At 41.0% G+C, this 72,089-nt stretch overlaps 1 protein-coding gene across 1 annotated transcript; it reads right to left on the bottom strand.

Annotated features, from left to right (window-relative positions):
• Positions 1 to 11,871: 11,871 nt before the first annotated feature.
• On the bottom strand, positions 11,872 to 55,093 carry KDR (kinase insert domain receptor). The gene is made up of 30 exons (XM_046656492.1): positions 54,759 to 55,093; positions 51,098 to 51,191; positions 48,582 to 48,778; positions 45,512 to 45,642; positions 45,095 to 45,263; positions 44,359 to 44,498; positions 43,560 to 43,737; positions 42,012 to 42,126; positions 41,763 to 41,926; positions 39,758 to 39,914; positions 38,720 to 38,843; positions 38,077 to 38,185; positions 36,902 to 37,243; positions 34,775 to 34,921; positions 34,315 to 34,446; positions 31,852 to 31,958; positions 31,289 to 31,424; positions 30,814 to 30,918; positions 29,107 to 29,220; positions 28,454 to 28,542; positions 27,708 to 27,861; positions 25,660 to 25,757; positions 23,330 to 23,452; positions 23,068 to 23,179; positions 22,639 to 22,738; positions 22,123 to 22,228; positions 20,862 to 21,013; positions 15,768 to 15,867; positions 15,182 to 15,267; positions 11,872 to 13,422 (listed from the first exon to the last, which is right to left on the bottom strand). Exons 1-30 carry the CDS (start codon positions 54,823 to 54,825, stop codon positions 13,200 to 13,202), a joined length of 4,071 nt encoding a protein of 1,356 aa, XP_046512448.1. The 5' UTR covers positions 54,826 to 55,093; the 3' UTR covers positions 11,872 to 13,199.
• Between the last annotated feature and the right edge of the window lie 16,996 nt (positions 55,094 to 72,089).

Genomic DNA, 72,089 nt, shown 5'->3' with positions numbered 1-72,089 from the left:
CTCTACCTCTAGACTTCCTGTTATGTGAGATAATAAATTTTCTTATTGTTTAAACACATGATTCTTAACTTTCACTGTGTATCAGAAGACAACTGATCCCCGTGTTATTTTAAGGTAAAGTCAAGGTCTTCCAGGGTGAACCCATCTGAATCCGGGTTTTCTGTTAGTTATACCTGAAAACATTTGAGTGATATGGACACCTCTGCAGACATGTCCATCGTTGTTTTCCTTAAACCTTCAAGGCAGGGGCTCGCTCTGGGGTTTTCCTACATAGCTTCCTCCTGGGACCAAGGTCTTTGGCATCTAAAGTGCACCATTACTGACGTCTGTTTCTTGAGGACCCAACAAAACCCACCCAAAGCCTGTTCCATGTGACTTTGTGTAGTTGTAACATGTTAAGGATCAAGGATGTGGATGACTCTACTCATTTCATAAAAGTGGTTTTCTTATGTTAAAAAATATTTTGTGAAGAGTTACCTTTAACACAACAGTTTCACTGTATCTTAGTCAATATTGAGTTTAGGTATGACTATCAAGTGAATACAATATTTGAATATCTTATTTTTTTGGTGGACACTGTGGAAAGTACAGGAGTCTAGAATCTTCATACATACCATTTTTATAAATTTCCAAGAAGCTTCAAAAAGTTTTTTGTATGCAAGTATATTCGTTAAATCACTCTCAGCAAGGAGACTGTTATAAATAGTACCTGCTTAACAGTAGTTCAGTGAGCTCCTGAAATGAAATCTACCAGAGTATCAACTCTTAATACACACCATCGAGAGCACTGTGTCTGAACAGTTGGTGGGTATGGTGGCGGGGTGGCGGGGAGCACAGGCATCTCTTGAGATAAATAGTAAAAGAAAAAAATCAGAGAGCCACAAGTAAGAATGACAACTTTCAAACTGGCCCACCTCTCTATCTAACCAGACGTTAGGAAGCAAACGGGTCTGAGAAGAGAGAACTCAGCACGTCTCAGGGACTAACTGTTCACAGAGGCGGCTATACAGTTAACGCAAGCTGTGGGCTGCCAATAAAACATAATAAGCCACGCCCACAAGACGGCAGGATCTCTGTGGGAACCCGGGCCCGCCCACCACACTACCGATGGTTTTCCTTGTGCCATTAACCAGTAAGTAGGTTAATGATTGCAGTGGTCTATCTCAACACTCCCAGCTGCTTTTAGCACGTAACTCCAATGTAATGTTCCTCAGCTTCCGCCAGCAGGCAAGAGGGAGAGCTTTATCAGAAAACGTAAAGGTCACTTTGTGATTATTATTTCTCCTTTGGGCAAGGCTACCCTGAGTGACCCCACACAGCTCCTGTGGGACCTTATCTCCTGAGGACTCTGGAAATGAGTACCACGGCGTTAAGATTTCCGTCCATGCCCGCCCCACTCCACCTTCACGTACACTTCTAAAAGAATTTAATACTGGGCTGCCTTAAATCACACAAAATGGCAATTGATAAGATATGGAGTCAGCTATGTTTTCCTCTTAGCATAGCCTGCCTGACCTGGTCACCCTTTCTTCAGTCCCACTTGGTCCTTGCTGGGCACAAAGCCACCCACTGTTTTGCCATCCCAAGTCTGTCGCACAAACTCTATCATCTGGTACGCTAGGTCCTCAAGACGGTCATACTGTCTCCTTGTATGGACTCAGCACTTTACAGTGCAGGGCTGGAGGAACCCCAGCAGGTTGCGAGGCCAGGAGTAGCCTGAGACTAACTTTTAATTAAGTGCCTGGTGGGATTGTCATTTAATTAAATGCCTCTTGTCATTTAAGAGAAATCATTAAAGCTTCCACTTAGAGTGATTCAGTCTCCGGGAATTGTCCATCACATGGCAGTGGATTGCAGATCCAGCCAGCATCTTAAAGAGAGCAGTTCCGTCATTAAGCAGTCACATCACAGTTTCCCTCACTACTGAATGCAAATTGGATTCTTAGATCAGACATTTTCAGTGTTCAAATATTTTTGGTTGGAAGATGCATAGAGGAGACCAGAAGAGAAAGAGAATGTCAACTCCCAAAAAGGTCATATGCCAACCACCCACTTTTAAACTCCTTATCCTGCTCAGGCACACAAACTCCAGAGAGCCTGACTAAAGGTGTACTGGCTGGCCAATTCAAAGGAAAGAGACTTTTTCTAGATTTTTCTTAAAAATCCAAATTTTAACTTGCAGGGATCTCCTCAGCATCCCACTCCAACTATTGGCGATTTGCCTGAAAAATTCTGTCTCCGTAAAATTTGAAGGCACTGGAAGACATGACTACAAGTGCTTTTCACTGATTGCTTTGTTCTCTCACCATCTCAAATAGTTCGGAAACAACATAAAGTCAAGTATGACAGAAAAGCCCCAAGTGAATTTCTGAAGATTAGGCTAGACCAGGCAGACAAAGAGACGGGGTATAGAAGAGCATATTGTTATGGGCTTTACCGACATCTTTTTCTAATACATTTTATTTTTGATAAATCTTGATACCAACTGGAGTCTGAGGAATGGCAGATGTTTCTAATAAGTCCTAAAGTATTGCTTACGAGTTTAAGCTCTTGAATCTGCTTCTGGGACTAAAACTTGGATCCACTACTTACTAACTATATAACCGTATACAAATAAGTTAACCTGCCTAAACCTCAGCTTCCTCCTCTGTAAATTGATGATAATATTAGTACCAAGCTCATAGGGTTGTTATGAGAAATACATCACATAATAGATACATAACTGCTTAGTACTCTGCCTAACACAGAGTAAGCTCTTAATAATTATTATTGTTACTGTTGTTATTATGTATAGCAAATCAATGGAAATAATATGGAGGTGCCATTGGTACACGAGGTGAAGGCCGTTTACCAGCTACTTGGCCAGAAATGAGACTTAGTCTCCTTCCTTCTGACAGACTGCAGTTTTAAGGGCCTTGCCAGGCATCTACCTGGCAGTTCTAGGGGAGCACAGGCCTTTACCAAGATCACCTGGCAACCTAACACCACAGAGCCAAGCCCTGTGTTAGCAGAAAACACTAAGTGAGCTGGCTGCCATACGGAGCCTTGACATGATTTCTTCAAAGCCTCGCTCAGAGATGACTCTTTCATCCTCCCATATCAGGAGAGCAAAAGGCCCAAGAGCCTTTGGTCATTCATGGCTGTGGCTCCCCCAGGTCCTTCTTCCTTTGGAGCCTAGTTGTTGCTGAAACTACTGTAAGCTCAGACTCTTGACCCATCATCAGTCACCATTCTGATGATCTGGCAGGAAAAGATACCTACCCTTGGTTCCTCTGGGGTGAACACACAGTAATTTATGAACCAACAGAGCACCGCTTCCTCGTGACTTCATATGCTTAAAGGCTAATTACATCTGTGTAGGGATTACACTTACATTGTGCAGCTTTATAGAAACAAACTCCTGGCTTCCTCAGATTCCCTTAAACAGCTCCTTATCTCTGAAAGTGAGATTCTTATCAGGCCATATGGTAGAGGGCCTGTGCAGTTTCCAAATGACCCCAGGAAAATCTGGGGCCTAATCATCCTGCAGGCCTGAGGAGAGGCCTGGATAGGGTTTCAACCTGAACCGGCTGGGAGGCCAAAGCCAAGGAAGGAGATTCTTCTCTGCCTTCCATCCTCCATAAACCTGTCAAAGGCTGCGTCTGGACCGAGTGACCCACATCAGCTCCTCTCCCCAGGTGACCAGCGCTTCCTATGTTGACCTTCATGCAACATGGAGCTGGAGTGTACAAATCCCAGGGGATTATGGGGCACCTTATCCAAAGTCAAAGTGAAGTCTTTGCCCTTTCCGGGGGTGCTGTGGGAGGACTGTTTTGGTAGTGACACTTGGCTTTTTAACTCACTAGCTAGCTAAGCCCCTCCAACCCCTGAGGAAACAATTCAATGCTACCAGCTTCCTTTTGCCAATTTGGCAAGGTAGCCCAGCTCAACCCACTTGCCTCACACACAGTTATCTCAAGGCTTGGGAGATTCCCAGCCTTGGCAGACACTAAAAACACTCCTTCCCTTGGGTTTTAACAATTCAGTGAAAGACCTTGTCTTAAGGAACTCTTGGGGGAGGGGGACAAGGAGCAGGAAATGTCTCCCTGCGTGAGGAGCCCGGGAGCCGGGGGCCCTGCTGGAGCTTTCCAGCCCATGACTCACGGGGCCACTTTCCTGCTTCACCCAGCCTGTACTCTGGCTCCTTGGCCACTGTGTCTCAGCACCTCTTCCTGTCTCCATTCCGCTCAGACCCCTGAACAAAGCAGGAGTCTGGAGTCCACGGCAAAGACTGAAGTGTTGTGTATATATTTGGGCGTCATCTGTGGAAGCAGCTATTTTGAAAACAAAAAAATAACTTCCCTGCCCACTGAAGAACTTGGTGAGCTCTTAGAAGTGACTTCTTTAACCATGTGAGACTGAAACCTTGGTGAGCACCTCTTGAAAAAAGAAAGGTAGACATAGTACATTCTTTTTCATTGATTCGTAATAATAGGTAAGGTATTTGTTGGGTGCTTATTATATGCCAGGCACGGTATTACCTGCTTTACATCTAGTACTTTATTTAACCCTTACAACAAACTTATGAGGAATGTACTGTTACTATCTCCATTTTATGAATGAGGAAACTGAGGCTCAGAGAGGTCAAGTGACTATCACACGAAGACACAGCTAGTAAATGGTAGAGCCAGGATCCAAACATGGGTCTGTCTAACTCAAGAGCCCAGATTCTTGGTCTCTAATATGGGCTGAAAGGGAACTTGGAGACCAGCTGGTCTAACTGGTGCTCTGATTCCCTAACTCCTTACAACTTCTTGACTCCTCTCCAACAACCTTACAGAACAATCTCTACTTGCTCTGGGGTAGGGAGAATTCATAAGGCACAAAGGAAAGGGCATGTGGTTGGGAATCAGATGATGCAGGGCCTGCCACTCTCATGGCTTCTATCTGTTGATCTAATCTGCCCTTTGGGAAGACAAAAGAAAGTCAGAGTACAGTCTGTGGAAGCCTCTTCATATGTTAAAAGAGACCCCTTGCATACCCCTTAAATCTTCTCCAGTCTAACTATTTCCAGTTTCCCAACCATTCTTTATGTAAGACCATCCTAGTCACCTTCCACTGGATATGCTGCAGGCTGTCAAGTTACCTCTTAAATGTGCTTCCAAGAATGCAGTGTCAGAATCCAAGTGGGTCTGACCAGCTTGGAGACAATGGGACAACTCCCTCCCTCGATCTTCACATGTTTATCTAGTTATGCAGCTTAAAATTTCCCCCACTTCTTTGGAAACCCCAACGTACCCTGAAAACACAGTCAACAAAAGCCTCTAAGTTATTTTGCTCTTGTTGGTGCCTAGGAGAGCAGGCCAAAATGCCAAAAATCAATTCACTGAGAGCCAATTGGCTAAAATTCTATTTACCAAATGACTGATGTTATCATTGCGTTCCACAGGTATTGAGCGCCTACTATTGTCAGGCACTGTTCTAGGCGTGGAGATAAAGCAGTGAACAAAATAGACAAAAATTTCTGTCTGAGTATAATGGAATTGTTCCAGCCACTTTTGAGTTCTTCTGATTCCTTTTGAATGTCATTTCAACAAAGCCTCAATTGGCATGTAAGCCTTAATTTTGCATTTCTAGCATTTGGTGAGAAAAATTCAGCATTTCATATTGATGTGATTAGTTTGGATCCCTTTATATAATTTTCATATTACTGGCAAATATATAAGATAATCTGATGCTGAAACTGATGAATTTGAATGAATCATTGAAAATGATTAAATATATTCATGGGAAATTTAAGCCTATCTCCATCAACTTTTGAAAAATTGGACATTCTGTAAAAATTCTGCTATGAAGATGGAGTGAAAACCAATCTGTTACAATGTCACAGAAATCTTCAATACCAATTGTTGTAAACTTTATAAATAATTCTTAAAGATTTGGGTTTATTGGTAAATTTAATCTGATGAGTTAATCATTGGGCAAATTGGTCATTTGACAAACTGATTTTTAGCAAATTGGTCACTGTCTAACTGATTTTGGCAAACTGGTATTTGTTAACCAATTAAACCAAAATTTGTGCAGAAAAATCTAATTAATTTATTTGAGTCAGCATTTGAATCCTGACCAGTGAGCTCTTTCTGAATCCTGACTCTATCACACTTCAATCTTACCAGGCACATGTCATCCAGCAATTTGTTCCTCATGTTATGAGTATCCTTAGGTGAGTCTTTAAATCTAATGGAACAAAGAGAGAAGTAAGTTCCATCGGAGACTTCCATCCAGTTCGTCGATGGTAAGTTCACAGTCTTTGAGAACTATCTTTCAACAAGTTATAAATCTACCTAATTTCCCTATCACCAGCATCATCATAAGAATGTAATAATACCTAAGCTTTATTGCACACTTTCCACCTTTCAGGTAGTGTGTTAGGTGCTTTACACACATACCTCATTTAATCCTCATCCAGATGAGGAAAGTAAGACTCAAAGAGGTTAAGTAACTTGCCCAAGACCATACAGCTAGTAAGTAACACACTTTCTTTCCTCTGGCAGTTAGATGTTTATTGCAACACTAAGCTTTGACGTTTAGTCGTTGTCTAGTGGATTTATCTGATAGATAAAGCTACCCGAAAGATGGAATATTGAAGCCAATACATATTAACTAAGACACTTAAAGTTACCAGGCCACATTAACATGTTCCTTTCATTCGGTTGGTTGATTTAGCAGAGGATGAGTCCACTCATGGTCTTCTCTCAGAAGAGAAGACCCCATCCTGGTTCCTATCTCAAATACAAACACACCTCCAAGGTATAAGTAGACTGGATTCAATCCTGGCAAGACCTTGCCTACTGAGACTTCCAATCTTAACTGCCAATCTTCAGTTGTAACATGGTGATGATAGTACCTAACACAAGGGCCCCTGGCAAGGATTTAATGACATAATATATAAGGAGTGCACAGCTCAATGTCTGGCATATGGTAGACGATCAAAGGTGGTTCTCTGCCCTTCAAGCTCCTCACGTCTGAGTGACTGCAGAGCTACTTGAAATGTCTATCCCCATGAGACAGAGAAATACAATGAAAGTTACATCCATAATATATATTTACCTAAAAATTCTATTATGTCATAATTAAACTTGCTCTAATATATATGTCATCCAAAATTAATACTCACTGGTACTATTTTTTTAAGTGAGCATTATTAACTAATTCTGTAAGATCTGACTCAGGAATGGCTTCGGGCATGACATCCTCATGTCTTGCTCCTCAGTCAAAGAAGCGATAAACTCTCCTCCAGTACAAAAGATGACAAGAACAAAAACTGGGCAGAACAGGGAACTTCACTGATGAATAAGGTGATAAGAGAAGAATGGGGATCTTTTTTCTCTCTTCATGACAGGTCCTCAAGGCAATTTGCCAACCATATTAGACAATGGAGGGGGGAAAAGGCACAGCAATATATCATTATCCCTCCTCAATGATTGAACTAAAAGAAAATTCATTTCCATTGACTTCAAGTACAGGCTGCTTAAAAGATTCTCCGGGTGGTTTATACAGGAGTGCACTTTGATTTGTGAAGCAGATGTAATTATGAGCGGTTGCATGGTACTTGATAATATTTTGAAATGCCCAAGGGGAAGCCATTATGTAAAACAATCCCCACTGAAGAATTCCTAGGCAAACTAATGACAATGAAGGAATTTGTTCTTCCTGTACTTTGGATTTTCATCCACTGGAAAAGTTTAAAATGTAGAACAGTAGTATAAAGGACAACACAAGGTTACTTATGACAAAACCAAAGACTCCTTCTTGTGTTGCCAAGGAATGCCTGCAAACATGGAATCCCTCTGGAGCACTATCAATCTCATCTTGCTTTACCAGCGAAATGCAAATTTTGCAAATGGGCTGAACCAGACAAAAATAAGCCTAATTTCCACCTTCTGTAAGATGGCTTCTTATCTGCTTTTTCCTATGAGCATCCTGAGTCTAAAGCTAGATTAAGTCCCCCCTATGGTGAAATCTATGTATTATAATACTTGTAAGCATTCTAGAACTCATATCTTTACTCAAGGATGACTGAATAAAGAATGAGGCAATAACGAGAACTATGAGTAATTCCTTAAGGTGAGACCATAGGATACGTAGAGAGTTCTGGAATAAGATTGGGGCCCCTCCTCTCTGTGGTTCTGTTTCTAACCCTTAACTCATGCAGCTAAGGAAATAGTTTTGACCACTGCCTGCTAAGTTGCCTGACGCGTAGTAAATACCTAACAAACATTTGTGGAAACCATCAATGAGGATCCTTTTATGTGTCCTACCCTGGCTTGCCACCTGGGCTACACTGTGGTGCCTACATCTTGCTTTAGGGTCCCTATTAATTAAATGAGCTAATATTAATAAACATTTTAAAAGGGTATCTGGCACACTGTAAGCATTTTATAAGTAGAGTTAAATATAAACAGACAAACAAATAAGTAAAATATTACTTGCTCAAAGTTTAGTGTTAATGGCTGGATTTTTGGTACTTGATTTCTATGAAAGCCTTTGCTTTTCCCCAGTATGTGCTGCAGGATACTGTAAGCCAGTTTTCTTGTTAACATGAGGATGAATGTGGGATATTGTTGCTCGCCAGATATCTAGCCTGAATTCTCTACTTTGAGTCTGTGTTTTCATTTCTATTTATGTTCTGTCTGTGGCAATGAATGGAATGTTTTCAATCCCCTTTGTCAGGATAAGTCATTTCAGCTTAAAGAGATCCCCCATGCGTAGCACCAGGCTCCCATTAGACCTCTCCTGGTAACAGTAGTTCAGAGGACTCTTGATGAGTCATTTCGTGTCCCAGCCTGTGAGCTGCACATGGGCTCAGAGTGAGGCAGTGAGAGGACCTCTAACACTGAAGAACTCAACCCACTTTCTTGAATTTATTCCCTTAAAATGTCACTTCCTGAAGAAGGGAGAGGACGAACAGAGCAAAGAATGGAACAAAACTGGAGCAAAGTTGAGTTTTCTTATTCCCTGCCCTTTCTCTATTATAACATATCTAAAAGTTGTAAGCTTTAAACAATTAAGGTTTGAGGGTACACTGTCACCAGTTATGGGTAAGTACACTGATCATATGCTCTAAAGTATTTGAAATAAACAAGTGAGGCTAAAATAAAAAGTTAAGCTACATATTTCTGTTCTTTTATTTTTAAACCAAAAAAATAGAGTGAAATTACTGAATTTAATGTTTTACAGGTGTCAAGAAGTTACATAAAGGTCATACGTTGCATTGTAAAGAAAGTAAAATCTAAGGTACAATTTGATGTCTTCTCACTAACATTCACTTGATATCCATCACAGTTTTCTGTAATCCTTGTCTTATCAGTAGTCGTCATTAGAACACGTTTTCTTAATTCAAAGCCCTTATCTGTGTCAGACCTCTGCTGAGCCTAGTATGTTCTACTTTAGCTCCAGAACTTCAGGCCAATTTAGCTGTTAAATTTCTTTTTGGGTTACTCCTTCCAGATTCCTCTGCTGCTCTCCATTCTGATCAAAACCAGAGTAAATGACTTCAGTGTACTTTTTCAGTCTCTTCATCACCTAGGAGCACTCTTTAACTTTTCCTCAAAAATTGGACTTAAAATTGCTTTCACAAAGACTGTCTGATTATGTGGAAGAGATTCATGTAGAAAATGCAATTTTATAAAAACAGTGAGCTGTGCTTACTACATATGCAAGAAAACATGGACATGATATGCCTACTGCCCCTAAGGGAAAAGGCATGCAAATGTGGAAAGATGAAAAGCTACCCTCTCAAAGGCTTTAGCTTTCTGGGGTTGCCTACATTTTATCATCTTAGTGATAAATATCTGAGTGAGAGTAGAAAGAAAGACATGCTAGGGGAGACAGGAAAATTGGGTTAAGTTAAATGCAAAGCTGTGGACTTGAGGTTTTTACTTTTCTTCTTTCCTTTCATTGAAGAGGACAAAGCAATTTGCATTGATAGGAAAACATAGTCCATAGGCAATGTGGTAAACCTCCTATCTTCTCTCCTGTGATGTGGTTGAGGAGAAAGGATGCTGGGGGTCAGGGCAGGAGGGTGCAGAGGAGAGGAAGTTTAGTGGAAAGAAAGAAATGGAAGGTGAGGGGACAGAGTAGTTTGAGAGGAGGGAGAAGAACAAAGCAAGTAAAGGGAGAGAAGGAGGGAGGCCAGGAGCCAAGGGGAGACACTGTGGCATCACCTAAAACAATTAAAGCTTTGAAAATAAGACCATGCAGGAGGCACTTTAAAAAGACACAAAGTCCTCTTCAATACAGGGGCAAATGAGAAGAGAAAAGGAGCTAAGAACAAGAGGCATGGAAGACAGAAGAGAAAGGAGAAAGCCAAACCTCACCTCTTAATCATTGTGCCCGAGGTGTTGAAAGCATTTTATGAAGTGTGCAGTTTCAACTGAATCCAAATTCCTGGCATTGGACACAGGGCCAGGGGCCGCTTATGAGAAACAAACTCTCTTTTTCCGAAAATGAAGAAAATTCTGGTTTTCTATGAGGTTTTCTCTATTTTGAATAACCTAGACTCTTCTTCCATTCATTTACTGAACAACACTGTAGTAACAGGAAAGATGAGGTCAGGCCTGACCTATAGTTTAACAACATCTGTCAGAAGACCCTAACCCACAAATCCCAGCCAATGGCTCATTCTGTAAGTGTTGTCCCCAAGAAATACATGCACCCACAGCCACCCTGTTGTCCATCATAAAGTTGTGCAGAATGTCTTGGTGAGATGATAGGGTTTGAAAAATGATACAGTATATATTTCCCCAAACACAGGGAAAGAGAGGTACTGTATACTTAATAAATGGTGCTGCCGTGATCAACAACTGCTTGAAGAAAACAGAGCTAGATCCCTACCTCACTCCATATACAAAAATAAATCCCAAATGGCTTTAAATGTATTAAAAGAAAGAAGAAGAGAATTTAGAATTTTGGGTTATTTTAGAATCGACAAGCCCAGACCTTCCTCAATAAGTTTTAAAAACCTAGAAGTCATTAAAAAACAAAAAAGATAGGCATATTTGACTATATGACCATTCCAAAATCTTGTATTAAAAAAATACCACAGAAAATAGGGCTGCTTGTTGGTGCCAATGATTTGTTAGATAATTCCACTCACTGAATTCAGGGAAAGTAATCATTGAAAATGGCAACATAGGATCTGATGTTCAGACGCTGTAAGTATAAAAAGAAACATTTACTGAAAACTATAAATATGCTTCATGTTTCCCTGCACTGCCTGGGTCTGGCCACCTGTCTTGGGCTCTCTCACCCTCTGATTTTCATGGTTGGCTATTCTAACGGACCTGGGGGTTACTGGAAGGCCACAAATACTATTAAAGTACTTATGTCTTCCTCAGTTCATATTTTAAGAATCTCAAAAGTGCGCAGAATATAATGAGAGTGCAGTGTGCGTGAATTATTTGTGTAATGAAGATGACAATGAGGGGGAGAAGGAACTATACCTCAAGCCAGACAAATTTACCCTCAACATAGTTGTGATAATATTCTACCATTGTTTTTTTTTTTACTAAGAATACATTTATTGATATATAAAGTATATAAACATTTTATGAAAATATCCTTTATAAGATGAATAAGAGAACAAGTAAAAGTGAAAAACCACCACATGGAAATTATATCTGATTCCCCATCTCCATTTTAGAAGTGAGAGAAATGAGAAGTCCAGTAATGCAAGCTTGCAAATGGATTCCTTCAAGTTTTTCAATTTTTTTAATAAAATGGCATCAACTGCTGAAAGCATTATGACCTTTGTTATGCTACATAATACTGATACAAAATGTGAATAGTACAAAGTTCATTATATATAATATAAGGTTTTAATATATTACATTTGTTTCTACATAAACAGACTATAAATATATGTGCCATAGCATGTCTTACAGTCATGGTTCCCAGCATCTCACACTATGGTATCAAATGAAAAATACATTTTCTTTTTTAAAGAGGAAAGAGGAAGGGCAGAAATCAGTAGAAATAGCTTTACATGTTAAAAGTCTAAATAACAGATGTTGTTATAACTTGGGCTATAAAAAAATTTGCAATCTGGCTATAATTATTCAGAGAGTGAACAAATCTAATCAGCTTTTACTAGGGTGTAGAGGCCAAATTCCTAAAGTACTGACTAGTTGGGGGTGAAAGGGGCGGAGGATGGGGAAGGCCCAGGGGTTGGAGGGAGAAGGAACAAAAAAGTAAAAGCCTTCTTGAAGTTTTGACACCACAGCTTGATACCCAACCGACTGCATTCAGGCTCAGACGTATCACATCAGGACAGACATGTGGGTATTCATCCAGAAGAAACCAGAAGCTGGTTTATACAGTCCGAACTCTTCAACACGACAGGGAGCCTCCGTCCAAATGTCCCTTCTTTGTGGTGTTCTGAATAAAGAATCAGCTTGGGAGACAAGGAGCCAGAGCTGCATCATTTCCTTCCTGGGGCTTGGCCAGGAGACACGTAAGAGTCCGGAAGGAACTCTCATTAGGAGTCGGAAACAGCACAAGGAACTCTCATTTAGCCCAACTGGGAAGAGCACGCAACCTTCTAAAACCAGTAACCTCGTCTGAAGCCTTTACATTTCCTAAGAGACCCCATGCCCACCTCCACCATAGCCAACACAATGCATTCGCAGACTCCATTAGGCCTTCAAAGTGAGCCAACATCTTCCTTCCTATCAATCCAAACCCCACACGTAAGACTTGGCTCAGGACCCACATCCTAAACAAAGTTTCTGAGATGGACCCAGACCTAAAGGTCTTGCCCATCTTCAACACCAAAAGCACTTCCATGGCCTGGCTTATCTTCCAGTTTTACAGAAGTGTCAGCTCCCCAGGTACTGCTACTTCTTGCAGGACGAAGTCATTTCCTGAACTTCTTTTGTTTTAACCCATGGAGAGATCCACAGTAGGGGGCATCATACGTGCTTTTCAAATGAATGAAAAAGAGAATAAGGTCAACACTGGAAGAAGATACAAACACATTCTTGGGTCATAAGCGTCTTCTCAGGAAATGCCTAAGGGACTGGCTCCCTGCAGTCCGAGGTCCTCTTTTTGAAATGAAAATCAAATGTGGCTACTTCCTGGTGGTGGAAAGAACAACACTTGAAAATCTGAGCAGCACCTCTCATATGATTTCCAGGAGTAGGGGACGTGGGTGCCTCCTTTTAAACAGGAGGAGAGCTCAGTGTGGTCCCAGAGTCAGGCTGGAGAATCTGGGCTGCGGGGCCAGCTTGTGGTCCAATCTCCACCAGCTTTAAAAGTTCCGCCTCCTCGCTGGAGTACACCGTGGTGTCTGTGTCATCAGAGTGATACCCAGACTGGTAGCCGCTCGTCTGGTTTGAGCCTTCAGATGCCACAGACTCCTTGCTTTTGCTGGGCATCAGTCCACTGTGGAAGAAACAGCAACCAAATGAGTGGGCAGAGAGAAGGCAGTTCTTTTGCTTCTTACCCTAACCCCAATCCCAACCACTGTAATCTTTCTGGAGACACCAGCCCCTCTCTCTCCCACTTGTTAATCAACATATCAGGTTAACTCAAACAATGTCTATTTTCAGGTACTAGCATGAATTAGTAGTTTCAGATAAGTCCTCTTATTCAGATCCAAGTCTTTCAAGCCTGAGATGAGATGAAAGGCTGTTTTCCTGAGTTATGCAAAGGCTCCAACCAATGGAACATTTTTATGGCCTTGCAGATTGACAAGTTTGTATACAACGATAGGAGCCAAAGGGACTCTTGCACAATATGAAAAGAAATTGGGATGTTCTGAAAGTCCACTTGTGATTTCCCCACACCGTCCATCAGGGGATTACAAGGCCTGTGTTTGGTGTTAATAAAGTTCTTGAGCAACTTGAAACTTTAATAAGTCAAAGCGCGTGTGTGCAATCAAGCCAGACATATCAAAAACTGCTTTTTTACTCATCAAGACCACATTCTTTGGAAGAACTCAGGACTGGATCACTCAGCAGCAACTAGAGAATGTTTTCACGGCCTGGAATCATGGCAGACGGTGATCGTGTCAAAGCTTAGAAGTGTAGGCTGTGTTGAGCTAAAACTTCACGATTTACATTTTCTCAAGTTATTCTGAGATGTGGGGTTTTTTTCCCCTTAATAAGTGTTTTACCAAATTATTCATATTAAAAGTTGCAAAAAGGATTTTATTAACTCTGTGTTCGGACATGATTTAAAAGTTATTTCAAACAACTATAAGTGCAATTTTTCTCTTAACCCAGCCTCAAAAAAATGAGTGTCTCAAACAGTGGCATGGTACCTGGCACATAGTCATTGATGAATAAATATATTTTGAATCAATGAATGAAACATATGATTGGCTCTCACAGTTTCTTACCTTGGGCCTAAGGCAAACAATAAAATCATACAATGGTACATTTTCACATTTTTTTTTAACATGAGCATTGCTCAATAACCCATGGGTGTGCTCATTTCATAAAATAGTTAGATTATAAGTAAAACAAAATCTTCTCTATTCTTACCTAGAGTGAACCCACTAGCAAATAAATAACTACTCCGAATCCTATTATTCTTATAAATACAAATTTTCATTTATTTGCTAAGGTCAAAGCAGGCAAATCTATTCAAAACAACTACAAATTCCTACAGAACAATATGGAAGAAATTATATTCAAGACAAATTTAATATTTTTCTCACAATTAAGTGTTTAATCATTCAGCCAATAATATTTAAGTATCTTATACATACAGATATTGGCTGATTTATGTATCATACTTCTTAATGACAAATGCACCCATTTATGTACAGGCATGAAAATTCTTCAGGGTCCACAAAGATTTTAATCATCTTGATAGTTTAGGGATCACATCCAATGACCTATTTGTTGTTTATCCAGTGCCATACAAACCATAGTAAATATGCTCAGAAATTCCCTAGTATCCACAAATTCTCATAAAAACTGACCAAATCCTCTAATTTCTTTCAGATTCTTTTTTAGATTTGCCACTTAATTTATTTTTATTTGATTTGTTTCAGTTCTTTATTAGTTCAGTTGATGCAAATTTGCTCAACCAACAGAGACACAAAACTGGAAAGCTCTGCACTTACATTGAATGTCCTAAGTTCCTTCCAAAAATTCCTGCTGAAATTTGTCTTTTCTATTTGGCTGAGCCTTACCTAAAAGACGGAGCTAATTTGGTTCTGTCTTCCAAGGTTTTCAGCTCTTCTGACGCAAGAACCATACCACTGTCCGTCTGGTTGTCCTTTTTAAGAGACAATGAGATGGCACAGTTGACTGAGTGTGTACACTGACCAACTAGGTAATAAACTGATTTCTTAACCCATCTATCAGACAACACGTTCCAATGTTCTGCAGAGGGAGGTAAACATATCATAGCCAGAAACTTTGCAAGCTGCAAGAGGAAGCAACTGCTTCCTACCAGTAGACTCAGGCCTGAAGAAGAGAGGAATTTAGGAAGAAGCAGCTGAGGAGACCCGTTTCCATCCCTCTTCTCACAATGATACTATTTACACTTGAGTGTAATGAAGCTAGACTATCTTGAACCTTGGACCAGGGGCTTTACTTATGGCAAAACCAAGGGAGACCAAAAAGATTCATCTGCATAATGACCCCCATGACGAATACCCTCAAAGACCACCTTATAATGAGGCTCCAAAACTCTAATGCTTAGGCTAATATTTATCTAGCTAATGTTTCATCCTTTGTATTATTTCTAAGACTATTTTTAAAATATGTACTTACATCTGGGATTACTTTTACTTCTGGTTCTTCTAACGGGATATCTTCAAATGTTTTTACACTCACAGGCCGGCTCTTTCGCTTACTGTTCTGCAGATACTGACTGCAAAAGAACAAATATTTATATTTTAGTGGTGGTATATTTGGCTGCAGATACCACAAATGATACCTAAGTTCATTATCTTTCAACCACAAATTTAATAGTGACCTTCAACACATCCTTTGGAAAAAGAAAAACAAAACAAAAATCTTTCTCTGCTAGCACACGTTGAAGGCTTAATTTCCTGTGAAAGTCCATTTAAAAGTATAATATAACTGAGGGGCCTCGATGAGCCCCTGTTCCTTTGAATCCTACTTCTGAGGTCAGCACTGGACTAAAGACAAAAACAGCAAATTGAGTGATCAACAGCCTTCTACTTGGCTTCCTGATCGCATGTGACGCCTCCATTGAGCTCTCCACATGTTACCGAGTGTTTCACACCTTTCTGGTCATCCCCTAGGAAAGTTTTTCTATATAATGCCCACAGAGCAACCATTTAATGAAAGATGGGCAGAGGAAACACCTGCAGATCTCACTGAACCTTACCTGGGGCCCCACAGGATCTGGAGATGAACTCCTCCTTCTACATGTAAAGTGGCTTAGTGTGTAGAGGGGGCAGTGGGCGGAGTCTCACAATCCCCTATTCTCAGCCCACAGAGTCACTGGTCTCAGGAAAGGGCAGTGGTTCAAGAGTTGCAAGATATTTTGTCTATCTCAAAGTCTACCTTTGACTGCCTACAGAAGCTTGGGAAAATCATGATGATTTCTATGCCTCTGTTGCCCCATCCTCAAAATGTATTGGCAATAGCTTTCCCTCTCTCACTCACAAGGATATCTGGAAGATGAATGAGATGGTCAATGGTGGGTGGTAAGTGTTCTTAGAAAGAACGACACTCTATCAACTAAAGTCTCTTTCTCTCCTTTAAATTCCAAAGGGTGCCAATTTCCTTGAGGAGTCCAAAGAATAGGACTTGTGAGATAACACAACACCTGTTCCTTACGAGTGTTCCTTTCCTGCCATGTGACTTTGGGTGGGTCTGAGAGATCCTGTTAAAATCATCAAAGGCCCAAGTGGAGAGAAGGGAAGTCCTTTCCACAGGAAGGGCCTACAAGGACAGCAAAGACACTCTTCACTCTTATCCCTGCATCCGTCCCACCATAGGCAGCCTTCTGGGCATGTTAGCTACTCCTTGTGTTTTCTGTGACCAAGTGCAGTGAAGACTCACTTGGGCCAAAGGAGGAGAATAGAAACAGAGTTTCCCTCCTCTGCCCCTGGAGGTTGGTTCCTCCCTTCAGAGGGGAGAGAATGAGATTCACCAATGACATGCTCACTCAGGAAACTCTACAAGAAAGAGGACATGATATACGAGGAGAGAGCAAAGCCCACTTTCTCCTAAGTCCAGTCCCTAAAAGGGATGGTTGCCAAAAACTACTGGCACCATAATCAATAGTTCACTCATTGGGGAATCCCTTACCGAGAATCTCCCACATGCCAGGCACTGTGCCAAACACTCCTCCACCATTGTCTCCTGGCATCTTTACAAAGGGTACCTCTCTAGGCGTGCGTATTATTCGAACTTCAGATGAGAAAACTAAGGCATAGAAAGGTTAAGAAACTTGCACCAAAATCACATAACCGGAATATTTGGATTATTATTTTGAGGGCAATAAGCAGCCACTGAAGGATTTTAAGCATGAGATCGACAAGGTCAGATATGCCTTAGAAAGATGACTCTGGGTTGAGGAGGATAAAACCAGAGGCAGTGAAACCAATTAGGGGGCTATGCTTCTTTTCTAGGATAAAGAAGGGCAGCCTGACTAAGGAAAGGTGATGCCCACGGGGTTTGGAGAAGTGGACAGATTCCAGAGATATTTGGTATGTAGAATCAACTAGAATTGGTGAGCTAGGGCAATAATGCAGATGTCTTAGAAAGGACAGCTCCTTGATTTCCGAGCCCAATAATTCCAAAACTTGCGTGGCCCTTCATAGTTGACAAAGCATTTTCCCGAACATCGCTGCATCTGCTCATCACAACACTATTTTGTAAAATAGGTTTTTATATTATTTCCTATTTGGAGATGAGGGAGCTAAGGCTTAGGGAGGAAATGGCTAGACCTGGGATTCAAACTTAGGTCTTCAGACTCTAAAGCCCATGCAGGACTTTTTTTTTTTAACCCTATTCCACATTGGCACCTTTGGAAAAGTACCCGGAAGGAAAAGGCAGAATAGAGCAATGGTTATGATTGTTCAAGTGTTTATTAAGCAAGCACTGTTCTCTCCCATGTGTGTACTGACTGTGCGGTGAGAAGGGATGGGAAGGAGGGGGGATGTGGGGTGTGACATAGACAAAACGTGGAGAGAGGACAGTTTTGCTTCAAGCAGTCTAAAATCAGAGCCAAATTCAGGAACATCTAGCCAGCAGGCTGTCCCAGGCATCAATCTACAAGGAGCATTTAATGATCACTAGCAATTAACCAAAATGCAGAAAATGGTATGTGCCAGAACCTTTCTCTGGGAGAGAACTGAAAAGAAATCTTTGATAAGCTGCTTGGAGTGGGAGGCGAAACGCCCAGGGGAAGTGACGGAGCAACCGCAGATGGTCCCGAAACTGCCCTCAAAGAAAGATGAGTCCAATTAATATGTGTTTTCTTGCAGGAAGCATGCAAACTTGGGGCCAGAGCTGATCCCCAGGGGAAATGAGAGACAAAGCTAAGTCTAGACACTAGCGCTCCTTGCTCCTCACCCTTCCCCCACACACCTCTCAGCCTCTTCTCTAAATAAATGCTGAGCAAATATTTTTAAAATAAAGAGGCAACAAATCATGGGCTTGGCTCCCACAGCAATGTCTCTATCCGCTCTATTTATAATGCAATGGAATTGAAAATTATAAGGAGGAAGCAAATGAGAAAGATTCCTCAGCTTTTCTAATTGGCTGGAAATGTGAAAGAGGAGAGAACAAGTCCCCTGAAAGGTACCCTAGCCTCATCTCTTTCTCCCCAGGGAAGCAGAACCAAAAGAAAGCATCAAAATGAGGTGTGCCATGTACAGATGCCTCGACTCTGCCTTTCTTTTAACCCAGATGATTAAAATGTGGCCGGGGAGTCTTACTTTTATAAAAGAAAAACAGGTGGAGGGGGTTGAGAGGGGATGCAGACAAAAGATTCCAATTTCCATTTTATTTTTCAAATTATGGCTGGATAAAAGAGAAACTGGACTGGAAAGACCAATTCAAAAATCGCAGACAGAAAATCGGAGCCAGGCCTGTGTTCCGAGTGTGGTGTCACATTTGTCCACGCTTCTGGGGATAAATGTTAGCAGCCCTGTTTTAGATCCAGCATCGCATTTGGCACTTCCATTACACAAATATGACTTCATCGACTCTCAGCACCATATGCAAAGCGCCTAAGCCAGCCAAGAGGCTGCCGGCTTGGGTCCTCGCTCCACCTGGTCATAGAAAACCCAAGGAATATAATTCATGATCAAATGGCTTTCTGATAAAGGAGAAGGCAATTGTTGCGGGAACAATTACCACACCAGAAGGCCAGCTGAGCTTGAACTAAGAATTTTTAAACATGGAAGTGGACCTGTAGGCTCTCATCTCACTACTCTTTCTCTCTGAGGGCCCCTCCTTGGTGTGGGAGGAAACAGCACCGAGTTAGATATCAAAGGAACCGGATTCACCTCAGGGATGTGATTTTAAGCAGCTCACTTAACAGCTATCATTTATTGAGTGCTTTCTAAGTGCTGAGCATTTAGAAATACATTATATCATGTAATTCTCAAAAACAATCATTTTGAACAACACGAGTGACCTTGCCTCATTTCACAGATGAGTAAACTGAAGGAGAAGTTAGACAATCTGCCCACAGCTGCTAAGAGGCCGACTTGGAAGTCCAACCGGGTTCTATCTGACTCTAAAATCTGGATCTTAACCACAACACAGTATTCCCCTCAGGGAATCACCCTGAGCCTCACGTTCAACATCGAAAGCAAAAACGATAATAGCTTCTCCCTTGCCTAACTCCGAGAGTTATCGTGTGGGCAAAATCTGATAACATAAGGAAAAGTTCTTTGAAAAATGCCGAAGGTTCTTGACACAAATAGAGTGGGCAGTTCACTTGTTCTAACCAGGCTGAGCTTTCTTCTCTCTCATCGCAAGGTTCCTGCTGCCCTGCGTGATTCTCTGGGGCATCCTGGCCAGGGTGACGCCTCAGCTGCATTCTGGCAACCCGGCCAAGAGCCGGACACATGCGAGAGCTCCGTGCCCCTCCCTCAGCCAGAGCACTCAAGAGGGCAGCCTGGGTCCAGTTACTCTAGGAAAACACCCAAGGGTTGGGAAAAGAAACAAAGCAAAGTGAAGCAGTCCCAGGCTTAGTAAAAGGCAATTTTAATATCATATCGTGGAAAGTCATATCAACTTTTTCCTTATGCACAGGTGCTGGGAGAGAGAAAAAAAGAAAGCGGCCTTCAGAACCCTTTTACAAATCAGGAAAGGACTATAGGGCATGTGTTTCAAATAAGCCCAGAAGTCCCATTATGCAAATAAAATGCTGACTATCAGGCTTGGGAGGGGCTTCTGAAGATGTGCTATCCAGTCTAAGTCAGGGCGCATCCCCACGGCATACTGCATCCCAGCCAGAGAGGCATAAGTGTGTTTTCACATATGCATAGAACTCTTCCTTCCTGAATCTTTCCTAAGCCATTTAATTCACATTAATAAAAGAGTACACGGGGGTAATTTAAATACAGATGTCTTTGTAAAATGGGTCTCTTTTTCTGGAGATTAACAAACTGTGGCATGCCAGCTATTTGCAGCTGCAGGGCTTAGAATTCTGAAAGGAAGAGCCGTGGCAGCAATGTGGACTACAGATGGGAAGAAGCTCACCTACCCAGGCCCTCTTCAAGGAGCGCTTTCCTTTACATTCGTCTCAAGGCTAAGGTTCGATGTGGAAGCCGGATGCAGCAGCTTTAGAAAACGTCTCCTTCCACCCCTCCTCCCCAAGATGACCCTGAAACTGCCCTGCCACCTCCAGGGGATGTTGACCATATACAGTACCTGATTCCTGCTGTGTTGTCATAATGGAATTTGGGGTCACACACTTCCTCTTCCTCCATACAGGAAACAGGTGAGGTAGGCAGAGAGAGTCCCGAATCCTCTTCCATGCTCAAAGTCTCTGATATGGGAAGAACAATGTAGTCTTTGCCATCCTGAAACAATAAACACAGAGTGCTATTGTTATGGCTTCAGTCCTTCAAGAGTCTTTTCATGAGAAACAAACGCCATGGGGGCTTCTTGGTTACGGGGTATGTTGCTTTCAGATCTGAATGGAGAACTTTAAGTCAACATGAGAAACGGTTTGTCAAAAACAAAAGGGCACTTGAAAGGGATGTGTAGATGAAGGCATATTAAAGGAGTCAACGAAAAACAAGACAGGTAAGTGGACTACAAAGAAGTGTGGCTACAATGAAGACAAAGCGAGCTGTGGTCAGACCCACGCAGAGCTGAGAAATCATTTCTTCACAAAGCCCTATCCACCTGAGCCAGGTCTTTTAAAGGGCATGTCATTCCAATTTTAGCCTTTACATTTCAAGGCAATGGAAAAACTGATGACAGTCTTGAGAAAAGCAATAAGTGTGCAGGAAAATGGGTCTTCTGAGAAAAGGTTGCACAATTTAGCATTATTTCATCAAGAGAAAGAAGTAAAGGGCAATTTGATACCTTTAAATGTTTGGAAGGTTTATTGATAAAAACAATTGTTGACCCCTTGTCGCCCAGCTGTTCAAAAGAAAAGCAGGAGGAAATTGGCTTCCATTTACTGCAGTGAGAGGTCTGACTGGAGATTAAATAACTTTCTAATGGTAAAGACGACCACTCTGAAATCCTCCAGTGGAAGTGATGGGGGCCTGGGATTTTACCAAAGAAAAAGCCATCTATTTTGCAGGGTTCAGATGTGTTTTTGCCTGCAGAATGTATTAAAAGTTCCTTGAAATTCCACCCATTGTTGATATTCTGTGGATCAACAAGTTCTTGCGTGTTTTTTGGTTTGTTTTTTACTTTAAAAGACCATCTGAAAACAATAAAAAGATAAGTCAGTGGGAATAAGAGTAGTCTGCTCCTGGGTTATGAATTAGGATCTCACCGTCTAGAAGGGTAATTATAGCCTCTAGAAAAGCATTAGTGTTCAGATGTGGAAGAATATGGCTCCTTATTCAGTGGCTGAGAGGACAGCATGGTGGCCACAAGATGGTCTGGGCAGCAGAGAGCCCTTGACACCTAAGTACTCTTTGTAGAAGCATCTAGGATGAAGGTCACAAACCTGCTGAGCATTAGCTTGTAACAGATTTCCCAAATGTTCCACCAACTCTGAAAACGTGGGTCTCTGATTGGGCTCCCCATGCCAGCAGTCAAGCATGGTCTGGTACCTAGAAAAGCAAAACACTGATGTCATTAACTGCCTCTTTCCTTCTTATCTGATGCTGAAAATAAGCACTTGAATGAGTTAACATTTATAAAGAGTCTACCATGAGCCAAGATGCTAAATAGGGATACAAAACTCTCTGTAAGACACAGAGCCCTACACTTGGAGTATCAAGTGTGTATAGAAAACAAAACATAAATCAACATCTAATAAAAACTAACTGGTTAGTACAGATACAGTGCTGTCATTTCAAGAAGAGACGACTCTGTGCTTAAGATTATCAAGGAAGACTTCAAGGGAGAAGTAAGACACAAACTGGGCCACGAAGGAGGGAAATATAATGGAAAGTCTTCTAAGCAGGGAGAACTTCTGTGAGCAAAGAAAGAGGAAAGAAGGATACTGTTAAAGTCTTACATTTCTGGTGTGGTATAATCAGGGGCCCTCATTCTAGTTCCTTCTTTCAATCGCCTGCAAAATTCCTCATCAATCTTTACTCCCGGATATGGAGAAGCACCTAAAATAAAACAGGAAAGGGACATTATTTGATTTCAATTTCTGTTCTAGAAATCCCTGAGCCCGGCCTGATTCTTGAACATGCTCATCACCTATATATACACACACACACACACACACATATATATATATATTTTTTTTTTCCTTTCTTATATATATAATATATAATTTTTTCCTTTCTTTCTTTTTTTTTTAATTTTACAATCCAAAGCTTCTAAGTCAGTTTTACCCAATGAAGGTGGACTACAGGGGAGGGAAAGGCACCCTGGGGCCACTGACTTTTATCATTCTATCTGGAGTCTGGATGGAGGGACAAAAGAAGTGACTTACCTAAGGAAAATATTTCCCAGAGCAAGACACCAAAAGACCACACGTCACTCTGAATTGTGTACACTCTGTCAAAAATTGTTTCTGGGGCCATCCATTTCAAAGGGAGGCGAGCCTAAGAGGTTAGAAGACAAGGCATCAGAACCAACTTAGGAAATATCTGAAGAAAAAACTTCCTTTGCTCCTGAACACAGGTCCTGAAGCTTGCTAAGAGGAGTTTGAATTCTGGAACTTAACAGATCACTGCATTTATTTTGAAACTTACATCTCCTTTTCTGACATAATCTGGGTCTTTATAAATATCCCGGGCCAAGCCAAAGTCACAGATTTTAACCACGTTCTTCTCCGACAAGAGGATATTTCGTGCTGCCAGGTCCCTGTGGATACACTGCAAAAAGAATCGTGTGTGCATTAGGTCTCAGCACAGCTGATCTCTTCTACATCTGTTGTGACCTCATGCTTAAAAAAAGAAAAAACCCACATCAAAAAACCAACTGATTAACAAGCACTGGGTTAATATCTTTTTTCAACACTTCAGGAAAAAAGTCTGTGAGTTTTGTTGAGACACACATCTGCTTATCCCATAAACAGCCCCAGACTTTGCAGTTAAATAATTAAGTTATAGTATGATGATGGAGTCATAAATAGACTTCTCTTGGACACAATTAAGAATGTGTTTCTGGTCACATCCACACATCCCTTTTGCCTGGTACCATATACGGTTAAAACGTGTTATTCTGAGGAGGCCCGCGAATGGGATTTATTTTGAGTGAATGCACGGAAACCAGAAACAAGGGGCTCTCGGTGGTTTGGTGCCCTTTGCTGGTTCCCCCATTCCATATGTAACTTAAGCTGGACCGGCCCTAATAAACAGTTCTCAGTGTGGCTCATCCTGTTTTCAAAGTGCTGGATTATCATAAAGGTCTATTAAAGCAATTTTAGCCTCTCACTGGCCCAGTTGATCCTCCAGTGCACTAAAAAGGAAAGCTGAATTTTCCCTGGTTTTCCATCTATTCTTCTCTGCTCGTCAGTTTCTCCCTTCTCTATAGACCCTAACCATCTACCTTCCCACTACCAAGTAGCTTTAGCTCCACCCACATCCCCCACGCCCCCGTAGCTTTGTGAGAGAACAAGAGACTTGGAGAACATCTAGAAATGAATAAGAGGCTTAGACGAGAATTCTGAAGTCAGTGCAGGAGCGCTCAGGCCAGCTGGGCATTACTTACCACCCCGCACCTCGCATCGGTATAGCACGTGCCTCTGAATGAGGCACATTTAAAAGCACATTGCATAGCATGATTGCGCAAGAAATAGACAATCCTTCCTACTTTCCCTTCACCCAAAGAGCTTCCATTTTTAGCCCAACAAGCAAGTGGTATTCAAGAAATCAACCAGTAGATGCAAGAGAGGGTAGAGGATGTCCCCTTATTCCCTTTCCAATCGCTGAAAGGAACCCTGACTAAATGGCAGGCTCTGGCCTTTAAAAGGAAATAAAATAAAATCAGAATCCCCAAGAAGGGCAAAGGGCCTCTCTCTTTGGGAAAACCCTGTAAGACCCCACTTCTCTCCCTTCCTGTTAGGGGAGAGAAGACAAGAGCTCCCCGGCAGAAACATCTGAGATCCTGAGGCTCTGAGAGCTGGGTCAAGCTTTCAACTTCAGAAAAAGAAATGGGTTAGGAATTCCACTCTAATTTACCAAAACAAAAACTTTAAGTCTTTGTCTGCCCAGGAGGCTGCAAGAAATGCATTTTGTTAACTGATAATTTCTCCTGAAACCTAATTTGAATTTTTCCTGTTTAGTGTAAAACCACCGATTTTACCCTTTCCAGAGGGAACCAACCTCGCCCCCTACGGGTGTTTACAACCTTTGGAATGTTTGTAACTTGTCACGTCCCCACCTCAGCCTTTGTGGGACCTACTTTTCTAATTTTAGCTCTTTTAATCGCTCTCATCTGAAACCTGTCCTTCCTGGTTTCTAATTATACTCCTTCAACAAATACTTTTTGATGGATGGTGATGACTGTAAATTAAGTTAAAAATAGACTCTCCTATGCCAAGATATCTGCAAGACTCAGTCCCTCACCTTCTCCAGGTCATTGCTCACATGTCACATTCTAAAGCCTTCCTTGTCCACCTTGTTTAAAATCAATGTACACAAACACGGAAGCACATGCACACACAAACATACCACTTCTGTATACTCTATAACCCTTTCCTGCTTATTTTTCTCCATAGCACTTACTCTCATCTAACCTGTGCTGTATTTCACTTGTTTATACGGTTTATTGTTTGCTCCATCCACCAGAATGTAAACTCTGGGATGGCGGAGAGTTTTGCCTGTTGGTTCATACGGTATCTTGAGCGCTTAGAACACTGCCTGCGCTTGTTGATGCTCAATAAGAATTTATCACATGAATTAACTTCACGAAATCCTTACACAGCCTTAACTAGCAGAAACGGGGCCTCCCTAGTAGAGCTCTTTTAAGAGCCCAAGGAGCTGTGAATGAATTACAGTCCCAAACAAACACCAGTGGGACACCTTATTTCAAATCTGTGATCTGAAGAGATATTTTGCTTCCCCTCGAGGTGTCTTACCTTCCGTGATGCCAAAAACTCCATGCCTTTGGCCACTTGGAAGCTGTAACAGATGAGATGCTCCAAGGTCAGGAAGTTCTTGTACAGATCTTCAGAAACTGTCGGAAGATGCGGGAGGCCAGCGATGAGTACCTGCCCCCACCAAACTGTTTGTTTCTAAGTTTGTTAGAGTAATGATCATTTTCAGACTTGGGAGTTAAATTCCAGGAAACAGAACCAGAGAGAAAATGCTTCTATCTTCTGTAAATATGCTCAATCCCAGGATTATTAGCCTTCATCATACCCCTTAGCAAAAATACTGGTTTTTCCTATTTTAGCCAAATTGAACCAACAAATCCAGGAGGCAGAATGGAGGTAAAATTGGTATAAATAATAGGGAGTGAGAGAGGACTTTCTCAAATTTGCTGTTTTAAGCTGTTGTTTTTTTCATGTACCCAGAGGGGTAAACAATAGTTTCATATCAAGGACTCTAAAAATAAAACAACAATATTCAGGGTCCTTGAATCTTTTCTCTCCAGCCTTTGTCCTAGGACAAAGGCCAAAGGTCAAATTATAATCTACAACGGAGAACTAAAAATACCAGAAACGTATTTACTTCTCTCAATTTCAAGCTGAGAAAGTGCTGTAAACACATTAAATCTGGCCTGCGAAAACGCTTTTCTCCTCCAAGGATATGAATGAGAGACGACAGGAACCCCAAGAGAAAGACGAATTTATGTAAACTAGTGGTATTTACTTCCCTGCAACTGGTACAAATAAACACTAAGACATTAATGGGTGTTTCAACATGATCTCTTAAATTCATTCAGATAAGATAAGATGGTTTCTTTCCTGAAGACAAATACCAGAGTAAATGAAAACTCAGTTGTAATAATAACCTTGTAAGTATTAAAAAGGCTGCAAACCTTTTTCTCAATAACTTTTCATGCTTAGGGCTAGAGGGCTCTCAGCGAACAATCAGTGAAACCCTTTCATTTTCCAAATGAAGAAATGGAGGCAAAATTCCAGGTCAATGCCCTTTTTACTCCAACTTACTACCTCACTCTCTTGGGTTTCCTGCTCATTGGCCACCATTTTGTGAGGGAGAAGGATAGAGGAGAGATGGCCCCACTCAGTGTGGACCCAGTTACACGGGTGACCTGAGGAGACAGCCTCCCCCTGCTCTTCTAGACCAAGTTCCAGCCTCACCCTCCCCGCTTGGCTTCTAAGGGAAAGAAGTCAGTTTTAAGTTCTCTCTCTGACCTCATGTCAAGGGAAACAAAAGTGGGTTTCTTCCACTGTTTCATAACTGAATTCTAAGTTCATGCCTCAAGAGATGCCAGCTGTCAGGAAGCCCCATCTCTACATCCATGGAGCTGTCTCTGCACCTTCTGAGGCAAGGAGATATACAGTATATCCCGGAGCCGGAAGAAGTCCTGAAAGTTAGGCTGGGAACACAGCTCCACTCACAAAGAGTACTAAAATATCATTGGAAGCACAACTGGATAAAGAAAAGTGTATTTACCAAGACTCCCCTGAGGAAGTATGGTTGGAAGGAAGACTTGACACGCCACTTGGGGTGGGGCAGAAACAACAGATGGCCCCTCACTGCCTTGCAGAAGCTTGGGTATGATTAACTGAAAGACTTCTGTTGTGCTGGTGAAGTACGCTATGTGAGGCTGAACTGTTTAGGGCAACAGGGAGGCTAATCAACCACCAGAGAGCCTCCTTTGCCCTTCCAGAACATAGCACTTAACATCTGCTGCTAATAAATGCTGAACCAATATTTTAAGAGCACTGGTTTGATTGCTGCCAACTGCTTAGCTCTCCTCGGTACCAAGATTTCTCAGGCCAGCCATGCTTTGCCCCACAACCTAGCCCACTACTTACTTAGGGCTTCCACACTTTACTTTCGGGGAGACTGAATGGAGGCAGTCTAGAAATTCAGGTCTCTTTCAAATATTAGGTAGTATTGGACTTTTCCACAACAAAATTCCTTGTAACACCCTGTCACCTTGTCTGTTCCTATAAGAGCATCCTTTAAGTGTTGAGGAATCAATGGCAGGTACCTTCCTCTTCCTCCACATCACTGAGGGATTTCTCCTCAACAAATCCAGAGCTGGCTGAGCTCTGGCTACTGGTGATACTGTCCAGGCGGCGTTTAGGATCCATAGTGATTTCCCCAACGTATTCTTTCCCTGGACGGAATCGTGCCCCTTTGGTCTGTAAAGAAGCAAATGAACAAACTCTTTGAACACAGAAAAGATCTCTAAAATGTAGTAAACTATGGAAAAAAATTATAACTATTAAAAGCAGACAAGAAGGACATCCATTTCAGGATTATGGAATCACTGGGCTAAAATTGGGGGCAAGTGTTCTACATAATTGATTTTCTTCCATAAAGCCTAGCTCCTTCTGTACCTTAAAGAGATAAATGCCTCGTTTCAAGTTTCACTCAGACCTTTTCCAACATTGGGGTGTTTTTTACAGAGGGATTGACACTCCATAGGGCCAAATCTGGCTAGTGGAGAGAGAGAATAATCCAGAGCTGTCCTTCCCTTTCCTTAATCACACCCACCTTCTCCCTTCCTCCGGCACCATCCATAATGAGTCAGTAGATTGAAGTCACAAAAATAAAACACGAGAATCATATGTCTCCCAGAAGGTAAAAGAGGAAGTTACAATAGCCAAGAGGCAATGTGAGAAGATTCCTCACAAGTTCTTCACAGAATTTCAACTAAAAAGTTAACCTGTACCACTTTGAGTTTCCCTCCATTTGACAACGTGTCCCGAGGTAAGTTAGGAAACGACATACCTTGTAGGGAACAAATTCATTTCTCTTGCTCCTTAAGTAAGTTGACAGGTTTCCAAACTTACAGAATTCCACAATCACCATGAGTGGCCCTGCAGACAGCACAGCACGCCAGGAAAGGAAAATATGTTTTCACTCATGTTTCTCACTAAATGTTTAAGTTGATGAACCAGAAAATATGACAGAAGAGGCTACAACCTTTCACTGGGGACAGGATCATAGGAATCAGCTGGTCACAATCCCCTTATATCGTAGCCTTTCTTTCCCCAAAAGGCAATTCCACAACTAGATTAACCAAATTTCAGAAGAAAATCCACCCAGTTTCCCACATAATCACCTAAAATGACTCCATTTTAGGTGGAACTACTCTTAAAGTCTTTGCTTTCAAGTTTTTGGGGGAAGTTTACTTTTCTCATCTGAACACGTATTACACAAGTAACAAACTGTATTATAGTGATGTGTCATTTTTTAATTCACAGGAAGTTCTAGAATATAGCGCCCACTAAACCTCCATGAAATATATTTATATCTAGGAATCTGGCAAAATCTCCTAAGTTAAAGAATTCAGGGCCATGGGAGTTGGGTGGTTTCCTTTAAATACCAGCAGATGAGCGAACGCCAAAATCAAGCAGCCAGAACCATCCACAGGCACTCACCTCCTGGCTTGGTACAGGCACCTAGAAGATTGACCACATTGAGATGGTGGCCAATATGGATGAGGATCTTGAGTTCAGACATGAGGGCTCGGTGTTCACTGTGTGTTGCTCCTTCTACAGATACAGAGCAAAGAGGGAAATCATAAATGCGGGCATTACCACTGCATAGATCTGTGCAAGTTACCCTCCAGGGAGAATACAACTGTCACCCAATTTACAGACCAGGTGCATTTCCCTAAAGGTCAAGTATAAATTCTGTTTTCTAACTCTAGATCAAATTCTTACTTTAAGTGCACCCAGAATGTTTAAGATTTAAAGGAATCCATTGTGAAGTCTTTTGCGAAGTGGAGAATACATCTGAAAATGGAATCATGCCCAGATTTTCTTCTTTTACAAAATTGGATTTTCATGTATCAGGTTTACCATGCTTCTTAGGCCCTGATTATTTCAGTGCTCCCTTGTAAGGAGGCAACACCATGTATTAAATCCTTGTGCGTTAGTGGCTATGCTGAAGTTCCCACCAATCTGCCGAGTGGGAAACTTAACAAGAGCCAGCTGGCAAGGCCAGTTGGCACATGAGGTTGATGAGGCTAAGACTGTGAGTTTGATCCTGAACAGACCAGGACACTTCCCTAATTCACAGACATGGTCCACACACCGGGCTCTGACAAGCCACTGCAAAATGACATATCCCCTTGGCACAAAGGAAAACAGACAAAGGAGAGAGATGGCTTCAAAATGTACAAGATCTATTGGCAAAGAGTCAGTAGCATTGTCTCCATCAAAGAAAGCACATCTCAGTTGAAGTAAAGAGCTTTCTATGCCCCAACTCCTCAAATTAAAATGGCAAGACCAGAAGTCCATTACTATTAAAATTAACAATTGTTTGTAAAGCTTTTAATCTTTAAAATTTCACCCATAATCCTTTTTTGCTACTACAACCATTCTTACTTTCCATAGTATTTTTTATATGTGAAAATCTTTCACATATTCCAATTCTAGGGAACATGCTGTTTTGCACTCTACTATTTTTTTTTTTTTTTTTTTGAGGAGATTAGCCCTGAGCTAACATCCACCACCAATCCTCCTCTTTTTGCTGAGGAAGACTGACCCTGAGCTAACATCTGTGCAGTCTTCCTCTATTTGATATGTGGGATGCCTGCCACAGCATGGCTTGACAAGCGGTGCTAGGTCCGCACCTGGGATCCGAACTGGCAAACCCTGGGCCACCGAAGCAGAGTATGTGAACTTAACCACTATGCCACTGGGCCAGGCCCTGCACTCTACTATTTTTACTTATTATATCAAATTTCTTTCCATATTTCTAGATGGTCTATAATTATCTTACTAATGTACCATAATACATTAAAAAGCAATTTTGATATAACCAAGGTGGTTTTTTTCCTATAGCCAGGCCACTAAGTACAGTTGTGCAAGCTGCGCCCTGCACAAGGGCTCCCAGGCAACGTAGGGAATTGAGAAGTTGAAAAACCATCCCCAACTCTGCCTGCCCGGCCACGCATCCAGGCCTAAGGCTACAAAAGAGGAACTTTTCTTCTAATTTGCACAAAGGCATCCTAACGGCTGGCCGCATGTTTGGCTGGTGGGCCTTCCTAGCCACAGAAGCACTGAGACAAGCCTCACATTGTGTTTGAAGATGGGATGAAACAGATAGAGGGAAACATCAGCACATAATTTTGCTTTTACCTTTCAACATTTTGACGGCCACTGTCTTACAAGTTGCTGCCTTGTCGATTCCAAAGGCATCAGCTTCAATCACTTGGCCAAAGGCACCACGGCCAAGAGGCTTACCTACAGTCAACAAAGACAGCAACGACAAAACAGTCTTGGACTATCACACCCCCGAAGTGATATTCAGAGATTCCGACTAGATGGGGTGACTGTGCAGTCCAGTGTAACACGGACAGGCCAGTTTACTCCCTTGCCTTGGCTTAATTATTTCCTACCTCCCCCTCCCCTCTCCACATGTCCTGCTTTGGGTGATTAAACAGGGACCCCACTTCTAAGTGACTCAATGAATGATTACTCAAATGCAAGAGATGGAATGCATATTTCTGAATCAGAATCCAACATTTGAATAGACTAGACCTGTCATCATCCCAAAGAAGGAAGAGATGGCCCAGGAAACCCAACATCAAATTAATATCACTTGAAAACACACCTAGTTTCAGCCGATCTCTGGGGAATTCCCATTTGCTGGCATCATAAGGCAGGCGTTCACAGTGTTCATCCAAGGGGAGTTCATCTGGATCCATGACGATGGACAAGTAGCCTGTCTTCAGCTCCCCTCCGTTGGCCTGGAAAGCATTATTCCTTCCAGTCACACACACTCTGTTGTTTGGCTGTTGTTTTGTGTGCTTGTTTTTGTTTATAGAAGCCCCATTGCTGATGTCTCATTTTTCTAACAAAACTCACGGAGTGTGAGAGTATTCCCATTATAATCCTGCTTCCAGTGTCCCCTCAACCCCCAAATGAGCTCAGAATTAAGTTCTTAAATCTTAATTATACTAGACAGTCCAAGCCCTTTTCTTCTCTAGCGGTTTCTATCAATTAAAGCCCAGTGGTCCAGCCAAACGAAAGTGGGCAAGAATGTTATTGTATTGAAATAAAATTATGCCCATTATGCCAATAACAATGGGAAAAAACAACTCACAGAGCCCCAGTCAGCTTTCATTAATCATGAAAACCAACGCGTATGGGACGAGAGGGAAATTATTTTGTTACCCGTTTAACGGTCCGTAGAACGATGACAAGAAGTAGCCAGAAGAACATGGCAATCACAGCAGTGCCTACTAGAATAATGACTTCCAAGTTCGTCTTCTCCTGGGCACCTGGAAAGACACAAGTGAATGAGCACTGACCGTTGGAAACTCACACCTGTTGATATAAGATGACAAAGGTCAGCACTGAAGCAAGATCCCAAGCCGACCAACTTGGAAAAGTCCCTGACGATAACAGTCACGAGCCTCTAACTTGGAGGAAGTCTATCACGTTCCTAACAGATAATTTAAGGCCTGCAAAACACTGCTCACAAAAACTTCCAGCAATAAAATTCTAAAGTAATTAAAAATAGAACTATTCATGTCTTCAAAGACAAACACAAAGTGTTTGGAGGAAGAGCAGTTTCGATGGACAGAAAGCAGATCATGTTCTATAGAGAAGGAGAAGTATTTCTATTTGGGGAAAATAAATGTCTGGTTTTACGCTGATAGTCTGTGTTTTGATCTGTGTAGAGTTTACGAAAGGGTTGTTTAAGAAACCAAGCAGGGAAATCAATGTAGGTCCAAGTAGAGAAATCAATGTAGTCCTTTGCCCAGAGAGCTACTGATGATCACACACCTACTAGCTGCTCATCACTTTAACTATGTCAACCCAACTTGATCTCCTCAACATCCTGTTTTCAGATGGAGAAACAAGCTCAGAGAAGTTAAACTACTTCATCGAGGGCACACAGCCAGTCAGTGGAATAGTGAAGAGTTAAATAAGGTCTGTCCAGCACCGGTTAACCATTACACTACCCTGTCCTTGTGCAGCAGGAGCCTGAGAGAGGAAAAGAGAGAGAGCCAAGATGAGCGCATACCACATGGCCTGGCAAGATGAGTTTAACACCACTCCCGAAAGGAAAGAGATGAGAAAAAGCAAGAGGTGTGCAGGACAGCTGTTGATACTCAGGGCTCCAGAGGACAGCTCTGAGTAGGAGAAATTAAGTCCAGAGGAGGCTTTCCACTGAGAGTGATTAGCAAAGAAGTGATAAGGAAGCAGTTGTCACTTAGGGTCTCCCACTGGATAGTGCAAGGAGAATCAAACCCGGCCACAAGCTGTGGGAGTGGCCCCCAGCAGCCTCAAGAAGGCGGAAGGATAGGTAATTAATTAGTTAGCAAAGTAACAGTTAACAGTTGAGAGACGAGCACCAAGGATGCTTGGAAGTAGATTTTGTTTCTCCGGTGGTCCTACTAAAGTAATTCTCTATTCATACATAGAGATTTCAAAGTCCATAAACATAATAAAAAGTTCAACTATTCAATTGTCTATGTAAGTTTGTGTATTAACATTTCTATATTAACATTGGGGAACCAAACAGGAGAACTAAATCTCTCCGTCTCTCTTGGTATTCTCTTGGAGTGAGAAGCAGATATAACCTCTGTGCCAACATTACCTAGTTAGGCATCAGTAACCAGCTGCAGACAGCTAAAAGGAGGTGAGGCAGAGCACAGGGCAGAATTCCAAGTCCCTTTAGGACATGTCCGAAAACATGAAGCACTTTGGAAGTGACAAAACCACCATATCACTTGAAATCTTTATTTATTTCATGCACTCGAAATCTTTATTTGCAAGCGCAGTTTATGAAATGGTAATAAGCCTACCGATTTGAAAACATGTCAAGGCACTGAGAAGCAATACTTGACAATATAGATTTGACAGATTAAAGACAGTAAAATGTAGCCGTTGAGAGACAAGTTAGGATGGGTTCAGAGAAATCCATCAGTCTCTCCATCTATCACCATCCTTCTTTCTTCCCCTTGCATACCATTCCTCCACCACATAACACGGTTTCATTGTTCCCGTGATGGGTTACTTTTTTAAAAAGACATAGGAATATACTTTTGAAGATAAAATACTCTGTCGCAAATTACCTTTCCCATCTGAGAAAATGCCAGATTTCACATCATTCCTGCATATATACACAAGTTTCCTTTCACATTTATATAAGGACCCCAAATTTCCAGAGCAGAGATGCAACGGTCTATTGTTCACAAACGAACCTTCATTATCTGTAGTCCAGTGAAAACTACGAACTCTCGTGACTATCCGGACAGCACTGATTCTCAAGATTAGGCAGCAATTCTACTGCTTTTTCCAAATAAATATGGAAGCATCATTTCCCTAACAAGTTAACTAACTCCTTCAAAGAAAGAAAGACTCAGGGAAAGAAGAATGTTCAGCCTGCCTGGCTAAGAATTTTTCCACAATGAGAAATGCAGGCATAGAAAATGGGAAGCAAGCAGAATTAAAATAACATTAATTATGTTTCCTTGTTAAAATAATATATACTTATAGTAGAAAATGTACCAAGTACAAAGAATATGAAAGGTCACCTAGCATCCTCCCACCCACAGTGTATGAGTAGACATAAGACACAAGCTGGTTTTTAAAAACCACCTGATGTGTCTATGACTTCCCACTGACCTTCTACTATGAAAAATGCCTCCACTTTTGCACACCCCAGCACACTGCACGCCTGGCAGGTGTAGAGGCCTTCATCCTCCTTGCGCACTCGGCGGATAGTTAGGTTCCGGTTCCCATCTTTCAGGACAATGCCTAAGAGAGGAGAAGAATGATTATTTTTATTTAGGATGTGGCCTAGTGGAGTTTTTCAGGGAAAATTTTAAAAATATAAATATTCCCCTTTATCTTGGGCGATTATCTCACTCCAAAGAGTCATATAGGATCAATTGCTAACTCATTACCCCTGGCTTCCATGAGAATTCAACACGCTCTGAATACTCTGATTCTGACTCCATGACATGAGTCAGACCTAAACGTTAATATTGCTTTTTTCTATCTAAAACAAACCAGGAAATAATATGGGTTTTAGATAACATCTCCAGGAAAATCCTGCAACCAAAGACAAACATATTCCATTCACCTGAGTCTTCCACAAGCGTCTCATTATCTTTGAACCACGTAATCTGTGGGTGGGGATTCCCAGATGCTGTGCACGAAACCTCGATGGTTTCACCGATACTTGTCGTCTGATTCTCCAGGTTTCCTGTGATCATGGGTGCCATGCGCTCTGTGCACATGAAAAGTAGAGAACAGTGAGTTGTAACTTTTGAAATGGTTTTGTATCAGTAAACTCTTAAGCAGTTTAAACTTAGTCAACAATAAATTGTCAATTTACCAAGCAGAAAATGCACAGAGCTTAATGACAGTACTGTTGGTCACTGAGTAAAGTTAAAGGAAACAAATAATTCAGGACAGTTTAGACAGGTTACCGCATCTCTTTGAACATCCATATTTGTGATTCTAGCAGGTAATCACATCACAACATCAAGGTTCAGTGTCCCCTTTATGGATTTCACCTCTAATCAAATATGGCTTCCCCAGGGGAAACTTTCCCTCCCATGAAAGTGCTAGCCAGTGACACCCTAGAATTCTGCCATGTTTCTCTTGGAAAGTGCGAAACTTCAGTGCAGTTCAACAAACAGAGTGCCTTGTATCTATTCGGCACTTTTTACAAAACTTGTTTATACTATTTCTGTTACTAACAATCCAATGCTATTTCCACTAAAACACAAATAAAACAACAACTCCCTAAGGAAAGTCAAAGATTTAAAGGAAATGAGGCCCATGGGAATTTGTTCAAATTTACAAATCATCAAAGTACTTTGGAAATATCTTATCCAAACCAATTGAACATCAGAAGGAATCATGCTGAAAGGATCTGCTTCAACACTCAGCAAAATGAGATTACCTCACCAGTGACCTACGCTGGGGTTTAAACAAAGGTACTGGACTCTAGTCTAGTTCTAAGAATATTTTTTGGAAAACAACTTAGGAGTCCTTAGGGAGGCAAACTAGCCCATTGTGAGCACAGAGTTCCTGGGTACGGCAAGGCCAGGAGCCTCCTTCACTTCTCTCTCTGAATCCTTCCACTAGCTTGAAACCAGACCAGCCACCAAGCAGAATAGAAAAAACATGGTCATATATGTGGTGTGATTCGAAAGACCCTAGGGACGACTTCACCCAAAAATATCTCTTTTTTTGACACCTGAGTCTTAACACCAGCAAACTCTGTCCTGGTGTCTGTCTGAAGATCTCTCTCAAAATATGTCAAGGCCTCTGAAAATGATATTATTCCTCTAAAACTGTTATAGATTAGTTTCTGGTTAGCTCCCCTCCTAACAGTGAAAAACAGAGAACACATACATCCTAGAAACTGGGAAGGGACGCTAAGGAGAAGAGAAAATGGAGGGAAATGACACAAAGAGAAATTCCCCAAATTTGCCTGATTTTCCCAGAGACAGAGCTGTGGCTACACAGCTTTTGTGCAAGGCACAAGGTTAGATGAAGTGTAGAGTGGCTCCAGGAGGAATTTACAAGGCTATCTGCTCACTAAAATTATCATCCCGTTGACCTTGAGCTATGCTGGACCACATGGGACGAAGCAGAGGTACAGGCATTGACTGCAGCACCCTCCCAAGGGCTCTCATAGGTCCTTGACAACCCCATCATCACACTCTTCGTGCAGCACGTCTCTTATTGAACGGCGAGTATGTGCCACTACGTTCTATGACTGGAGCTCAGCAAGGAGTAAAACAGAAAACATTTCCTGTCTTCATGGACATGGAGAGCTCACTGTGCTACGACTGTCCAGTGGCTGGCTGAGTTTTCATCCTGTCCACCTATTCACCACTGGGAACTTCTGGCACCCCCCTATCTCAGAGTAGGCATTCCACAAACATGGGTCTACTTAAATAAATGAATGCCCAAGAATAAGGCAGAAATTTCCCTGGTTCACGCTAATCCCTTGCAGACACTAGTGAGTTACCCCACCATCGGCGTTGAAAAGAACCATTCTATTTTCTCTTTTAAATACATCACTTCACCATTGTTAGCTTCTCTCTGCCTTAAGGTCTTTCAATGAATACGGAAAGTGTGTACCAGTCTACTTCATTAGCTCCTGGAGGACAGTAATCTTCACACAGCACCTGAAAGCACTACATTTAAGACCTTCCGACTGCCTCTGGAGGATCCAGAGTTGCCTCCCTACCTAGGACTGTAAGCTGCCTGACCACACAATGCCTTTTCTTGGTCTTCCTGTCCTGAGCAAAGCAGATGTAGTCTCCTTGGTCCTGCAAGGATGCATTCTGGAGCTCCAGGATCAAAATGTCGTTGGTGCCATTAGAGAACATGACGGCATTCATTTTCCAAAGAGCATCCAAGTTCTTGCAAACAGGCGTGGGCACCTCCCCCGCATGGATCGGCAGAGCTTGTGGGCCAAGCTTGTACCATGTGACATTCTCAAAGGTAGTTCTGTCTGCAGTGCACCACAAAGACACATTCTCCTGCTCAGTTGGCTGGGTGTCAGGTTGCAGAGTGATTTCAGGACCCCCTGAAATGTAAAACCCGTGGTTATCAGGAATGACTTAACTCAGGCAGCACCCTATTGTCTTCTTGTTGCCTTCAGACACTGACATAAGGCACCAAGAGAAGCGATGCTCTACAATCTTAGATGATGTAATATAAGACAACAACCAAACTAGACAATTCAGGTCCTAAAATGAATTATTTTGCCAAAACGTATTATTTGGAAATGTAAATGAATTCCTCAGATATTTATCAAATCACTACTTCAAGCTCTTAATACAGTTTTTAAGATTAAAAAGAAATCAAAAAAATATCTAAAGCAGAATATCTAATCATAACATGAAATTTTTAAGATTAGTTCCTCATTAACACATAACACTCAATGCCATTAAAGCTATATTTATTACAATGAATTAGCCCAGTCGGAAATATTTTATCTAGTCCAGTCAGCTAAAGCTTAGCAGTAGATCTAAGATGAACAGACAAAATCAACAGCATTGGGAGGGCATGGCTCCTACGTCGTTACAATTGCCTCCAGAAAACCCAGCCTTGTCAACTGCTCAGCAGCAAACCCACCAATATTGATTGAAGCCCAAGATGCCAAGCACTATGCTAGACTCTGATGATTCAGACATAAGTATGATGCAGGACTTGCAGTTAAAAAGCATGTGGGAAGCCACACTTTCTCCAGTGAAGTCAGATGGACTGACTTCACATGAGCCCAGGAACTACCTGAGGAGATTTAATTGATGACCAATTATCAATCCAAATGCTCTTCCTAAATGCCACGCCACTCACAGGAATGGCAAGGACTATAAAGTATTAGAGAGTTTAGCACCCAGCTGCGAGAGTACTCACTGGTCACGTGGAAGGAGATAACCCTCTCTCCTCTCCCGGCTTTGTTGACTGCCTCACATTTGTACAAAGCTGACACATTTGCCGCTTGGATGACAAGGGTACTTACAGTCTGTGAAAAAAACAAATCCCAGGCCATCAACAATAGAGGCTGTGTTTATGCCCATGCACGCAGGGTGAAATTAAGCAACCTCCACAACTGCCACGACCTCCCCACTCCATTCACACCACTGCACTGACCCCCTCAAAGCCAGGCACTTATAATTATGCTGGTACAGTTCACACATTGTACAAAACGGGCTTTGGAAACCATGAAGTAAATAATGTGTTTTAACACAATATTACATACATTGTCCCATTTTCTTGTTTATAAGATCAGAATCATCTGACAACAAATGTATAGATTTAACGAGATATGTGCTTCAGTTTCCTCTGATAAATTATTAATAAGTCACTGGTGCCTCCAAAAGTCAATGGTGTTTTCAAACTGACTTAATGCGCTAGTATTTTATCATTCGATTCAACTGATTATCAATCTCCAATATTCCTCACATACTATTGCACCATGCTTCCACTCCATCCATCCATTCTTCCATAAAAGAGAAAGAGAGAGAGAGATTTTCATATTAAAGAACTTCAAACTCACTTTGTTTTTTCCTTCAATTAGGGCAAATTGATTTTTGTTGACTTCAATTTTATTTCCTCCCTGGAAGTCCTCCACATTTCTCCATTCTTTACAAGTGTATGGGTTTGTCATTAAGGCAGCTTCGCTATAAAAAAGAGATAACAGATCACGTTAGGATTCTATTTTTCTTTAATTCAAATCAATAGGAAGGAAAGGAGTCAGACTTTGATTATTCTGTTCTTAGAAGTAACTTTCAGTGCATCCTACCACTTTACAAGACTTGGCGCCAATTAAAAATAGGCCTCAGCAATGAAGGAAAAGGTTCTAGGTAGATTCATTCAGGATACAGGAGGGAAGCAGCTATTCTGGGAACAAACCTCCATTCATAAATTGGATCGACAAGACAATTCAAGTTAACTTAGTTCAAAGGAAGGCAAGGAAACTAAGAAGCCATTGGGCTTCTAAAAGTAATCTCTCCGGGACTGTGGCCTTTGTATAGGAAATGGTCAGCATCTGAGGAAGAAACCAGTAGTGGTCATCTCAAAAACAACAACAGGAAGTGAAGTGCTTAGGGTGGTGGTGGGTGGCTTGTTGTTGTTTTTTTTTCCTAAGGATGTCTGGACTTGTGTTAGAACCTGATAAGCTGGGCCTGAGACTCCAAGGGCTGTGGCAAGGTCTATCGCTCCCTCGCATCCATCAGCACTTCCTCTGAGATGGACTTCTCACAGATAAGGAGAGTGTGCTATTCACCAGTTGATTGGGATAAAGAGGAAAACCAAAGACTGGCAATTAGCAAACTGAGCAAAGAACCTACATCTGGAGAGGTATACATCAGGGCTAACCTAAGAAGAGACAGCTAGCTAATCTCAAAGTGAGATACCCTAAGGAAAGATATCTCTTAAAACATAAGAGACAGAGAAAGATGGAAGGAGATTAAGAGTACCACTTGAAGGATAACTTTCTTAGGAATAGTCTTCTCAGCTTAGAGTGGAGTCATATCATAGCTTGGCTATAAGAAATGCAAAATGGCAGGCAAAAAGAGGGCATGGCCCTACTCACATGGGCTTGTAGGTGCACTCTTCCTCCAGCTGCCAATACCAGCGGATGTGATGAGGGGGAGGCACGGCATAGACCGTGCACGTCAGCGTCTGAGTGATGCCGTACTGGTAAGAGTCCACAGGAGAGATCAGCGATTTCTCACCAATCTGGGGTGGGACTGGAGATGGGACAAACAACATTTAAATTGTCAATCAGCTTCAAGGAATGGAAAGTAGAAGTTTTCGGCAACTGAAGCCTACATCTTTCTAAGAATATAATTTTGCCCCCATTTGCTTTTTCAAAGAACATATAGACTTGGAAGCGGGAGACCTGATTTCTAGCGATACTCATAACAATAATAATAAATTAATAAGCTGAGTGATTTTGTGCAAGTCTCGCCACCCTGCGCCTCGGTTTTTCTCATGTATGTTATAGGGCTAGTTCTTCTTGTCCTCTCAATCTCACGAGAACAGGGCAAGGCTCTAGACAGAAAATAGTTGTGAATAATACAGTGAATACATTTGTTATAAGTGCTTTAGATTGATTAACTAATTTAATCCTCACAACCACCATCATTGTCCTCCACAGGACAAATGAACGTAGGAAAGTTAAATGACTTGCCCAAGGTCACCCACCTCTCCTTCTCCTCTGTCTCCCTCTTTTTCTTCTTCTTCCCCTTCCTTCCTTTCTTATCTTCTTCCCTCTTTTTCCCTCCTTCTCTCCCTTTTTTCTTTCTTTCTTTGTGGCCCCAAAGTCATTAATGCAAAACTATTTTCTCATCACTATCAACCTAAGGCCTCAGACTATACTTTCAAACGACTTCTTTTTTATGTTTGTTTTATATAGCAGGGCAAATGCTAGGGTGAATCAAATGTTTCGTGACTTCATGGATTGATGACATGGGGTTATTCACTGTCCATTCTTACAGCTTTATTTCTTGTTCATTTCCTTCTCCAGACCCCACGTATCAGCTTTCCAGCTTCTCTCCCCTCCTCAACCTCCTACTCCTGAGAACTTCTTAGTGAACTTTCTGTAACCTGTTGTCTTTAAGATACTCCCTGAAGCTGATTTCCCAGCAAAGAAATGAAGCCAAGTCCAGCAGACATACAGAGCAGTGACAGGACATATGAGGAAGCACCTTAATATGTCACAGTGAAGATCCTGAAGTTTTAATATGCCATGCCAGTAGGGAGAACAAAGAATTATGACAGAGAAGCATTTCACAAACTGTGTTTGGAGCAAGATATTAATGAATTTACTGGGGGAAAGAGGGAGGGGTGCTCTGGTCAAATAAGTTTGTTAAACCTTGAATACTCTATGTCTCTCCTCATGGACCATGGCAATATACATTAGCATATTAAAGGTCCTGAGAAGTCCTGTAATAAAGACACTATTTTACATCAACTTAGCACCTCCCACACTTACTTGACCATGACACCCTTCCCCCGCAAACCTGTCCAGAACGCTTATTTGTATCTTTCAGTTGGAGAAAACAAAGTTCAAATCATCCTTAAATATCTTCCCTTTACAACCTCAGAGTCAGATCCTAGACTTGTGTTTAAAACAATAAAAATTTAAAAAGCTTCCAACCAAGTCAACAGTGCCAACCTGCAAAAACCTTCTGAGCTGGAATCTGCCTGTGCATCACTGATGACATCAACTACAAAGTCAAACTAGAAGCTTCCACAAAATTCAAGAAGAGGCTTACGCATTTGCACACCTGGTGCACCATTCCATGAGCCAGGAGCAAAGGCTTAAGCTCGACAGCTGTCCCCCCAGCTCTCTTATTTCACGGCATTTGCCCACCAAACAGCTCATTTACATGGCCCCTTAAGCAAACATGCTCAGAGCACACTGTCCTACAGCTCATTTCAACTCCACCACTCTGGATCATTTTATACACGGGGGCCCACTCATGATGCGGGTGAAGCAGCAGGGGACAGACGAACGGTGGCCTGGCTGTTTAGGCATAATCCTACTCTTCATAATAGATTTTGGGCAGAGAAGGAAAACCGAATGGACTCACCATTCACGACCAGAGATACCACGTGGCTCTGTTTCTCCTTTGAGATGGGATTGGTGAGGATGACAGTGTAATTTCCTGTATCTTTCTCACTCACTTCCATAATAGTCAGTACATGCCCCACTTTAATTGTGTGATTGGACTCAATGGGTCTTCCATTTTTATACCTATGAAAAAAATCCCAGGAATTAGTACAATCTAAGGATTTGCTCCCATGTGGAAAAATGCTTTGCATTTATTTCCAATAGTCACCATTTTATTTCAGGGGGAGGGTAACCAAGGCACTTCACAGGGACTCTGACATGGTCTCCCACTGTAGCTTCCACCAAAGATTCCATGCCACTGCCAAAAGCAACAAAAGGTTTTTCTGGAAAAAAAAAATAATTATTATTATTCTCATAAATGTCAACTTATTATGAATGGTGGTTTGGTTTAGATTTTCATTTCAAGTGAAGAGTCAAAGATTTTGGGGTTCTGAGTTGCTGCAGTTCAAGATCCCCCATGCCATCTCTCTATAGATCACGTTCCATCTTCTCCCACGCCTCCAGGCTTCAAGCTTGCTTTCCTCCCACCCCCGTGCACTCTGCAAGCCTACTGACTGTTCAAGCCTCAATTCAAGCATCTGCTCCTCTGTAAAGCTTTCTCTAAGTCCCCCAGGGACCCTTGGGTGTTCCTTCCCCTCTGCTCCCATGACACCCTATACACACTCCCCCATGTGTCCCCTGACTCAGTCCTCAGCCCTCTTCTCTTTATCCATACCTTTTTCTAGCTGCAGACACAAAGTACTATTCATACTCCTCCTAAATTTCTATCTCCTGCCCTGACTTCTCTGGGTTCCAGGTTTATATACTAAATATCTCCACTTGGATGTTTAATGGGCATCTCTGAATGAACCTGTCCAACGCTGTTTCCCCAAATCTTACTCCCCTCTCAATCTTCCTTATCTTAGTAAATAACACCACCATGCACTCAGTTGTTTATGCTAAAAAGTCAAAAGTCATCTTCCATTCTTTTCCTCTTACACCCCATAGCCTATGACTCAATAGGCAGATCCTATTAGCTCTACCTTCAAAAATACATACAGAATCAAATCACTTCTCACTACCTCCACCTCTGCCATTCTTGTCCAAGCCACCCGCCACCTCTCACCTGATCACTGCCATTAGCCTCCTGACTGGTCTCTCTACTCTGTCCTTACTTCTCTAAAGTATTCCACATAAAAGACACAGTAATCCTATAAAAACATAAGCCAGAGCATGTCTCCCTCTGTTCAAACCCTTCTCTGCATTCCATATTATAAAATCCAAAATCCTCACCAAGGCCTGTAAGTAGAGTGTCATATAAATTATCATCTAAACTGAGACATTTATGTGAGTGAAAAAGAATAAATGATAAATTAAGCTATTTGCTCAAAGCCCCACAGAAAGTAATTCGATCCAGGCTTCCCCAATTGCAAAGTCTATGCTTATTCAAGTAGGACTCTCAACCTTACAACAAAATGAAAATTTAAAAACCATCTTAGATAATAACACTCTGCTTACTATTTTAATAATAATAATAGCAGCAACAACTACAGCAAGGAATATTTAGTGAGCACTTGCTCTATCAGCTCATCTCATCGTTAAAGTTGGGATTTGAACCCAGGCTGTGCTCTTGACCTCTAGTTAATGTGGCCTCCCTAGCAAGAGCTCAAAAATATCTTCTGAATGAACATAATAGGAATCACTAACTGATCTAAATGTATTTAAATTCCCTCACCTTCCAAGGCAGAGCACCATTCCAAAGGAGACCTTAGCTTACCATGGATCCTGACGAACGTGCTGTTCTTCTTGGTCATCAGCCCACTGGAAGCCGCACAGGTGTACATCCCGTGGTCACTCCGGGTTACAGCATCTATAGTCAAGGTGCTCAAAAACTTCTTCATCTCACTCCCTGACTGGGTTTTCAGGTCCCGATTTACAAGCTTCTTATGCTGATGCTGAAAAAGAGTTTACTCCAGCATAGTTCACCCAGTAGCACAACATGACCCAGGGGCTTCTAGATATCCACAAAATCAAGTCTCGGCCCTCGATGAACACTATTTCATGCTACGAATAGGGTCTTCACAACTTTTAACATATGTAGACAATAAGTATATTTGATTTCAGGAGAAAAAAATGGAACCAACTGAATTAGGACTTTTAAAACCTCACATAGTGGGAATGAGACGGATATGAACCACAAGACAGTAAGCAAATAGGACCACTGTTTGAGGAGAAGTGTGTCTCATGCCACCTCTTGAAAAGAAATTTTCTTAAAGGGAAAACAGATCAAAGACTTCGGAGAAAAGAGAAATAACGCAACCTGGAAAGATGAAATCACCATGAGAAAACTAATCTTCACAGGCTGATTATAGCAGAGTGGGACAGAGTTCTTGGCATTGCGTCTTTTTTTCCACGGGTGCTGTATGCTCTGCAATTTTCTTGAAGTGTGTGTGTGTGTGTGTGTTAAGGCTCTTACATTTTATCTGGCCAGAGAGGCCGCTATCTCTCTCAAGCAAACTCCATTGGGGCTTATTATCAAAGTATTTGGAGGTCTGGCTTTGAATTGTTAGTGTTACCTTCAAAGAAGGGTATTCCCAGTTGAAGTCAATCCCTACATTTAGTTCAGTCCTTGCTGTACAATTTAAGACAAGCTTCTCTCCAACAGACAACTCGATTTCATGAGGGGGGCTCAGAACCACATCATAAATTCTGTACCCTGGAGCAAGTAAAATGAAAACCAGAAAGTGAGAGGGAAAACAAATGTATAACTTGGCACAAATTTTTTTTTGAAAATGATGCAACTTTAAAATGTGCCACATCATTTTTCCCTGAGGTCCTCTCCAAATCTTGGTAACTCCCAGAAAAATGGCCTACAAAGATTTACAAAGCAGACTTGCAGAGATCTCAAAGATGTTATAGCCCAGTGGATAAAAAAGTAGTAAAATTTGAGCAGTCAATAATCAATGGGGCCAACTTTAGTAAAATGCTGTACTTTCCATACAATAGGTACAATTGAAAGAATTGATGCCAGGCATCCATGCTCTGAACATTGAATTTTCCACAAAATATGCTCCAGTTAATAGCATTCTTTTTCATTCTTGGTCTTGGCAAGAAAAGAGAAAACTTTGATTGCACACAGGCTTTTTGGTAGGGAGAATAGATGTAAGGAATTACCTAACACCATATCTTGAATTAATATATTTTTCAATATTCCCTGTCCTTCACACTATACTTTCATCTCCAAGATCTTAATACAGGAAGCCAATCTTCATCGTCTGGTATTAATGATAAGGAAAAGAACTGTCCTCTTACCTACAACCACAACTATGTACATAATAGACTGGTAAGTTTCATCATTAATTTTTGCTTCACAGAAGACCATGCCGGCATAGCTGATCATGTAGCTGGGAATCGTGAAGCCTTTCTTGCTGTCCCAGGAAATTCTGTTACCATCAGGAACAAACCTCTTTTCTGGATACCTCTGGGTAGTAAAAAGAAATATCAAATATTTAATCAAGCGCTCTCCAAAGTGGAAACCATGTCAGATAATCACTAAAGAATTCATCTTATTTTTAAGAATACAAACTGGTTTTATTTATTGTCATCTTGGCCTTTCCTAAAGGATCTTTGAAACTCACTGCTGATATTATATGATAAACAGGCTTCCCATCTTAATATTAGCTTGAAATTATAAAAACCTAAGAGATGACGGAAGAAGATGTAACTTACTGCACAGAGTGACACATTGAGGTTTGAAATGGACCCAAGACATGGAATCACCACAGTTTTGTTTTTGTTCTCGGTGATGTACACCACTCCATGCTGGTCACTGACAGAAGCAATAAATGGAGATCTGTAATCTAGAAGAAAATGTAATTCCATTAGTTATTGGCATTTACTAGAAAAGTTTTTTCAGGTTCACAAACTCTAAACAGAGAAGAAAATGATTGGGAACGACATCTCACACTAGGCAAAGGCATCCACAGGTTAGTCTGCAGGCAGATATTTGGCTCCTAGGACATGTGACAGGAGGGGTGTGTGTGTGTGTGTCTGTGTATGAAAAATCTGAAAGAAAACTCCCAAAATGAGAGTGACTCCTTTCACAAGAATCATAAGCAGAGTATAGTTTATAGGTTCCACATTTAAACAGATTGATCATTAGAATATTTTTCAAGATGAAGCAGCATACTTTTTCATTTTTCATATACACTTTCATACGTACATATACATTTTTCATATATGCTATACATTTTTCATATACATAAGCTTTAAGAAATTTAAATTTAATTCTGTACACTTTACCTACTAAGTTTTATTGATGTTAAAAAAATTCATATTCTCTTTCTTTACAAAAATAATGTAAATGCCATGAAAATGAATTAATGGATCCCAAAGGATCTTTACAATAAACTAGAAATAGCTAACAATTTTTTAATTCAATTATTCAAGAAAAAGTTTTCTGTGGGTATTTTAAGATTGTAAAGACTAGATATAAGATTCTTTATAAAATAATGTTTCACAGTTATTGCATTAGTTTAAGATTCAGCAGTCTTTATTACCTTCAGTAACAAAAACTTGAAAAGCCGTGATGGCAAAGAGTGAGAAGAAAACGAAAGAGATTTTTAAAGTCATTCAAACATTGTTCCTCCAATGTTAATACACTGCTGGGAAAAGACTCCATTTCCCAGAGAGAGAGCTGATGTGGTGTGAAGTCATGCTTGAAATCTCAGAGAGAGAACGGTTCACACTGCTCTGCCCAACACACCTGATCAAGCATTTTCAGAGCTCTTCGGGATGGTTGGTCCAAGTGAAGAAAGAGTTAATTAAACCAAAGGGGAGACAGGCAGCTAATTCCCTGCCACAGCAGAAGTTTGATTTCCTTCCCAGCTGGAAAGCACAGAAAGGCAGCCAACCCAGCCCACCACATGCCATAGCCATTATCTTGCAGGCCGAGACCCACTTCCTGGCTCCATCCATTGCTGGAGGGAATGGGGTCAGAAGACTAAGGAAGTAAGGTGGAGACCAGAGAGGACATTAAAGGGTTGTCCACAGGGAATACTTCAGTGTTTTCTTTCCCATTGTTAAAAGCTTCATGACCAAAATCTTGGACAGCTTTACTCCTAGAACATTAGGTTTAGACAGGAAGCAGAATTTGATGGTATACCCAAACGGGTAGTGTACAAATAAACAGAGCTAGGGATCGGACTTCTTAATACTACCTATCTTTCATCCACATGCTGTGAAATATTACATAGCTTGCTTACAGAGCAAGATTTGGAAGCTAAATTAACCCCTTGACGTAAGACCAACGCTATTCAGTAAATCAATTCTATTTCAGTATCGCCAAAAAAGGAAATAAACAAAAGAAACCCAAACAACCACCCATCCTCTCAAAATAAAATATTTACTGTAACTCATGAAATGAATTTTCAAATGTCTCCAGGTTTCCTGACTTGGGGAGAAGGAAATAACGAGACATTATGGGAGAGGTTCGTCTTGTAGTACTTCCAGACAGGCCTAAGGCAGGAAATCCTTGCAATCTTCTGAGAAAGCCTGATCTCCCAAGACTGCCAGATCAAAAGGAGCCAGCAATTCTCAAAGATCTGAGCCTTGTCTCTTTCAAATTCTGCAGAAGGGAGGAGGAGGGCACAGAATCCTCTTGCGGATTGTGCTTACCCTGGGCAAAATAATTCTCGAACATTGTGCAATCCAGGAGTGACATACATTATTTTGACATGGCCTCCTCTTTTCATTGCACTGACCATATTGCGCTATTGAAATGTAAATGGAGATATGCAAGTGTGTTTCCCTAAGCTGATGAGATTCCTGCTCTGTAAAAGATGCCTCTAGACAAAAGTCTAAGCCATCTTCACCTGCCTCAAATCCTCTGGGATGTAAAACGGTATATAAATGTATAAATAAAATGTCTAAAAAGCTCATCTTTGCTGAAAAGAAAAATATTTAGTATATCCAAGCAAAATACCATGCAACACTTAGAATCCCCAAAATAATATTATAGGTATCTCAGTTAAGGCAGGTTTTCCACAGGAAAATTAAGGTAGTGTAAGAGTTTTCAAACACAAAAGAAAGAATAATTCATATTATAAATACTAAATACATGTAACATTGTATTTTATCCTACATAGATGTTAAATTGGCCTCCATGGTGTCAATCCCAAATGGCAAACTCTAGAAAGATGTGGCATATTCATGCAAGATTTCAGACCACACGAGTAAAGGAAAGAAACATTGTCCTCGAAAGGTACTTTTAGGCAGTGTCTTCATTTGCATAAAAGTCTGGGAATTGTTTTTTATAAAGTACAAGTGGGAAAAGAAAAGTTCCTATGTACAAGCAAGCTCCAGAGCCCTGGCTGTTTCCCTGTGCATTCTTGAGAAAATCTCCCACTCTGCTGTAGATAACCTCTCTCTCCAGAGAAACCTCGCCATAATTCATCCCCGAATCTTCCTTTTCAAGGATTTCAGGGTTTTTTCTTAGACAGCAGAAGGCTTTTTACAAGTCTCCATGGCCAATTGTGAATACAGATTTTCCCTTAGAAACAAAGATGAGAATCAAACTAACTGGGCAAAAGGGATAAAACAGACCCCACGCCGCAGCGCAAATCCACGAGTCTTACTCTCAGAGGAAGCCTCGGGAGGGAAGAATTTTGTATATTCCTGTTGGCAAATGGCCTTTTGAGCGAGGCTTCTGTTATACGCGATTCTCCTTTGCATCTATTGTGTTTTATAACCGGTAAATCAACATGAGAAGTGAATCCCACTTACCCACTTACCCACTTACCCTGAACGTAGACATAAACCACCGAGGCTGTGTCAGTGTCCCGGTAGAAGCACTTGTAGGCTCCAGTGTCATTTCCGATCACTTTTGGGATTGTGAGCGTCTTACAGAAGATGCCGTCACTACACTCAGTCACCTCCACTCTTTTCTCAGAGCCACTCTGAGTGTTGGGCCAGAGCCAGTCCAAGTCCCTCTGTCCCCTGAAAAAGTAATTCCAGGGAAGTATTAATGAGAAATGCCACACTGTTTCTACATAGAAACACACTATTTCTACAAAAACAGAAGGTTTAGTTCTCAAACTTAAATAAACTCAACAGACAGGTTCAAAGTCTTCCACCAACAATGACAGGTTGGATCCACAAACGACAAAAAGGCATAGACTTGCCTGCAGAACTCACTTGTAAGGATTCCTGAGTTTTCTATTAATTAACTCATTCATTCAACAAATATACACTGAGCATGTGCTGTGTGCCAAATGTTGTTAAAGACTGGAGATACAGCAGTGAGCAAATGAGACAAATGTCAATCCCTGATGGAACCTGGGTCTAGCTGGAGGAGAGAGGCAGTAAAAAAGTAAGTAAGTAACTTCAATGAAGGGGAAATTTTTAAAAAGTAAGTAACATGAATGGCAGCAGAGGGTTGTCTGATACAGCGCTGGACGACGAAAGGAGGGTGCAAAAGGCAGGGTTCCGCTGCTGTTCATAGCGTCACTAGGAGTCAGAATCGACTTGATGGCACTAAGAACAACAAAGTAAAATGTATCGTATAAAAGGTACTATGGAGAAAACATAGAAGATGCAAAGAAAAGAGTGAAGAGTTTGAAGGGAGGGGGCTTGATGAAGCAGGCTACATGAATATCGAGAGGAACAGTGTTGCAGGCAAAGGGAACAGCGTACGTAAAGGCCTTGGGTTAGTTGCATCTCTGGAGTATTACGGGAATGGCCAGATAAGAGTAGGCAAGTGGGACAGTAAGAAGTTAGGTGATTAGGAAGAAGGGGTGCAACTGTCTCAGAGCCTTGTCGGGCCTCGTAAGGACTGCATTCGGCCAGAGCCAGAAGCACAGACTACTTTTATTACAGCATTTCTCTAAAAGTCTCCTAGGAAGATGGTCAGCGTCACAAAGAATGTATCATCACCGACCCTTCATTCAAAGAATTTGAAATTTCCCACAAAGTTGCAGCGACATTAATGAAGTTACCTTTAATATACTCCATAGCTTTTTCAGGACATAAGAAATGTTTAGGCAGAGTTTAGAAGAGGAGGGGATAAAATCTTTGGGGATTTTAAACAACCTTTGTCGTGAAGGGTGGGTAAGAGGAAAATCTACTGAGGAATGTATCTTGAAAGAGAAAAGCTAGAGAAACAGCACCTGTTACTATGTTTTTTCTTAAGGGCTGGGTATTGATGACCTACCCTTGATAAGGGGCTAGGGTATCCCTTACACTCTGCAATCTAAAATGGACCGTATCACTGTGTGGAACACTTGGTCTTCATCAAGCATGAAGCAATGGCAATAAGCTGCCCGAGGTTCTCTGTGGCGCCCCAGCACTCCTTAAAGAGGAGGGTCACCTCCACCCATCATCTCTGCCAAAACACACTGGTCCTGAGAAGCCTCTGGGTCTGTCATGCATAATCACTACATTAAACCCCAAGGTCTCCTACTTTTCCTCCTGGAGTAAGGGCTGGAAGGCAAAATTTAAAGGCCTTTTCTTGTTAAAGAGGCCTGTTTCCCCAGCTAGCAAAGATCAATAGCATGACTTCTTGTTTGCAAGTGAGAAGAGAGGCATTCCAGAACATCAAGCCAGAGCATGAACTCCATTACCTGTGCAGAACATGCACTCGGTAATATTAATGGCCAAATATTAAATTGCTACTAGTCAGAATTTTATCACGAAATAAAGTTCTTGAAAACGGCTAAACAGATGTCTAAGAGCCATTCTGAGTATAATAAATATGGCTCAAAACTTCTTTAACTCTATCCCTTAAGGGTATATCTTCAATTTCATTTATTCATTCAACATTTTATTTTATTTTTTTGGTGAGGAAGATTGGCCCTGAGCTAACATCTGTGCCAATCTTCCTCCATTTTATACGTGAGATGCTGCCACCGCATGACTTGATGAGCAATGTGTAGGTCTGTGCCTGAGAGCTGAACCTGTGAACCCCTGGCTGCTGAAACAGAGTGCATGAACTTAACCACTATGCAACTTGGTCAGCCCCTCATTCAATATTTATCGAGTTTGTGCTCTATATCACATGCCAGGTCCTATACTGGTTATTGGGGTATATATATGTGTGTGTGTTGGCAGACAGGAGTAGAAAAAAATGCTAGCAAAATTGTATAGAATTTTTGAAAGAAGACCTTCCTCATTTTTTCATTACCAGATCAGTTCTTAGAAACCTCACTACTTATATACAATGACTACAACTCTATTATAATTCTGCCATATGGAAATTATTTTTCCCTCAATAAACAAGTTATCTAACACAGGAAATCTGAATCTAAAATGAAGCCTTACCTGCAAGTAATCTGCAGAGTTGTATTAGCCATAATAGTAAGTATGTCTTTTTGTATGCTGAGCCTGGGCGGATCAAGAGAAACACTAGACAAACCTAGAAACAAATTAAATAAATGAATGTAGTTGCCACTGAGTCGGACCCAATAGGAAACACCTTCCATAAACAATGCACACTCCATACTTTAAATGGCCTCTTCAGCAATTCATTGTGTAAAACTGTGAATTTACTTTTCCCCATTCCCAGTAAAAGTTCACAAGCTGTGTCATAACAGGAAGAATGGGCAGATGGTCATAAACCAACACAACAGTTCTGCAATTCATGGAGCGAGGGTGGAGTTCCTGTTTTCCTGCATTGCCAACTTCAAGGTCTTACAAAAGGATATGGGACATTGAAATCAAATGAACCTCCATCTGATGATCTCACTCCCTTGGGAAAGGACCCACTGACATTTCTTATAAAACATAGGATGCACACAATCGACTAAATTGCTGATTAACGAATACTACTCAGAGACATTTCTACATAGTTCATCTCTGTAGCCTGAAGGGGGTGGGAGTGTCTATGACCTTGTCTTATTTTCCTTCACTAATTTTCTAGTGCACTTCCTCTAGTAACTGAACTGCCAAGGTTGAAAGACTGTACATTAAAACCAGGTGAGAGGAACTTAGGAAAAGAAAGCACTTTCCAATGTCACATAATAAATGTATTAATATATTTTTCCTTAAGAGCGGGACTAAAAAATACTGTAATTCTAATGAACTACAATTGGGGAATCTCGACTTATTCATCAAAGCTCTGAGCTCCTCTTGATACCAAGCTTGGAACACAAGAAACCTGTTTTTACCTAAAAATACCATGGGACAAATTCTTCACCATGGGTCACTCCACAGCAAGAAAACTGAGCTCTCTGTCAACTAAATGCAAAGAGTTCCCAGGTGTTGAAAAAGCATCAAAGAAAGGAAAGCTGTCCACCGTGCTTGGGTCTTAACTGATATCCAGATCTTCAAAACACCACCTTAAAAAGTGACTGATGCTCGGTAAGCATCCAACCTTCATATGATCCTTCACTCATATCAGCTAAGAACAAATGACTCCCTAGGCCTAAAGTGGCATTGACCTTGTTGGGTAAATAGAGTATCAGGAAAAACGAGAGAGCATAAGCAAACATCCAGTGCAAATATCCAATGCACTGAATCTGTGAACGCTAATGTGACCAGCTGCAGGCAAAGTGAACCACTGATCACGCATGTTCTCACACATTCACCCAGATGTGCAAAACAGGTTGCTGACATAACTGTAGATTTGACAATAAATATCATAGTGAAAAAAAAAACCCTGGAAATTAAGCTATATCAATAAATCTCAGGAACTAACTTGGCATTGGTACTGACGTGTGTTTGGGGCAAGGGTTCTTAAACTTTAGCACCTGTCAGAATAGCCCTAGGCTTACAAATCTGCATTTTAACAAGTATTTCAATGATACGCGGTCTATGGGCCACTCTTGGACAGCTATTGGTCCAGGTGGTCATTTTCAGTTAAATAGCATAGCGCTTTTCGATATGAAGGAAATAACTGCCCCCAGAGTAGGCAAACAATAAGGCAAAATGTTTAAAAGCAAAAGAAAAGCCTTCCAATAACGGATTCCCACTTTATCCAAAAAAAGAAAAATGAAAACAATTCATTTAGATGAGCACAGATATTAAACTTGACTGGGAAACACAAAGTTGAGAAACGTGCTGAAGACACTGACTTAATACCATTTGTTCAATGACCAAATGAGAAAGAACCCATTATTTGGGAACTCTCATGTGAGAAAAAAAATGACAGTAAAGACTAAGCTCTAAATACGCTACGCCCACCCCACCACCAAAACAAGAGATTCTTGAAGATCCCTCATGAATTACTGCCACAGATTATCTCACACTCTAGACACACTGTCCAACATAAAAAAAAAAAGTTAAAGATATGTTCTCCATTCATAGGAAGCCAAGACAACACCACACTATTCTAGAGACATGTCTTCGACAAAAAAACTATTCAACGGGGCTATCCATAATAACTTCGGATTCGTATCTGTAGACCAACACTCAATTTTTTTTTTTTTTTTTTGCTCCATTAAGCTTCATTCATTTTCACTGGCAAGTTTGAGTTCTACTTTTCAGAAAGTTCTAAAGAAATAACTATAAGAAGTACATATGCTGCTACTCAATAAAAAGCCCTTCTATGTTCAAATCCCATAACCAAAATTAATTAATTCGTGCACTATTACCCTTCCAGCTCAAAGACGGGAAGGAAAAACAACAGTGCCTCTGTCTCTAAAATTTGATGGCACCAATTATAACCCAATCCAATTAAGCAAGTCACACACTCCAAAGGGCAACCTCAGCGTTATATTCAGGGCAACCGGTTACTGTTACCACTGCTGCGCTATGAAACACCCCAGGCTTAAAAGAGACTCACTTCTTTGTGGGATACAGAACCACCACATGTTCCAGACCCTCACTCTCTCCCCATGAAGGGGGAGAGAGAGAGGTCTTGTCAGGGACAAATGAGTGTCCATGGTGGAGCCGGCCTGATGAACCAAGTCATTATTAAGAAAACTCAATAACTATAAACAGATGATCTTGGTACTGCATATGAGTGTGGATGTCTTTTTTTAAGCCACACGATTCCTTTCCTTCGATATAAGGAATTTTTTCCCTGAATTATTTGACTTTTTTTCTGTCTCCACCCTCTTTCCTTCCTCACTCTCCAAAGAGCGGGAATTAGCAAACGGTGGCTACAGAAAAGAGAGAAAGAAAAGGAAAGAGATACTTTATTACACCAAAAGCGTATGTGCTCCTAGTCTTGAACAAGACTGAAACTTTAGGTGGCAAGGAGAGTGACGAGTGGCGCTAATTCTAGCTACCAAGTCTCTCAGTGTAACTTTTCAGAACGTGAACTTCTGACCACGCCTTTACCCCAAGGACCAAAGCGCTTTGAAAGATGTCAAAATGCTTTACAAAAGTGACTGACTTGCAGACACTTTGGGAACCTGTCACAGCCGCAGGTCCAAGCCCCAATTTCCCCTTCTCTCTGAGAGGCGAGCGGCATCCTGCACTAAGGGGAACAGAAAGTTTCCCTCCCCTGGGAAGGATGTGGGTGTGTATGTGAGTTCGAGCCAGAGGGAACAGCAGAGCCCGGGATCCCGCTCGACTCCTACAGAGGCAGAGCTGGGAGCGCGGCGCGATCCGAGCGAACTGGCTTGCGCTCCCTGCAAAGCTTCCTTCCTCGCGCCCGGGCTAGGATGGTGCGCGCAGCCTGACAAAGTTTCACCTCCTGTTCCCGCCTGTAGGTACCTCCTGCCTGCCAGCCCCGGGGGGCCTTCCCACTCCCGCCTCCTGAGAGCCCGAGGGTGTGTCGGCTCCGCAGGACACGCTCCCTGTTCAAGACCCGAGTCGTGGAAAAGGAACTGGGCTCAAAGAGACCACCAACTCCCTGGGTGATCTTGAGCCAGTCACTGAGCCTGTTTCCTCACTGGGAAATGAAAGAACACAAAGTGTCAGGTCACCTTCCGCTCTCCAGCTCTCATTCCGAGTTAGATCCGGCCTCCAGGTCCTCTCCGCATCCCCATCTCTCCGCCCGCACCCGACCTCTCCTTTCAGGGAGTGGGCTCCTTACCCACAGAGGCAGCCCGGGTCTCCACGCAGAACCACAGAGCGATGGCCAGCAGCGCCTTGCTCTCCATCCCGCACCTCGCGCCAGGAGCAGCGCCCAGAAATCGGACGCCGCTTCTTTCTCCCCGGGCCTGCCCCGAGAAGAAGGCGCGGACGGGGAACGCGCGCCGCAGCGCAAGAAGCACCCGCGCACAGGGCGAGGGTGCCCCGGCTCGGCCGCGGCTGCGGGGGTGTCTGCGGGCGCTGGTAGGAGAGGGTCTGGGCTTTCTGTAGCGCGCAAGTGATGTCCAGCGCAGGCAGAGGAAACACAACCACACACCGGCTGCTCTCCCGGGGTCCCGGGACTCAGTGCAGGGTGGGAGCCGGAGTCGAAACTCTAGAGCGTAGGGGCGGGGCTATGCGGGGCGGGGCCGGGGCGGGGCTCCCCTCTGTGGCCGGCCCCGCCCCTCAGCCGGGTACCCGGCTTAGATCCCGTGCTTCCCACGCTCGCTGTATCTTCCTATCTCCCCACTTGATCTGGACTGCTCCTGGTCCCGAGTCGCCCCAGGGAGACGGTCGCGGGCGCTACAACTCCGTTTCTGGCGGATACAGAATGTAGCCCGTACCGGGCTCTGAGACGCTCCAAGATTCAGTCGGTTGCTGGTCCCTCGAGATATTGGGGAGCAACCCCGGGAACGCAGCGAGGGCCACTGCGCCCTCACGAGGCGCGCCAAAGTTTGGTACGATCTTCTGCGCGGCGCGCGCCTGATGGGGCTGCGGGACAGGCTGAGGATCTGCAGCAGGTTGAAGCAATGAGGGAGAAGCAGATACTGAGCCGAGACGAATGCAGGATCGCAAACTCGCAGCGACTCCAGCCAGTACGAGTGTTTTGCTTGCCAGCATCGCTGTAGTTGACAAAATCTGAGTATGAATGCCTTTAGTCATAATATACACTAGCCCAGTTCGCCAAAGTTTCCGCTATTTCCTCTTATACCTGGCGGCTTCAAATGTTAACCACCTAGCCCCAAAAGGCATTTAAATTTGAGACCCTCTATCTGGCCTTTACCGAAAACCTACCTCCAAGGAGCTGGAGGTTCCCAGGGCTCTGGGTACCCGCGGCGTCAGAGTCCCCCGTCCCTCGAGTGAGACTGTCCTTGAGAAAGGCCTTTTGTCTACCGTGTTACCTGACAAGACGCCCTGGCGTGACTCTTCTTGGGCGTTTCGCCAGGCGCCTTTTCAGAGCAGAACTTCCAGCCATGATACCCTTAGGACGAGGGGAAGGAGGCCCGGCCGCGGTGGGCTTCACTGGAGAAGCAGTGAAGCGAAAGCTCCCAGACCCTGGGCGCCCAGAATACTCTGTACCAAACCTCAGGGCTCTCTCTGCACGTTTAGACTCCTTGTGGCGCTGCTAGGAGGAGAACGCAGATTCCTTTCTGATCACATTTGCTCTTTCTTCTTTTCTCTCCATTTCTCCCCACAGCTGGGAAGTGACATCAAATGTGCCCTAACTTCACTAATTCGGGATTTTTCCAGATCCCTCTGTCTCTTACTTCCCAGGTGCCTTTTAATGACAACTTAAAGGACCATCCTTCAAGGAGATGGAGAGGTAGAATTATTATTTCTACATCTAGTCCAAGCCCCTCCTCCTGAAATGCACAATTAATATATAGTGTTGCTTTTCTTCTGCTACTTTTTTATATTCACTGTATTTACTCTGCTGCTTTGCTAGATTGACAATTGAAATACTTTAACTGAAATATAGTGAACATATATGGTTAAATTTTTTTTAATATAAAAAGGTTTAGAATGAAAAACCCTTGCTTTGGCAGAGGCAGGTATTTTTACCTTTCCTTCTTTTCCGAGCAAATTCTGTGCACATATAAGTATATTTCCCTCCTTCTTCCACAAAGAGTAGCCTTGGTATAAATACTGTTTGAGTGTTGGCTTTTTTCACTTTAAAGTACAACTTGGAGACCGTGCTACATCAACCCTTAAGGCTCCATCTTGTTCTTTTTATAGTTCCACTATATAGACTATTACTGTTTAATCTAGGAAGTATTTATTTGTCAGGGGCAGGGTATCCTTAAAGAAACTCCTCTCTTCCTGCTGGTAAACTTAGCAAAGAAAACAGGATGGGCTCTGGCAAAGCTGGATAAGGGGGAGGGCGCTGGAACCTGCTTTGGAGAAGGCAATTTTTCTCCACCTCCATTTCCAAACCATTCTTCTCTCAGCCTTATTTACAATTCATGACACTTCCTCTTCCACATCTCACTTAAGAAGATAGTGTCTCCTCTGAATGCAAACCAGAACCTGCAGGCCCTGTGGTAATAGCCCCCTTTAGAAGTCTTGGAGGAAATGATGCGTCTTTGATGGCCGCAAGACCAGAATTTGGCAGGGTCTCAATGAAATCAGTCGACCACATTCCCTCCCACACAGCACTTAGAAGTGCCTTGTGTTCATGAAAAATGACAAAGTTTGTTTAAAATAAAAAAAAGTCTGTTCCATGTAGAACACCCTCCCATTATCTGGCACCACTGCAAAGGAGTGCTGTAGGGAGCTGATCCGGCAGAACAGGTAGGATCACAAGCTATGGAAGTGCCCAGGTGTGCTCAGTGCTCCATATGGTTTTCAGACCCGTTCGGAGCAGGGAAGCAGTAAAGAGTGGTGCTGAGCACACAGACTCTGGGGCCACCCTGGCTGGGCTTGATTCCCACATCTACCCCTTACTATCCGTGTGATCTTGACCAACTTACTGGGTGCGTGTCTTCCAAACACAAAAGATGATAACAGTACCTTCTTCGTAGGGTTTTTGCAAGAATTAAATGCATTACTGCATGTAAGTCACTTAGAATAGGACCTAACACCTGGAAAGCACAGGCACCTAGCACATAGTAAGCACCGATACACATTAGGAAACATTCTGCAAGGGTTAGTTATACTACAATGCACAGTTTCCTTCGTGCTGCTGAGATCTAAGTTGCAAATGAGGCTCATTCCTTCAATAATGGCTTTTGAGCACCTACTATGTGCTACGCACTGTGCTAGAGACTTAGGGTTACAATGGTGAAAATAAAGGCAAAGTGAACATAAATGAGCTGTCATCACAACAGCTCCATCCTAAGGCAAATTTAACTTATTACAGAGTACTCTGTATCTCCAGCTACTTCTCTGGGCTTTGTGCACGCAGAATATGCGTTGTTCATATCACCAAAGCGCACTGCATAAATTACACTCCGTGAAGCCAAATCTGGTTCCATCGCCACCAGTATTTTGCACTTCATATCTTAAAAAAGTAAATATGAAGACTAGCAAAATGTTAATAATTGTGGAAGTTGGATGATGTGTACTCAAGGGTTCGTTTTACTATTCTCTCTACTTTCACATGTGTGAAATTTTCCATAATTAAAAAATTTCTGTTTTAAGTAATTATAATGAAAGTGATGCCCGGTCTAGTACACTACTACTGACTCTTCCACAATCAGTGTCTTGACATTACCTCTGGGAAATGGTTGAGGCAGAGAGGCAGGTGGATGGGAATTTGCACTTTTTACATCATATATTTCTATAACGTTTTTCCAAAACACGCAAGTATTGCTTTTACAAATAAAAATAGAAATCAAGATCCACTCTCTCTTCTAGGTACTGTTATATTTTCAAATATTGCCATTTGTTGATTACATGTTTCATGACACTTTTATATGTTTACGTCATTTAGTTTGCTTCCAATATTTGCTTATGCTGTAACTTACCGAAGCCCATGACTGACTACCTTACCAGATGTTGGCTCGATTTCATAGCCAATCTATACTCATGACTATCATGCCTCGGGAAATTATGAGCACACTCTTTATCTCTCCTTATCTACCTTCCTTACACACCCATGTTTACTTTACTGTCTGTGTGATTGCTATTTTTAACTTCAACTTAATATATTTGTATGTACAAGGAAAAGAAGGCCACGTCACCACAAGGCCAGGCTTGCCGTGGATGTTTCTATCAGTGTTTGATTTTATTCATAAAGTCTTACATTCTAATCAATACAAAACAAAGTCCCCCATCCTTTTTGTGAAACAGATGAAACAGAACTTCATTACTTGCCACCTGCAAAGGAAAAATCTGTTACTATAAATATGTACACCTCTGTGCCCTCTCCAACTTCTCCCATATAATTTCTTGTTATATCTACTATAAGAACAAATATATAAATTTTAAAATGTGGAAAGCATGCAGGGAATTTAAATAATCAACTGAAAATCCACACAGCACCAGAGAAGGATGTTAGAAAATAACAAAAGAAGCCAACACTCATTGAGCACATCTTTGAGCAGGCACTGTTCTGAATGCTTCGCTTTATCCCTGGCTTCATCCTCGCAACACCCCATGAGAGCAGCAAGCGCTATCAGGAATTCTTAGTTAGGAAGAGAAGGAAAGACAAGAAATTACTTACGTCTAAATTAAGGAAGTGTTCCTTTGTCTTCCTAAAAGTCTTGCAACAACAAGAAAAAAATGTTGTTTTATCTGTTTGCAAACAACCAAACCATAGTTTTCTTGCCATTGGTTAATAGGATGAAAGTGAAGACACTCTTTGCTTTTTAAAAGAAGAAGAAGAGGAAGTAGATTTTTGGAGCACTTATTATGTGCTGGGTACTTTACTTGAATTATCGTACTTTAATGTTCACAGTAATTTAATGGAGCAGAAGCTATAATTATTCTCATGAAACAGTAGGGGAGGAGAGATGAGATTTAGAAGGTCTCAGTAACTTTTCCAAAGTTCCTCAACTATAAGGGGTAGAATCAGGATTTAAAAGCAGGAGGGTATTAAATGTCCAAGACAGACTTCTCCAAGGACGTACAGACGGTTTCTCATTGAGGACTGGTTTCTTTCAAGGGATGAGGTTGAGTGAATAGATGCCATTGGCTTCCTCAGCCTCTCCACAATGATAACTTCCACTTTCCTAGGTGGATAGAAGGCCAAGTGACTTAGGAGCATCACTCTGGGATGGATGACCAAGGAAAAATGAAAGACAGGTAATTAGATCTCTGCCCCGACCCACCCAGGAATTCCAGCCAGTTGGATATTTCCCTTCTGCCTAACCCCCGAGCCACTGATCTTCCCCTCCAAAGGAGAGCAGTGGCTCCTATGCACATAATCACTTGTGCATTGGGGGCATTTTTTTCTGCCTTTTGTCCTTTAGTCTCCTGGAGAACTTTCATTCATCCTTCAATACCCAGCTCAAACAGCCTTCCCTAGTGATATGTTTCAGCTTTTTATTATCTTCTTCAACTGAGACCCTCCCAGTCGAAATAGGCAGAGGTTGAATCTTACCTAAGCAGGGAGTTGAGTTTAGAAGGATGATTGTTAAGGCATAATAAGGATGGTGAAATGCATAATGATGATGTTTAGTTAATAAAATATACTTCGTACACTATAGATGTACTATGCTATGTCTAATTAAATAGAGCTATCTTCAGAGATACCGGGAGTTAAAATTTTATGTGCTAGCTATGTAAAATGCATCTTGTATGATCATTCTCAAATTCACATTTAAATAATAGTCATACATTTAATAAATACATCCAAAGTTGTACTGAATTTATACTTTATCCTAGACAAATTAATATGGACTATTCTCTTATTCACAGAGCTAGGAAATTACCTATGCACATAGAACTTTTATAATATGATATACGATAATATAGTCATATATTTATGTGAATGTTTCTCCCTCAAAAGCAGAAATTAGGTAAAATTGACTTTGTATTCTCAGTGCCTAATGTAGTCTCTGTGCTTACTCACCTCTCAATACACTGATGAATTTCAAATAATTTTTATCATTTCCCTTTCTGCTGCTCTTTCTTTCTCCTTTGCTCCTCTTTCCCCCCCACCCCACCCCGGCACCCAGGATCACATGCCTCTCTGGTTATCCATCATAATTATCTTTACAGAGAGCAACTTGTTGGAATAAATAGAACTATACAATGGCAACATAGACACAAACAGAAAGAGTTCTTCATTTATTAAGCAGTGGGCTTTGGAGCTTTGTTTTTGATTTTGAGTAATGAACAAGAAGAAAAAGAGCATTTATAAGATTTGCATGTGCTATACAAGCAATGTGTGACTTGAATTTCATGTCTGTGCCTTTTGCAGACTGTAACCATTTTCCAGCGAATTAATTCCATCTCTCCTCTTAAAAGCTTATCAAGTTTTCAAAGAACTGAATAGTGCAAAAACAAATGCTTTTCTTTCCTAGAGAATTTTTACAAGTCACTTGTCCCTCACAAGAAGGATATATACACTTCCAGCTTAGTGGTATTAGTTTGCAGTGCTGTTCGCATTTTTTACAGAATAAAGATGGTGATCCCCAGAAATGCAGCATCACCAGCGTTGAGAGCCAGTCAATGACAGCAGAAAACTTTTATGTTCTTTGTATATAAAATTAGCCTTCAGAGTTTCCAAAACATTGGTGAGTAGTCCCCTGAGGCACAAATAAAAATTCTGTCTCTGAGCAGGGTTTCTAAACATTCATTTCTAACATAGCACTGCCTTGGTGCACATAATAAAACCAAACAAAGCAACTCACTGAGGAACACTGCATAGAGAGAGAAATTTTAAGTAAAATGAAAAATATAACTTCAGATCTAACTGATAATCATCCAAAAATTGGTCAAGCTGGTTATAGGCAGATGAAAGGCCATAAGGGAGTCATTTCATGCATCTGACCACATAATATAAATAGAAGTTCCAGATGTGGAGAAAATGAGTCTGGTAACAAAGCAACACGTCAAAAATATTAGACATTAAAATGGTCGTTGGATTGTATACAAAAACACTTCCATTTCCTCGTCCTAAGAAAACTTGACCTTGCTTCTTCCTAAAACTACTTAGTTATCTGTTACTTTTATCTTCCCTTCATAAGAAATGTTCTTGAAAAAGAGATCATCCCTCACCTTCTCTCCTTAAATACAATAGCTTCTTCTCAGTCTTGACTCTGCCCAGCATCTCCACAACATCCATCCCATTGTCCACCCCCCTCTTGAAGCTCTGTCTTTGCTTGACACTCATAACACTGTACACATCTACCTATCTAGCCAATGCCCATCACTGGCTCAACCCTACGCACAGGGAATCTCCAAATCCATTATTGGTCATCATCCCTTGTCCTCTTCCATGACTTTCTCAGGAATCTCATCCCCCATTTTTACTTCGTTATCTTCTCCATATGTTCTATATGGGGAAAAGTTGCAAAATTGTGCTTTCCAGTGCTGATTTCCTACCATAACTCCAGATTCTAATCCTCAACCCTTTCTGGACATCTCCATGTGTGTGTTCCACCAATTCCTTAAATTCAAAAAGTGTTCAAAACTGAACTCATTTTGGACACTTTGAATACACACAACCGAACTCCTACACTGCCTCCTTCAGCCTTCTAAAGTGCAGAGTCCTTCTAGATGCTTATACTCCAGATCTGCAGCCATATTCTTCCCCTACCTTTTCCCTGGCACACAATTCCAATCTTATCTACATTCTTTACATCTCTCATATCCATCCCCTATTTTCATTCATCAGACTGCCCCAATTCGTGACCATTTTGCCTTTGACCTGGAATTTTCCGATCCATCCATCACTCTGCTGCCAAAGTTATCTTCCTAGAACACAAGATTCATCTGTCCTTTATCTCTGACAGTTGGAATTTGCACACAGCATAAAGCCCTAAATCCTAAGCCTAGTGTTCAAAGGCTTCATTCTTTGCCTACTTTCTGTTTTTCCAGCTTACCTTCCAGTATACCATTTACATGCACTATATTCCAGCCATACAGGGTCCACTGGCCACTTCCAGAAAGTATTTTATGTTCTCTTGTCTCCAGGCTTATGCTCAGTGGGTTCTCTTTGCTTAGAATGTACTTTATTCCAATATCTGCCTATACGAAGCTGGCCTTCCTTCAAAACCAGGCCCCCTAGAGTCTCCTCCATCCCTACCCCTCCTGCCCTGCCCATCTGACTTACCCTGTCCCTGTCTGCACAGTCAAGATTCCTTGGGTTTTAACCAACAGAAAAACCAACTCAAGCTGGGGTAAATGTATAGGATCCTGTTGCTGTAAATTATGGGCTGGCCTCCGATTCTCAGTGTGTCTTCCTGCTATTTTTCTCTGTGATTTTCTCAATTCTACCCTCAGGCTCTCCTTATAATAGAAAAAAAATGGCTGTACATCCTCACACCACACTGTCCACAGAAAAAAAATTCTTTGCCAGAAGCTCTTGAGAATAATGAGGAAGACTCTTTGTCCTAAGCAAACATTGCCTTGCATCTCACTTGTTCATCCCTACACCAAAGATCGGAGGTAGGGTTTCAGTCCATTTAGGCTGCTTTAATGAGATAACACAGACTAGTGGCTCCTAATCAACATAAATTTATTCCTCACTGTTCTGGAGGCTCGAAGTCTAAGATCAGATGCCAGCCTGGTGAGGTAAGGGTCTTCTTCTACAGACTTCTCATTATATCCTCACATGGTAGAAGGGTCTAAGGAGCTCTGTAAAGTCTCTTTTATAAGACCACTAAACCTGTTCATGAGGGCTCCACCTTCATGGCCTAATCACCCCCGCAAAGTCCCCGCCTGCCAATACCATCACCTTTGGGTTTTAGGATTTCAACAGAAGAATTTGAGGGGAACACACACATTCAGACCATAGCAAGCAGGAAGGATGCCAATAGGCATAGACCAATCAGAATCCACCTCTTCAATTAAAAGTGGGGCCGATAATATCAAAACCACATCATTGAAATGGGGAAGGGACTATTTCTCAAAGAAAAATCTGAAGGTTTTTGTAGAAAGCAAGGGGAAATGGGTGTTAAGGAGACAATAAACCAATGACCACTATATTCCCCATACTCCAAGAACCCATTATTCAATATTTGTTGCTGTATATATGATATCCTGCTTTACATCAGATTTATATGGGTATGTGTGTCTGTCTTCCTCAATACATTGTGAGATAGAGGGCAGGTTTAGTGTAGTTTTCATAACTGTTTTCTCTAAACTCCCAATTAATTGAAGACAAGTTTTTTTTCATTCTTCCTCTGATATATTTCCCCTTCATCCAATGAATCATCATAACAATAACTAAAATTCACTGAGTTACTATGTGTCGGGCTCTGTTGTAAGCACTTCACATGTGTTTACCCCCTTGATCCTCCCCACCAACCTACAAAGTGGGTACTATTATTACTCTCGTTTCATAGATGTGGAAACTAAGGCTCAGAGAGGTTAAACAACTCGTTCAATGCCATGTAGCTTGTGTGTGGTGGAGCCAGGATTTGAGCCAAGCCAGAAAGAATCCAAAGTTACACTCTAGAGCATACTTGTATGCTGGTCCATTTCTCAATAAAAGACACCTCCTGGTAAAACAGTAACTAAAAAGCTACTACTTGTCTTTCGGCCTTCCCATTCAGAGCATCATTCAATCCTGCCAATTCTTCTTTCCTAATATGTCTGTCCTTTCTGGTTTGTTCTTATATTAAATCGACCATCCAAGTTTTGACCATCTCTTGGCTAGACTTCTAGAATAATGTGTTTAAGAATCAGTTAATCTCATATCTTCACCCAAAACTATCCTCCTAGCTTCAATACTCTTCTTCCTGACCTGATCTCCAAATCAAATGTTTAATACCTTTTAGCTCACAATCATAAGAAAATAAAACCATGAGGAACTAATGTTGAGTCATATTTCGAGTTGCTCCTGACAATAATTCCTATGAGACAGGGTGTCAATTGACTCCTTGATGCTGTCCACCCTGTGAGATGGAACTGAAAGAACTGTGGGGGCCCTCAAGAGATTATACAACCCAGTCTCCTGTCTTGAGTCAACAAGTCATTAGCCACTAAAGACAGATCTTGATTATTTACATCTTGGAGAAATATTGAAAATATTCTCCACAACCACACTTGGCAACACAGAATTTCTTTTAGCATGTGGCTGTGACTGTCTTCTCAAGAGGTCAGCACCATGAGGTTTCACCCCACACTGTATACCCAGAAACCTGCTGTAGTGCCAGAGGCATGCTCCTTGAGTACAGGTGGCAGATTGCTGAGCAATCTTTATTCATTCAGCAAATTATTAATTTACTTTTAATAGCAAAGTAATTATGACGTATCTATGCAAATACCAGAATTTTAGACTTTTTTAAAGTATTACTCATGAACTAGACATAATGTTCGTATTTTTTATTAGGGGATTTATTGGACATTTATTATTTTATGTTATTATTTAATTTATTTATTAGAGAATTTACTTATTAATGTTAAACCAGCGGTTCTCAATTCTGGCTGCACGTTAGAATCTTCTGGGTCTGGGGAGTTTTTAAAAGATACTGGTACCTGGCACCATCCTACATCAATTATATCAGGATCTCTGGGAGGAAAACCTGACCAACAGGTATTTTTGTGTGTTCTAATGTGATTCTAATCACATTAAACACTTGTTAAACTCTTGTTCACAAGAACATAAAAGATCCTTCCAAAACTTAGAAACAAAAGCATTACAGCTCCAGGACTATTTCATCCATTGGGTCCTATAGTCACAGCGAGCTTTCTGAAGAGTACCAAAAATATGTGAGAAATTTAGAAAGTATAACTCATAGGAACAAAGTCATTCTTAGCAAACTAAAAATTATTATAAATACTTTTAAATATTTTTCAACCAAAAAAATCTATTTAATGCGAGATGAGAGTGCACTTAATGTGTTGGCCATGATTCAGGGCAAGTCTTCCAAAAGGAAGGGCACCCACAATATAAAAAGTTCTCCAGCATTGTATTTTAAGTTACAATTCAATATTTACAGCATGAAATGTTCCTATCTACTGTTGGAGAAAATGTCAAGGAAGTAAAAGTCTGAATTCAACAGTCTGGTGACAACAGTTCATTTTGATAGAAAGAATTGCAGCTTTTCAGGCCTTCGCTTCAAACAGAAGATGAGCTTTTTATGTTTATTGAGGCAACTTTCCCATTTTTGCTGAGTGATGCTTTTTGTTAAATGCTATTCTGAATGAAAGAACTGCTAGGGGAAGGGAGGAAGACATCAACACTGAGTTTCAAGAAAGATGAATCATCTAAGTCAGCTTCTCTGATCTGGAAACACTGCTGAACGCAGTGTAATATGTGACGTCATCTTTCACCCTTCCTAGTTCCTACAGTCAAAAGCCAAATTCCAATGAGCTGGAGTAATACATAGAGCCAGCTCTTATATCCAGTTACGAGAATTCTTCAGGGTCTAAAATGAAGACCCCAGACTACAACCATCCTTAAAATTCTTTATGAGCTTGTGTTTCAAAAAGTTTTAAAACATCTTTACATGTGTGCTTATGTACAGAAAATAGACTAAAAGCATACACATTAGAATTTGACAGTGATTATCCTTTGATGAGAAAAATATGGACGACAAATTTTCTTTAAGAATCACATAATACTGCACATACGTATTTTTATATGCAGAGAAGAAAATTCTTAAAGGGCACACATAAAACTTAAAAATAATTACCCTAGAGGAGGACTGGGGTGGGGATAGGGGGGTAGAAGAGATCTCAGTAATTACTCTATACTCATTATGTTTTTGAATATTTTCATTGATAACTTGTGATTTAAAAATCATAATTTAAATAATAATAAACATATGGTAACAAATTTTGAATTTTTAGAAAGCTGTTAAAGGCCATACGCATCCTCTCTAATTTGGAGGTGTCTTTATTAACATCCCATGTACCCAGTGGGCAAGAGAATGTGAACAGTAATGCTTTCCCTCCTCCTGCTTAAGGAGCATGGAGTAGTTCTCTTATAATACCCCTTGCCTCTTCGTGTGCCTTGTGGTAGCGCTAAAGCAGGATCTTGACCTCAGAGAAGTCATAAGTTATCAAGAATAATTCATGTTAAAAACTAAAATGTATTAAGCTCCTGCTTTACAGGATGTTTTCTTATACAGTATCTCATTTTCTCTTCAAAATCCTATGAGGCTCAGGAAATTTAAGCATGTTTGAGAGCCCACACCACTAGCAAGTGAAAGAGCTAGGATTTAAATCTACATTTTTCTGGCTTCACAAACCAGTGTCCTTAAATGGAAATAAATGAAAATTGTGAAATGATTAGGAAATTTGAACAATAACTAGATATCAGTCTAAGTTGGTAATATTTCTGCTGACATAATTCTCTTAAAATCTTTGTAGCTCTCCTACAACCCTTCTTGAGATTCACTCTATTAGTCAAAATCCACATCCACAAATTTCTTTGAAATACACGTTTCTCTACCTTGGGCTTCTGCTGAGACTGCCGGGGGACAATGGCCTTAGAAACCCAACTGTTTGACTGAATAAGCTCTGAGACAACATCTTAGATGTTTCTGCTAAACTTTCTGCCTCCAGTGTCCAATAATATTTTCCCTTAAGTCTGCACCGGCAGTCTTCTCCAATGCCATGATGCTTTTGCTAGTAATTTCATCAACATTCTTCTTTTTTTTATACAATTCTTTCTACACATACGTATTTTAATGGTTTAATAAAAAGTTTATGTGGCGAAGTTTCAATATAGACGGTTTGGTCCATATTATATTTTTTTATTTTATGTTGATTGATTGCATTTTTTTAAATTGATGCCTGTTCAATTCTTCAGCATAGGTTCTTTCTTCACAATAAATTCCTAAATAACCATTCCCATGACTGAAAAGGGGGGAAAAACTTCTTCAAAATATGTTCCATGTGACTTTGCAGGGGGAAGAATCCTCAAAATACATGGAGGATTCACATTACCTTATGTGTAAAGGTTGCCATTCTTATTTTTTAAATCAATTTCCCATGGAGTAATATACCATGGTATTTAGTTTCAAATAGCCTGTCCTAAAGACATTTTCCTCTTCCCAGTCTTCAGCATTTGTTTGAAAGGGAAGTATAGTACTAGTGGAGGGGTGGGGGCTTTGGTGCCGGACAAACCAAGATTTGAATCTCAGCTCTCCCACATAGACAATTTTAACCATGCTGAGCTCCAATTTTCTCTTTTTATTCTGTTTTACTTTATTTTTTTCTGTTTTATTGTGGTAAGAACACCTAACATGGGATTTATCCTCTTAACAGATTTTTAAGTGTAGAATATGGTATTATTATCTACAGGCACAATGTTGTACAGCAGATCTCTAGAACTTAGTCATCTCGCATAACTGAAATTTAATTCTACTAAATATTTCAAGAAAAATTAACATCAATTCTTCCCAAACTCTTCCAAAAAAATAGAATAAGAGAGAGCAATTCCAAATTCATTTTATGAGGCCAGCATTACCCTGATACCCAAGCCAGGCAAAGATGCCACAAGAAATGAAAACTACAGGGCAATATCCCTGATGAACATTGATGCACATAATCCTTAACCAAGTACTAGCAAACCAAATTCAACAGCATGTTAAACGGATCATACACCATGACCCAGTGGGATTTATCCCTGGGATACAAGGATGTTTCAACATATGAAAATCAATTAATGTGATACACCACACTAACAGAATGAGGGATAAAAATCACATGATCATCTCTTCAATATTCTTTAGGCTTTCACTAACAAGCTTCTCAAAGTCCTGACAGCTTCTTCTGACCACTCCATTTGAAAACCACTCCCACATTTTTAAATGTTTGTTATAGCAGCACCTCACTTCCAGATACCAAAACCTGTGTTAGGTTTCTATTACTGCATAACAAATCACTCCAAAACCTAGTGGCTTCGAACAATAGGCATTTATTATCACAGCGTTTTTGTAGTTCCTGAGCGTGGTTCAGGAGTTGGGGAGCAGTTTAGCTGGGTTGTTTTAGTTCTGGGTCTCTCATGAGGTTGTGGTCAAGATGTCGGCCAGGGATGCAGTCATGTGATGGGTTGATTGGGGCTGAAGAATCCATTTCTGGTATGACTCACTCACATGCCTTTCGGCAGGAGTCAGATTCTCGCTGAATGTTGGGAGTCTCCATAGGGCTAAAGTGTCCTCATGACCTGAAAGTTGGCTTCTCTAGAGCAAGTGATCCAAGAGTGCAAAGTGGAAGCCACAATGTGTTTCATAGTCTAAAATTGGAAGTCATACACTGTCATGTTCACAATATCCTGTCAGTTACACAGTTCAGTTTTAGTCACCGTGGGAGGACATTAATACCAGGACTTGAAAATCAGGAGACAGGGGTCATTGGGGATAATCATGGATTTGACCATAATTTCTCTTATTAGTGTTTTATGTTTTCAGCATTCAAATCTTGACAATATCTTGATAGACTTATCCCAAAGTTCTTTGATGCCATTGTAAATGGTTCTATTTTTTAAGTTTTAATTTCCAAATTTTTTGTGCTACTATTTAAAAATATGATTAATTTTTATATCATCCTTGTTACTAGTGCCCTTGCTAGACTCACATGTTAGTTCTAGTAGCTTCTTGGTAGATTCTTTAGGATTTTCTATGTAGATAATCATGTTTCTGAGAATAAAGACAGTTTTATTTCTTCCTTTCCAATCTGTATGCTTTTTATTTGTTGGCTTATTTGTAGGTTAGGATCTCCAGCATAATGTCAAATAGAAGTGGTGAGAGTAGACATCCTTGCCTCATATGCTTGAGAAGAAAGCACACAGTCTTTTATCATTCTGTATGATGTTATAAATTTTTATAGATTTCTTTTATTGAGCTAAGGAAGTTGCCTTCTATTCCTAATTTACTGGAAGTTATTATGAATGGGTGTTGAATTTTGTCAAATGTTTTATAAAGCTTTTTCTAAATCTATTGAGATAGTCATAAGATTGTTCTGGCAATTTGCATTGATTGATTTTTAAGTGTTAAACCAACCTTGGATTCCTGGCATAAACCCCACTTGGATACAATGTGCTATCTTTTTTACATATGGCTAGATTTGATTTGATAATATTTTGTTAAGGATTTTTGAATCAATGTTAAGGAAGGACACTGCTTTATAGTTTACTTTCCTTGTAATATCTCTTTCTGGTTTTGTTATCATGGTAATGGTAGCCTCATAAAATCAGTTGGGAAGTGTTTCCTTCTCTTCTGTTTTTCTGAAACATACATATTGTCAGGTGAAATGATATTATTGTCTTGGATTTGCTTAAAAGTAATTTAGGATAAAGGGAAAGATGAATGTAACTAGAGACAAAAAGATAGGCCAAGAGTTGATAATTATTGAAGTTCAGCTGTGGGTATGGGGATTTGTTATACTTTTCTTTGCTCTTCTGTATACGTTTGAAATTTTCAATAATAAAATATTTTCTCTTAAAAATAAATTTTAAAAAATCAAATAATAAATCTTTCCTCGCCAGAGCTCGATCCTACTTTCCAATAAATATGCAGAGAGAGGACGGTGTTCTGAAATTTCAGCAAAGAGGAAAGCAGAGGCCTATATAATGAGAGTTCCCAAATCCTTTTAAAGACTGTACCGGTCATTAGCATCCACAGGAGTATTAAGAGGAGAGAAGGATAATTCAAGTACAGGTTCAATTTAGATGTAGGATCTAAGATAGTCTTAATTTCTTGGCTGTTTCTTCAATTTAGCTTTAAGAAATTCTATCCTATAATGCAATGGTTGTCAAACTTTAGTGTGCGTGCGAATCACTTGAAGGGCTTCTTAAGACACTGATTGTTTAGGGCAGTGAACATGTTCTGTATGATACTGTGATTATGGATGTCGTGATTTTGACATATCATACATTTTTCGAAAACCACAAAAAGTACAACACCAAAAGTGAACACTAGAGTAATCTAGGGACTTTGGGTAATAATGTTGTATCAATGTAGTTTTGCCCATTGTAACAAATGTACCTCTCTGGTGTAGGATGTTGATAGTGAGGGAGGCTGCACATGGGGGCAGAGGGGATTTGGGAACTCTCTGTACTTCCTGCTCAATTTTGTGTGAACTGAAATCTGCTCTAAAGAATAGAATCTATTTTAAAACCAGCAACAAAAACAAAGATTGTTAGGCTCCATCTTCAGAGTTTCTCACACAGTAGGTTTAGGGTAGAGCCCAAGAATCTGCATTTCTAACAAGTTCCCAGGTGACAATGATGATGTTGGTCCAGCAACCACAAGAGAACTTCTGCTTAATGTAAAGCCTCCGATTTCAGAAACGTCAAGCTTTCTCTCAATTTAGACCCTGGATTCAATCCAGATAGAACATTATTTAATTCACAAGCTACAGTGACTCTGAACTCCGTATGAGTCATTTTGGCAAACTTTGTTTGGACACCTACTATGTACCAGGCTCTCTGTTAACCTCTTGAAATACAAGGATACGTATTAATTGCACTGTCTCTGCCATTGAAGATTTTATAGTCTGATGTCCTTATCTTTAGTCCTGTTTATCAATTTTAGAAAATATTTTATTCAATTCTGATTTAAGCTATTTCATTTGTAATAGATTATTTTTTAACTTTGCTTCTGCAAAATAAATTACTGCTGACTTCACCTTGTAGTGTAAAATATTAAGATATTTTTCTACGTCTTGGACTTATAACATAGTATAAAACCTTCCAAGTTTCCCCCAGAAGAGATCTTAGAAATCATCTCATTCATTCACCCACCCCCACTTTACAGTTGAGGAAACAAAGGCCCAGAAAAGTAGAGAAACTTTCCCAGGGTCACTAAGCTAGTAAGTGACAGGGCTAGAACTAAATCCCAAGGCTTTGGACTCCTAACATAGTGCTCTTTCCATGACATCTGGCCTCATGACTTAAATCCAACATCAAAGAAAATTATGGATTCCCATAGCTAGGAAATATTCCACAAATTTCAGAATTAAATTAAATTATTGAAGATCTTTGTGAAGTAAAGGAGAAAAAGATGAAGGGATGGAGTGAAGGTGGTGGTAGTTGTAGAAATGGCATTGGTAGTATTAGCAAAGTAGTAGTGATAATAGTTAACTTCCTATGGGCCATGTACTGTGACTTTCTTAGAACATTCACTCTTCTCAATAACTCTGTGAGATATGTATAATTATTATACCCATTTTACAGATGAGGAAACTGAGGCCCAGAAAAGTTTAGTAATTTGCCCAAAGAGACATGGCTTTTGTACTAAATTCCATCTAATGGCCCTGGGTATTATTAATCCCCCAAATTTAATCAAATTTTGCTAAGAGGAAGATGTAAGTAATATTTAATCATTGTGTAGAGTTGCATAGTTCTTCAAAGCCCCAAATCCTTTTTGGATAGCTTAACAAATTTCAGTGGGATAGTTGAATTCCTTTAAAAAGGAAATTTAAAATTCTCTTTCTTTCTTTTATGCTTGTTTAAACAGATTTAACAGCTCTGTTCTTCTGAACAGGTCAAATATTAAATAAAAAATGT

This window comes from Equus quagga, chromosome 3 (assembly GCF_021613505.1).
Source record: "Equus quagga isolate Etosha38 chromosome 3, UCLA_HA_Equagga_1.0, whole genome shotgun sequence".
NCBI classification, from domain to species: Eukaryota; Metazoa; Chordata; class Mammalia; order Perissodactyla; family Equidae; genus Equus; species Equus quagga.
Note: the sequence above shows the minus strand (reverse complement) of the source record. Positions and strands in the feature narration are given on the sequence as shown.

Excerpts from the sequence above, each read along its gene's own strand:
- KDR (XM_046656492.1), bottom strand. The coding sequence starts at position 54,825 with ATGGAGAGCAAGGCGCTGCTGGCCATCGCTCTGTGGTTCTGCGTGGAG. Across the intron at positions 41,927-42,011 it reads CCTCCCCCTGAAATAAAATG|GTATAAAAATGGAAGACCCA; the intron begins GTGACTATTGGA and ends TTTTTTTCATAG. Across the intron at positions 27,862-28,453 it reads ATGAATTTGTTCCCTACAAG|ACCAAAGGGGCACGATTCCG; the intron begins GTATGTCGTTTC and ends GCTTCTTTACAG.